This window comes from Astatotilapia calliptera, chromosome 10 (genome assembly GCF_964374335.1).
Source record: "Astatotilapia calliptera chromosome 10, fAstCal68.1, whole genome shotgun sequence".
Taxonomy (NCBI): Eukaryota; Metazoa; Chordata; class Actinopteri; order Cichliformes; family Cichlidae; genus Astatotilapia; species Astatotilapia calliptera.
Genome location: NC_137431.1, coordinates 13,910,465 through 13,978,315, shown reverse-complemented (window position 1 = coordinate 13,978,315; position 67,851 = coordinate 13,910,465). Strand labels below are relative to the sequence as shown.

Sequence of the window (67,851 nt, the reverse complement as noted above, 5' to 3'; positions counted from 1 at the left end):
TGAGGGGGAGACTGCCCTCTTTGTGACCAAGGATGTACCTTTTGTACCTTCATGTTATATGACCCTTTGATCAGCAGGAGACACACACACACACACACACACACACACACACACACACACACACACACACACACACACACACACATACGTTCAATGGAGTATAAAATAAAGACCGGGGCAGTGCTCAGCGCGAGTCTCTCAGTAGGGAGCTGCCCTTCTGTGTGTTTCTCTTCTCTGAGTCTTTACTGAAGAAGTGTTTTATAACATTTTCCTTAACAACTAATAAGTTTGCTTTCGTGAGGCTCTTCCCTGCATTTCATTGTCTTCGCTGACTAGTAACACCAGAAGGGGCCCAAGAGTTTTTGGGGACTTACTTCTGTGGCTTTTAAACCCTAAAACACGCTGCGCCAAAAATTGGTCCACCCCAAGGATTGGGTTCCCCGACATAGTGTAGAGAGTAACATAGTGTACGCTGTTAAGTGCCAGGAAGATTGCCAAACAACCTCTGGCGATGTGGATGGCACAACACGGAAGAACTACCTGGTCAGGCCAGGACTCTGCAGTCTATTTACACCTACAGGCCAGTGGACCCTCTTTCATTGATGAGGACGTAACCATCCTGGACAGGAAGGAGCACTGGTTTGAGCGGGGAGTCAAGGAGGCCATTTACGTGAACAGAGAAAGACCATCTCTGAATTGAGGGGCCTAACGGTACATCTTTTACCACCGTATAATGCTATAATTGCAGCCATTCCCCAACTCTCTGTGAATGGTAACCATGGCCATTGATCAGTGGGCTTTAATCAGTGGTTGTTGATCAATGGTCATGAGAATTTGCATAATAATGATGAAGGAACTGACCTCACAGCCCATTGTTCCTTCAGTGGGCTGGTTTCAGTCATTATGCAGATGTACTGTTTATAACATAGGTGTCAAACTCTGGCCCGCAGCCTAATTACGTTTGGCCCGCGAAGCCATACCAAATTACTACTAGAGCTGGCCCACTGGTATTATACAGCTAATATATATATATTGTTTAGTATTAAGCTTTGCTTGTTCCATATTCAGTTTTCCAGCAAAACTTATTTGAGTCCATAAGAAAAGATTCATTCTTATATCTGGAGGAAGATTTTTTTTTTCAATAAATATTAATGTTAGCCCGTGACTTTGTTCCAGTTTTGAATTTTGGCCCACTGTGTATTTGAGTTTGACACCCCTGCCATAAGTCATTGTTGATTTTGTCTTCTAAAATGATGTTTAGAAGAGGACCTGAAAATGGCCAACGTTTGTTTGTAAGCTTAATTAAACAGATGTTGGCCTTGGATGCAAACCAGCGGATAACACCCTCTCAGGTTCTCCGGCATCCCTTTTTCAACCCTGGCCTCTCCAACAGGTTCCCAAGTATCAACACTGAAAAACCATACAGAGTCAATCTCCAGCATGGCATCTTCCACCCTGGACAAAAGTGATAAAAACACAAACTGGGGTTGGAAAAGGATATTAACAGCAAATTACACTGGAAATATTAATTAAGCTGCTCCAATAATTATCACTTTGGCTTTTTTTTTTTTTTTTTTTAATTTTCACTCCCCCCACCCTAACCAGTCGCGGCAGATGACTGTCCCTTCCTGAGGCTGGTTCTGTCGAAGGTTTCTTCCTTTTTAAAGGGAGTTTTTCCTTCCCACTGTCGCTAAATGCTTGCTCATAGGGAATCTTCTGATTGCTGGGGTGGCCAAAACTCTAGGGGAAGTAGCAATTCTTGTGAAAATTAAAAAAAAAAAAAAAGCCTACCAATATTCAAAGCAGAGCAGCGGACACCTTACCATCACATCAGTCCTTTAATCCAACCTAAAACACCATGTTTACAGAAATAAATTCCATACAAATTGGAAATAAATTGTTGTTTTTGATTGTTTATAAATATATAGTGCTACCCTTCAGCCTCCTAGTAGACATACCTGTGTTATCCCCAACTCTTTGTGAATGGTAACCATGGCCATTGATCAGTGGGCTTTAATCAGTGGTTGTTGATCAATGGTCATGAGAATTTGCATAATAATGATGAAGGAACTGACCTCACAGCCCATTGTTCCTTCAGTGGGCTGGTTTCAGTCATTATGCAGATGTACTGTTTATAACATAGGTGTCAAACTCTGCCAAATTTGGCCCGCAGCCTAATTACATTTGGCCCGCGAAGCCATACCAAATTACTATTAGAGCTGGCCTACCGGTATTATACAGCTAATATATATATTGTTTAGTATTAAGCTTTGCTTGTTCCATATTCAGTTTTCCAGCAAAACTTATTTGAGTCCATAAGAAAAGATTCACTCTTAAATCTGGAGGAAGATTTTTTTTTCAATAAATATTAATGTTAGCCCGCAACTTCGTTCCATTTTTGAATTTTGGCCCACTGTGTATTTGAGTTTGACACCCCTGGTTTATAAGATTGGGGAAATCTTCAGTTAGCTGAGACTGAAGAAGTCACTTGGATGAGTGATGAAATGTTTCTCCCACATGGAGACACATGTGAATACATCGAAGAACAACTTGGGTTTAGTATCTTACCCAGCTCTTACAGTGAAAGTGATTAAACCAATGGCATTAAGGCACCAGTCTTCTAATATATTAGTAACAATATGTAACTTTCACTTCTACAATTACTATTGATATTTCACACACACAAAATATACATCGATTAGCCTGTCTTGTGTGACATTTCATGCGGTCTTGGTGGGTGGGGGTTGCCTGCTAGCGTGGGGGCCCCAAGTAATTGCTTAGTCTGCTAATGCTGCTTGCTGGCTCTCAGTTATATGTTTTCATCAAAATCAAATTTACTTGAAAAAGTGCACAAAAGAAATGTGGTTCCAGGTATGATTAGCTAAAAAAGGTCTGACCAGATACGTGCATGGCATATAAACCAAACTATACACGGGACACATAGTGCAGAGTAAGGCACTCACATACTGTATGACTATTAAACCTGTTCTTAGTTTAAATATCTGAGGATGATAAAGATGGGGACTGCTGTTGTTAAGTTTGAGAAGAGCACATTTCCTCTCAGACCTGCAGTAGAAGACACTCAGGTCAATAGGTCTTTGTTTGGATGCAGTGGGGGATGGTGTCCTGTAGTTTTCCAAAGTCTTGCAGGCCTCTCCATACCGATGGTCATAAGATGAGAGCCGCTTTACAGCATTTTATTCTTTCAAGGGTAGCTTCTTTTTGAAGCGGTTTGGTTTTCAGTTTAGTTTTTATTGTTAAAAATATTTGGATTTTGTTTAGTATTAGATGTATTTATTTATTAATAAGATTCTTGTTAGGGGAAATATTTAAGGAATTCTGAATAGGTATTACAATTGGAATACAAAAAGGTCTACTTGAAATTCACTTATGTAGACACACTAGTCGAAATAAATGTGTATGTATAACTATTACATGCATGGACGGGTGGGAACATTTGACCAATGAGTAAATCTAGAAACATTTCCTGTTGGTACACAATAATGTTGTATTTTTTTAACTTCAGTTAAATTATTAGTTAAAAACAGCTTTATATTTTGGTGTAAAGTTTAATCATTTTGGCACACAGATCTTCGATGTTATTTGCCACGTGGTCATACTTCGTCCAGGTTTTTGCACTGGTCAGCGCGTACGAAGCTTGGCTTCCAATACACACACATCAGGGGGTTAAATGTTCCATTTAACTTTTACCGCAGAGCTGGTCTGCGCGCCAAAAAATTTAAAGTTGGAGGGAAGATAATCGATTGGCTTTCTGGCTCCTCCTTTTTTACTTTTGACCCACTGACAGAAAGCAGTAACAGTAACAGCCAATCGACCGTGCGTCTTCCTTTTAGACTCCATCGTGATTGTTTACAAACCAGGAGAGATCCACCAATAGTAATTAATTTTCTCTCACGACGTTTCTGTCAGGGCCAATCAGATAACAGCACTTTTATTCCAAAACCCAATGGCAGGTTAGGGCGGGACAAAGCGCGAGGTTTATATAGAAGCTGCGATTTCTTCTTCATCACTAGCAAACCAACGACTGCTGTGGTTCGATTCCGAAGAACTATTTAAATAACCAACGATGTCTGGAAGAGGTAAAACTGGAGCAAAGGCACGTGCCAAGGCTAAGACCCGCAGCTCTCGCGCCGGTCTGCAGTTCCCCGTCGGCCGTGTCCACCGTCTTCTCCGCAAGGGAAACTACGCAGAAAGAGTTGGCGCCGGGGCCCCAGTTTACCTGGCCGCGGTCCTGGAGTACCTCACCGCTGAGATCCTGGAGTTGGCCGGCAATGCTGCCAGAGACAACAAGAAGACTCGTATCATCCCTCGCCACCTCCAGCTAGCTGTACGCAACGACGAGGAGCTGAACAAACTCCTCGGTGGCGTGACCATCGCACAAGGAGGCGTCCTGCCCAACATCCAGGCCGTCCTGCTGCCCAAGAAGACCGGCCAGTCTGCACCGAGCTCCGGCAAAGCGGGAAAGAAGGCCTCCTCTCAGTCACAGGAGTATTAGCTTGCTAGCTAATAACTCTTAACACCCAACGGTCCTTTTAAGGGCCACCCACTCCTAATTGAAAGAGCAACTTTTCCTGATTATTGCTGTCTTGCATCCCCTTTCGCATGATTTTTATTTAATAAAAAGTCTGTTTTGTAAGCACTGATGTATTCTGCTGATTTCAGGCTAATCGATGCTACTTGCTAGTTTTGGAGACCTGCTAGCCTGGCCGGTTGAGCTGAATTTCAGACTGGTGGTCTCTAACCCCACTGATTATACCGTGAGCTCGAGAGTTGTAATATAACACTATTCATTTACCACAGGGCTTTGTTTCATGACCGGCGGTTAACAACAAACAAGGAAAACAAAAATGGCCTCCACTTATCAACATTTACTGTAGGTACATGGGCCAGAGCCTGAAACACCGGTTGCATTTCACCTTATTAGTAGCATGACTGAGCAGCTTTTGTGGTGACTGATTACAAATTACTTTTGGTTTGGCAGAAAGGGCTCTTTAGTATGCATTTGTGGCTGAAATAATGATCTGTGTAGGCATATTGTATTATATGTATTGCGTATTTCCATCTAAAGCATAACATGCTACAAATAACTCACCCTAATCTGAGTTTCAGCTCTCAAAAGTGTTCATATGCACAGAGCAGTTTTAAATTTGTATCCATTTTGAAGGGTTTCCTGCACCACAATGACCAACAGACCTAACAGCCTCAATCAATGACTATATTTTTGGAGTAATAAGTAATATCACTGTAAAGTGAAACGCACCCATTAGGAAGGGAAGATTATTTGCATACATGCTCTTTTTATCCTGCATTAGTGTTCCTTGGGTATATGCCTGAGAAATTGGAGCTCTAGTAACCCATTTCTAGAATTAAGGTGGGGTGTTTTACCATTTGTTTTGTATTTGCTTCCACCTTTATCTTTGCGTATGAGCGACCTGAATAATATGTTTGTTTGTTCAAAGTGTGGTTAAAGCTTGAAAAACATGCCAACGGCTCATTCTCCTTAAAGCTCCAGGTGTTTCCTCGTTACATGTGAAGAAACCGGCAGCTGCAGTTTACCAGCACAGTGACGTCTGACCCAGTATGCACAGCTCCTGTGCAGCAGCCGTACCACTGAGGAATAATTTGAGTAATATATTTCATTATTCCGAAGCACAGAATAATTAGATGTTAGGCAGTAAATTATCTCCACATAGATCAGGGGTGACAGACATGAGGCCCGGGGCCAGAACTGACCCAGCAGACTCCAGTCCGACTCACTGGACAGCTTTGGAAAATGTGAAGAAGGGTGAAAATTTAGTACTTTTAACTGTGTTTTCATACGTTTTACACTATCTACTATAGAAATTTCAGTTTTACAATCCACAGTTTAAAAAAAAAAAAAAAAGACATTTTCTGTGAATTAACAACACTTTTTCTTTGGAACAAAAGTTGGCTTGCAGAATGAGTTTGACATCTTTGCCATAGATCATAAGCATTTATGAGCATTGATTGAAGATGTCTCAAATAGTGCATCACAACAAGACACCTGCTAACAGACAGTTGTTCATTCTGCTTTTCAAAGTACTCAAAATACCTTTAATTCCCCATCAAGGAAAGAAAGCATTTGGCAGAAATTACACCAAACTTTCAGTCAGTGGAAACATGACATCTTGAGTGTAATTCCCAAATGCTGCCACCAGGGGTCACCATGTGATGTTTGAAAAAGTTCACAAAATGACTTGTGGCATAAACTGATTGTTGCCCATATGTGTTTTTATTTAACAACTATTGAAGACAGATCACTGTCTGTGCTGACAGATGTGCACCATAAGCCATTTCATAACACGGAGGAAAGAAAGGATTTCAACTGTTACATAAAATAGTACGACATCTGAAAAAACACAGCAAAGCACTATTTTAAAGTGTCATTAGTATATGCCCAGCTATAATACATAATTAATCCTTTTGTGGGATCCATAACTGATAAAATGATTGGTTGTTTTATATCAGAGGTGGGGATGGATTACGTATTTTCTCATTAAACCTCAGTCGTGTGCAGCTAAACTCACCCGTAACCTTTCCACAGGACATATTTCAGTCTGCTTTGAGTGCTTTATAGCGGCAAAAGCAGCATGACGCACCAAGTTTGAGCCGAGCCCAGGACAGGCTGAACCAATTACTCGGGCTTGACAACGTGTCCAACACCAACATCCAGGCTAAAAATTCCAGCTCAGAAGGAAAAACCCCGGTGTCCACTGGCTGTTATAACTATAATTTTCTGAGTTGACATTTTCACAGTCTCTAAATTTACTGGTGATGCTCTTTTCAGCTGTTTGTGGCAACAACAAAAAAAGATCTCTGGTAAAACAGTCATTTTGGTCGTTTCATGGAATTTGTTGGCTTTCCTTCTGCAAGTTTTGAAGTTTTGATTTTCATTATCCACAAAACACCTCGTATGTTAATTACAGTTTGGTGAAGCTGTGACTGGAACAAAAGCAAATATCTAGACTGAAAAGAAGGGTTTTTCCAAGTTCATGGGTAATCTTTGTTTATACAGCATCTGAAAAGTAATAGAGTTTAGATGTACTCAAGCTGCTGTGAAATAAACAACTATATTTGTCTGAACATGAGAAAATCTTGGTATAAGCAACAAATCTGTGAGAAACAAAGTTATACATGGACACAGAAGGACCTGCTTAATGAAGGGAAAGAGGAATGATGAGTGGGAAGAGAAAAAAAAAGAGGGCTGGAAAGAGGGGGGTTGGATCTGCTACAATGATGTTCAGACACACCGAAACATTCACTTTGAACGTTACTCAACAGCAGCGAAGATGCTCGAGAAAAGAACTGGAAGACTTTTCACATGAAAGCTTGGGAGGATGCCTTGTCTTGTGTTTTTAATCTTTGGACTGAATCATACTGCAGAAGAGGAGATGTTCCTTTCGAGCTTGGGTATGGGAAAACAAAAATATTTATTTGAGTGTTTGTATGTGTGTGTGGAAGACAGAAGGGCATCACCAGGGTTTTGCGGCAGGTTACGCATCTTTGCATTATCTTTAAAGGCAGGCTTTTGATTTAACTGGGAGGCATGAGCAGGTGAAAGTCATCTGACAGGGAGAAAAATAGGAGCCAAACCCAGGTGGCTCTGAATGGACACTTTAGTGTGTGTGTGTGTGTGTGTGTGTGTGTGTGTGTGTGTGTGTGTGTGTGTGTGTGTGTGTGTGTGTGTGTGTGTGTGTGTGTGTGTGTGTGTGTGAGAGAGAGAGGGAGAGAGTTCTCAGGCTGTCTTTGGTGAAATAACAGTATGGTGAGGTATTTCTCCGACATGCCAGTGAGGTGCAACTGTGCCTGAGTGAGTATAGCTTTCTTGCTATGAGGGAACTTTGCTTGTTTACATGTAAATAAGTATCTGATGAGTCCATACAGACATACTAAAAAAGCTGAAGAAGACAAGTGGACAGATGTCACGCGTGAAGACAGTCCATTGGTTTTGTGGGCAGCTCAAACTCTTTTGCGGTAATGTCTCTAATTTCCTGTTGTTCACTAGTTCGTTTGGCTTTGTGCCTTTTCTGAGCATCATTTGACTAATCACATGATTTGAGCTGGTACTGTTTTTTCTCAGTGTGACTGGATTTGTTTCAATTTAGCCAATCAGGAGGTTTGAATGGCATTCTTGTGTGTGTGCATTATTACTGTACAGCAGCAATGTTCTGATATTATTCCAAAAATGAGACCCGGTGTTTCCCATAACTCTACAAACAATTTGGGCTGCAGATGTTCTGTGATCGCTCCACGATCACCGCCTCCTTCTGGATAGTATTTCCTGTCCTGAGCTGAGCCTCGCCAACCCCTCAACATGTGGCATCAGAATAATTACAGGTTACATTTAGGTTAAGGTTTGTCTAAAAGGAAATGTTTTGTTTTGTCCTGTCAGTGTTAAGGGAAGGGGTAGGATTGATGCTTGGTCTGAGAGGTAGTAAAGAGTGAGACCCTCAATTTAAGGCAATGAAATCTGCGTTATGTGTAAGCTGCTTCTCATCAAGCTTCCTACACAGCCTGCATGAGTGTTGACTGCCTGAGCCCCCACTTGCATAATTGTTGCCATCTTCACTGTTTCCACCTGCAGCCTAATGTCATCCTGCAGAGACCTGCAGACATCTGTTTCACAGTGTGTAACTGCAGGGTTCACAAGCTGACTGATCCAAACCTCCTACCAGACAAGCAGTTCAGTATCTGTGGGAAATCACACACTCACAGCATAGCTTGTTTTGGACTTTTATTATTATCATCTCAGAGTGCTCACAGCCAGGCTGAGATATCACTGCAGACAGTTCAGAAAGACTGAAAAGTTCATCTTCAACTTGCTTTGCCTGCCTGGACTTTTGTGCATCTGCAAGCTACTTTGCAACCCACCTCCCCACCAACTCCACTTTACCTGCTTTGTCTGACTTCATTTATATACTTTCCTCTATGAGAATTACACTGTGGTACTGGGCAGCATGGTGGCACAGTGGTTAGCAATGTTTTTCCCCTGCCTTACATAGTTCAGTGACATGCTGTTAGTAAGGTTAGGTTAACTACTGATTGTCAATCGGCCATAGGTGTGAATGGTTGATTGTCTCTCTTTCTTAGCCATGTGACATACCTGTGCAGGGTCAACCCCACCTGATGCACCATGGCAGCTGGGATAGGCTCCTGCAATCCCGAATTGGATAAGTGGAAGCAAATGGATGGATGGTCTTTAGTCTATGTTTTAATAATTATTACTATCGTCATGGCAACTGCAGAACTGAAGAAGCCTCTCAGATGAGAGGTGAAAGGTTTATTCTTTCCAAGCTCCTTAGATTATCTTCATGGTAGTGCTCCTTGATTAAAGTAATATATTGATATCCACTTGGGTACCTATCTATATAAGTAAGTAAGCAGCTATCTATTCTGTTAAAGAAAGATATGTGGAAACTCCTTGGCCCACTAGATAACTGCATTCACCATTTATCTTTCAGATGTTCCATTTCGTTAAATAATAAAGACTGCATTGTATTTAAAAATCACTTCCATCTGCTTGTTCACATGGATGAACAGCTATATGGGGATTTCCATTGTAATCACCATTTAAAGGTCATTTAGTAAACTTTACCCCCTCAGCTGTAGCCTCCACATGATCGCTGAGGACTCAAAACACAAACCTTATCTGCAGACCTCTGCAGTCTTCAGTCCATCGGGTTACTAAGCTGCCTCTGTTTGTTTGTTTTCATTCTCCTCAGTGAGTCATCATCCGTCTCACTTCCTCCCTCTACTCTCTGGCCGCCGACCATGGGAAAAGCCTTGAGAGATCAATAGTGGAGGCTTTCTCCCACTCTCTTCTACTCTCTCTGTGTTTGTCTGTAAGCCAAATAGTTCCTGTGGGATGTCTGAAAAGATGCTCACATGTGTTCGCTCACTTCCTGTGGACCTTTCATATCGCTCTGCTCCATCATTACACAGTGGAAGCATTGTAATCCACCGTCGTCCATTTAGTTAGCGTTATCATAAAGTGTTGTTCGACAGTTTTCCAGAGTGGAAACACTTCTTTTGGAGTTCGTTGCATCAGCGGTCCAGAGCTCAGAGCAGGAAGTCAGAGGACACAAGGTCTTTTCCATCACCGCCTCCTACACTTTATGTTATTTCCTGCATGGGTTAGACTGTTAACACCTGCTTAACCCATAGACACTTTTAAGGAGACAGCCCCGCCTTGTGTGATTGGGCGGTGCGGTCCATTTGAACTTTCATTTAATGGAAAGCTTGTTGAGAGCCTGAACATTTCAACCATTCTCTCAGCAGGATGTGAACTCTGTGCAGAGCTAATTCTGGAGTGTTCTGAAACTGCATGTTCGGGTGAAGTTATTTACTCATAATTGCCAAAAAAAGGAGAAGCAATCAATATGGAGGAATTGGGAGTATGTTTTGGAGGGCAGTGCCTGGTTCCCCTCTACTGTTTGTAACTGTAATCTGATGTAATTCTGCACCGGGATGGGCAGGAGAAGGGGTTGGGAGGAGGGAAATAGCAGAGGAACTCAGTGAGTGAATGAAAAAAGCAAGGAGCTAGACATACACAATAATGTGGACACTGCTCTATGTGCTAGCAACTGTCAGGCAAACCCATGGACCCAGCTTTTGTCTGGACTTAGCAAGAGTAAAGAGATGGTAAAAGCTGCCTGTCTGTCAGTGAAGTAAGTAAACACTTGGCTGTTTTCACCAGCACTGTTGTGCTAATATCTTCTCTTTGTAATATAACTCTATTTTATTTCATGTTTTTTATTGATCATTCCAGCTGTTAGATTTTCTGTGTATTCCTCTGATTTTTCATTGTTCACTCTAAACCAAAGTCATTTCTCTTTAAAAGTGGCAGCCCAGTCTGTGTGGCAGGCAAGTATCTATTTTCAGAAGCTTGTGGCAGCTCTGAAGGGCATAACTGCCTCCATAATGACAGGTTACTATGCGAGGGCCTGCATTCGCAAGCATTAAAACTGTTCCTCTGCCTGGGTGTGTACGTTAAATTACTGAGGCTTTTTGGAGCAGGAGCATATGTGTTTGTGTGTGTGAGTGTGTGAGTGAGGCAGACAGAGGCACATTAGCCTGCCCACTCTCCTGTCCTGTGTCTGACTGCGTGGCTCAAAGAGGCCCAGTGTTGACAGGCAGTGGGGCTGACAGCAGAGGCGCGAGGGGTCCTGTGTCAGTGACGAATAGAGGGGATGGTCTGTTCTTCGTGTCACTGGGTCCTCTGAGATTCGCACACTGGACGCGATTGTCAGACGTATGCGGTTTCACCCAGCAGCCTTGCCTGGAGTGACATCAGACGCAGACTGAACGCCCTGTTGTGTAAAAACGCCGTGAGCTAAACTTGGAGCACGCTGGATATTTAAATCTTTTTTAATTAATCAGTGATGACAACATAGGCCGACAAAGAGCTCAGGCCCTTAAAAAAGTGTCTGTGGGAATGACGTGTCTTCTGTGCACTATAACAAACACCGCAAGACATGTCACAGAGTTTAAACCGAATCATTCAAGCACAGTGGCACTGGCGGCGTTGAGCTCTACTTTGAAATGTAAAACCAAGAGTCAAGCACGACACACAGCAGCTTTTCATCCTCGGGTAGACACAACAGACATTAGATAGTAAGGTAGTTGCGTCTACTCTAGTTTTGCTTAGATGCCCAGATGGCAAAACAAGTGATAGTGAAAGATGCGGATGGGAGCTTTTAGTGGAAATATGAATGAGTCATCCGGGCTGCCTATGTGTTTGTGCGTGTTTGTTTGAGCCATGTCTAGTCCTCATGGCTTGTTGTAGCTCTCCTGTCTGACTGGAGGAAGACGAGCAGACAGCCGGCTCTAATCTGCAACATGTTTCTGCAGACAGTTTGGACTGTTTGTTTGTAAGATCACGGTGACTCACCACAGCCAGACGAAGCAGTCATCTGACCCCTGATGAGTAAAGCACCTGCAGAGCCAGCTCAAACTGCTGTATATCCAAAGCACATTTCACATAAAATCTGTGGTTGCTATTGTTGTGTTTGTTGCTCTCATTCTCGAACGTTTTTTTTTTTTTTTAAAGGCTGAGGCATAAATCAATAGCAGCTTTCTTGATGGATTGCTCTGTGTTTAGTTCTGAAGAAACAATTACTCTGTACAACGGTTTGGTCACATGGGCTTATAACTGGGACAGAAGAGCTTCTATGGAAAGCACTGTTCTCATTGTAGTACAACTGTAGTAGCAGTATTCCCAGTGCTCCCATTCATGCCCTGCCACTCTGTCTCTGCGCTTCAGGACCTTCATGAGTCGGATAACTCTGCCAGTCCAGCCGACATGGACCGCATGAGCAGGAATAAAGTGGAGCATGGGCGACAAACGCACCAGGTCTTACAGGTGAGGCATTTCTTCCTGCGGTGCCACTGACTATTTATAGCAGACACAAGTTAAGATAAATTGTAACTTGTTTTACTAGCAGCATCTGTTGTAAGTCAGCTTTATTCAGCATTACTGAGAGGTTTACGCGTTTAAAAGCAGGAGCATAGCAGTAATATCAGCTTCACATCCATTAGTGCAAGCTTTCAGAGCAAGCATATCTGGTTTTATAGCACAAGACTATAAGTGTAGTAATGTAAGTGTGCTTTTGCTCTAACTTTTCTGACTTTCTTTCTACAACTCTTTATTTTTAACTCTTTATTTTTTAACAAATACGTCTGACTTTGCCAAATAAAATCAGTCATTATCCTATTAAAATGATCCCAGTGTTTCCCAGCTGCAGACAGACATCTGGGTTGTGCACGGATTTATTTCCAGCATCACAAAATGTAGCTGACTATTGAACTAATGCCATGTACAACACATAAGAATTTGTCCATCTGAAAATCTTATTCATGGGAGAGAAAAAAAGCCACATTACTGGGTGAGGCCTGTAGTGCAATCCAACTCAGGCTTAATTACATGCTATATGTTATGTTGTGACACGCTGTTTACTTCATGCATACAGATCCAAATATTACCCACTACTATTGTCTTAAACAGATCCTTATGCTGTGTAAAAATAACTCTGATGATGTTTTATTATTTTAACAGAGCACTCCGCTCGACTTGATTGAAACAGGCAAATCCCTCAAAGTCCAGGCAGAGCGCCCCCACCTGGTCAGCCTGGGAAGTGGACGCCTGAGCACAGCCATCACTTTACTACCACTGCTGGAAGGTCACAACCCTTATGTGTGTGTGTGTGGTTTTGAGAATATATCTGTGTGTTTGGTTGACAGTTAGGGTCTCAACTGGAGAATTATAATCATAAGTGGAGTCTACTGTATTTTACTGACACTTCCTTAAGTGGAATTGCCAAATGTGAGGCAATTGTTCTTTAATAAGTAAGCAGCACGGAATGTCAAGAGTAATGAAGTGACAGTGACTGATGACACACTAACTTCTGAGCGTGTTGTTGTTACTTGTACTGAGGCACACTTACAAATGCTGCCTGTGATTTCCTTGCACCATTTGTCTCTGTCTTCCCCCGAGCCTTAACATTTCACAGGAGAGAGAGGAGAGGCTGTGGCACCCCAGAGAAAAGAGGGGATTTGTGTGTGTGTATGTGTGCTCCATTTCCTCTGTGCTAAAATATAAATATAGTATGTGTTTGTGTCAGGCTATATTTACTGTACCTACAGACAAAATGTAACTGATAACCTAAGAACAACACACCAGGGTCAGCAGATGGGTGTATTAATTTCCACTGATGAGATCCCTGTTATCTGTCAGGCTAAACACACCTCCTGAGACCTACACCTGTTATTTAACATGAGTTCATAAGCTGGTTCCATTTGTGACTCAACTCACATCATCACTGGCTTTGAACTGCAGGTCTAAGAATGTTTTACTAATGTATTTCGAACCACATGACTCTCCAAAATTATTGACAGATGTTTTTCTTTCTTGTTGCAGGGAAAACCACGCTGGGCAGTGAGGGGACAGATATCCCCCTGCAGGGCCCCGGCATCGCAGCTAAGCATTGCTACATTGAAAACCAGGGAGGCAACATCACCTTGTACCCATGTGGAAACCAGTGCTCAGCAGATGGCGTTCGCCTCACCAAACCTTATCGGCTTACTCAAGGTAGCACCGTCACAGGCTTAAGTAACTAAAATAACTGCTCTTTACCCTGTTTACCAGTTTTACCAAAATACAAAATATAAACCTGATGGTGACAGACTGAGTAGGGCAAACAGTTGCTTTTGCAGAGCTGCAATAGAAAATAAAATGTTGAGTATCCGAATGTCTAAATTAAGGCTACGTTGATAAAAACACTGCCAGGCGTCATGATGACAAAACAATTCCAAGCCCTTCCGGTAACATGCATAGTTGCTATAAAAAAAAAAGACATTACAGTCCCACCCCCCTCAGTCCCCTCTCTATAAGATCCAAGCCAGCAGCTATACCAAAATGTCATTTGAAGCCGGTATGTGTGGAGGCAGCAGCTGCTGAACAAGAATACTTCAGGCTTTGCTTCATTCAAAGGACAACTGAAAAAGACCAGTACTCGTAAATGGAGGAAATGGCTTTGTTTATACATCATAAGGAACAACGATGCGGGTCTATGGACTCTAAAGGATCAGCTACATGTTAAACTTCGTGTGGAATATCAGTACAAAACTTCAGGAGTATCAGGGATTCTTGAAAGACTCCAGAAATGCAAGCTACTGATGAGGAGCTGATTTCACTTACCGGTTAATTACATGTAAGTTGAACTAGTCAGCTCATGTTAGTTAACAAGTCAAAACTTTGTTTAGGAGGTTCAAACTCGGCATTTCATCATCAAAAAAGAAAGAAATCTTTATTTTACCACCTCATCTGGTGGTTTGCAATCACACCTCACTCACCTTCCAGTGCACCGATTACTGACAAAGGAAAGCATGAATTGGTCTGCATACTGTAGGACACATGCAGTGGTCTGTAAAAAGTATAAAGTTGTAAGATCTAAATTAAATTATAATGTTTGGAAAAAATACATAGATTAACAACAGTCCAGTTTTATTGCTGTAGATTTATTGTGATATGAATGATGTTGACAGCAAATAAAGTTTTGTATGTCCATGGCCGCCTCCCCTGGCAGGGTGCATGCTGTGCTTCGGTCAGTCGGCCTTTTTCCGTTTCAACCATCCCGAAGAGGCTCAGAGGATGAAGAGCATGCTACCAGAGGGGACCCGCGGGCTGAGCGCCACAAAAACTCCATCTGGTAAAGATCCCATTTTAATGATTATTAAATGCAAACACCATTCCAACATTTCCTGTGTTCCTAATATAATCTTGTTGCAACAACTGTGTGTACGAGGGTTGCACAGTTTGCTCAGCAGCTATTCTGGGCAGAGCAAATGCTTTGGGCACACAAACCACTTTGGAGTCATAATTTCCTGCTGTAAAAGTCAATCAGTTCCTGTTAAAGTTGAATAGGTGCCTTACAATTTGACACTGTTTAGTTTAAAGTGATTAAGAGGCCGGATGTCTGGGTAGAATGACATTCAGACATCAAACTTTAGGTGGTTGCCTTTTTAAAATACCCACAGATCAAGGCTTAGATCCTTGTTAGTGAGATTTTAAGCAGTAAACAAAATCTGACTGAGATACTTGTTGCAAAAGCGAAAAAGTCAAACATTTTCAGCCCTGCTAGTCTTGACGTTTGACTGAAATATTATTATCTTTGACAGGATGCAGAAATAGCTTGTTCAGAGCTAATTATCTGTGGCCTACATTGTGATCTACTCCACTTAAATCTGTGATTCTCGCTCAGTGTGTGACCTCGTTGCACAAAAAGATTGCTGTAATCTTTTCTTGCTTTTAATATGTCAGCTGTTACACTTACATTTGTGTTATGTTATACTACTCTGGCCCACCGCCTACTGTAACTGCTGCCCTGTGCTCTAGGTGATATTTAGAATCTATTCTCCTCTGACCTTACTGCTCTGGCTGTCAGTGCCTGAACAGTAAGAGCCGCCACACCCTGCCCACTGTGTTCACTCTTTCCTGACCAAACCCTGATTTCATCTGCTCTGAATGAGGTACATGGCTGTCGATGTATATTTAGCTGCTTTGGATCCCTTTAGGATTGCAGCACAGCTAAGGAGCATCCCGACCACTGGTTCATACAGGAACCTATGGGCTCCAAGACATTTATCACTATTAAGCCACTATGTATGAATGTGCGTGTGCAACAACATGCGCAGGCGGGGTGTGTTTTTCCTTGTGTGGACTGACCCTCTGTGTCCTGGAGCCGTCCTGAGGCATGGTGGAGGTCAAAAGGACAAAGATGTCACACTGAGTGTTTATGTGTTTGCTCAACTGTCTTCTCCCTTTATTCAGCAGGAATGCTCATGCACAAGTGTTTCTGTCTTCCTCCTGCAGACCCCCATAAGGCTCTGAATGGGAACCATGACTCCAAAATTAACAGTATGGCAAAAACCTTGCAGGACTCTTTGGTGCTCAAGACTTCATCATCACCGGGGATTGGTAAACATCCCGTTCCCCCAGACATGCTCAATGGAACTAGCAACTCCAAAATAGATGTCTCAATTTATGAGAACAGCAGCAGCTTCCTGGGCCATAACCTTGACAGCAAAACACCTGCCCGGTTACCTCATACCAATCACACCCCTGTCCCGCATCCACGGCCCTCACTCTCTGTGGCTGCAAGTGGTACCAGTGGAAGTCAAAAGGCCCAGGAGAGTCCAAAGCCTCTGAGGAACGCAAGGGCAGAGGCAACATCATGCCCCACACAACATATCAGGGGTTCAGGACAGAGCGCAGAAAACTTAAGCCAAAGCCACAAACCATCATCCATCAAGTTTTACCCAAAGACTCCGTCAAGCCCTCAATTAAGGGGTTCCACCCTACAGAAGAGATCCCAGAGCCCCTTGCGAGAGCAGGTTCAGTCTCTTTCCCATGTAGACATATCTCAAAGGGTCATTACTCCAGACTCGTCTGGGTCCACCGCCCTGAGGGTGCCCGGCAGAGGGACCTCAGGATCGCAGGGTTCGGCTCTGCCCCTTCCCTCACAGGGCTTCAATGCTAACCCCATCCTAGAGAGCCCCCAGGGCAACCGCAAACTCACGACTCCTTCAAAAGCAGAAGTCATGCGGGCACTGTATGCCCAGAGTCCATCACCACTCCCTGGGCTGGAGAAGGAGCAGGGAAGCAGGCAGTCAAGGCCTGCGCCAGGAAATGCCATGGTCTCAAGCTTAGGCTCTGCATCTGGTTTGTCTCCTGTCGCTAGCCCTCATAGCGTAAGAAAGACTTCTTTTCCGACTGCCAAGGGATCATCCGGCAAGGACCCAAATCTTCCAAAACCATACACTCGGGAACGTAAAAACAGCATCTCTGAGATCAGCGACAATGAGGACGAGCTGCTTGAATACCATCGCTGGCAGAGAGAGGAGAGGCTGCGTGAGCAGGAAATGGAGAAACTGGTAAGTGAACATCAATACTGGTTTGCAGTTGTGGAAACAAGTATAAGTGCAGTGTTCAATCTCTTTTTAGCAGTGTTTGAATCTTGTTTGATTGTAGAAAGGAAATAAACGTATTTGGTTTATTTTCCACGCTATGAACAGAGATCTTTAGCTTCATACACAGCAATAAAAACAACACAGGACTATGAATGAAGACTAAGACTACAGGGATAACAAAGTGTATGACTATAAAGGGCATAAACACAGTTAAGTAGAAGAGGCACTGCTGGCATAGCAGACTCCATGTCTGCTTTCATGTCTTCTCTAAATCCTGTTGCATACTTCCAGCAGCTCATCTCCTCTGAGCATTACTGGAATGGTCAGCCCATGTGGCCCGAATGACACGGAGTGAACATTCTTCCAGAAGTGTTGGGGTCCAGAGCGGAGGGTCGGGCTGGTTATTTACCAAGAGAATGAGCTGCTTTTACTTTCAAAGCTATCTGCGCTCGACTCAAGGCTCTTTCCTATTTGTACCCACACTCGATCACAGATCGTATACTTGTAATCCATCTTCAGTCTACTCCTCACACACACCACCCCCTACCCAACCCCCATACATCAGCCCCACCTCATCCTGCCGGCTTAGTGACAGCTGAAGCGCCCACCTCAGCGGCTGGTCGCTGCCTGGCCTTCATGTCCGCACTCTATTTAAGGACCCAAAGGGTTTCTGGTAACAAATAAAATAGTTACTACTTGAGCGACTCTAGAATTGTGTTGAGTCACCTGCAGTGTCATGTGTAGACAACGTTGCCTACTACCCAAGGAGTTAAAGAACAGATATTTCTTGTACTAAGCGTGTGCTGGTTAGTTTTTTTCCCTTGTGATCTATATTTGAATTTATTTCTTTATAAGCCTGTCTTGTCTGGCAGCTCTTGGAATCAAAATTGGGATCTGAATTCACTATTGTGTCAAATATATTTGCTTTTCCAAAATGAGCACTATATACTCTCTTTAGGCTCCTCTTGTTCATTTTTGTTATTGTTCTTAAGTGCAAGTGTAATATGGCAATGCCGGGCTTGACAGGCATGAAGAAAGAGTAAGAAAAGGGCCAAGAAAGCAGGTGAAAAGACAGAAATAAGAGGACTTTACATAAGTGGAAAATCTATATCTATGTGTATATATATTTTAATTTAATTCCAGTATTTGACTTTAGTTTTTCACAAGCTAAAAGCAGTATCATTTGCTGTTTTGTCAAACACCTTCCTATGCAGAAGCTTTATGAAACTTTACTGAGTAATAGCACACATATAGAAATCATATGTTCTGACTCGACCAACCACTTTGTGACCATTTTAATAGGCAACTGTAATATTAACTAATTATTGTAAAGTCAGATAATAATTATGTAGAGGTTTGGCTCATTAGCTTATTTGCATGAAGGCCAGTGTGGGATAGCCGGACTCTGATCAGAGGTTAAAAAGATTTTTTTGGCTTAATTTGGCAGAAAGGTTGGAAAAGTGCCTTAAGTGTAAACCTGGCTCCTACTAAGAATGAAAAGTTAAATTATGAGCTTTAGCAGTTTCTAGAAGTTTTTTTATTTTTCTTTTTACATTAATTTTCCGGGGGCTTTGATCTGTGTTGCCATGTGGTGTTTAGCAATCTCGCTTCAAAGCCAGTCCTGGGCTCAGACCTGCCTGTTATTTTTCTCTCGTTTCCCTCAGTATCTGTAACTGCATGGGTTTTGTCCACGTGCCCTGGTTTATTGTCTGTTAGGTAGATTTATAACTTGTTTAAGCAAGAATGGTTGTCTGTCTTTGTGTGTCAGCCCTGTGATAATCCAGCTCTCTCCCAGTGTCAGCTGGAGCAGTGATTCTCTCCTGCCCTCTCGTTTTTACCACACAGTCTTGGTTCTTTAGTAGAATGGCGCTAACAAACCCCACTGGCATGTAGAGAAACATTTTCAGGGCCTTTAATACGTTCTTGTTTTTTAGTATCATAATCTTGTATTAAACCCTAAAACACACAAATTGCAGACCTGCTGGGACAGACAAAAGGAGGATATCCTCTCAGTAAAATACATTCCTATATTTGGCAAGCCACACTCTTGGCACAGTTGGCACAGATGCAGAACCCACCTATAGTTATAATATTGCCTGCACTTTAAAACCCTATTCTGCAGGTTATCTCTCAGGAAAAGCAAAGGGCATTGTCAGAGAGGAAGTAATGCAATAGAGAATTTAATTTTAGCACCACTTCCACTGAGAAGTGGCCACAGGGTATTTTTGAGAGAGAGCTGGAGTTAATTGAGAAAGTTTCCTTTATAAGACATGAAATTCATGCATTTGCTTCGTTGGTTATAGTAACAACTCATACAGTCACGTGGAACAGAAAAGTACACACTCGTTCAATATGAAATCCATCGTTCTACAGTGAGGAAGATTATTCACTAGTGTAAACGTTCAAGACACTTGCCAATCCTCCCAGGAGTGGAGATCATTGCAAAAATTACCTCATGGACAATTATTGGACAAAATATTATAAAATATTACAATTATAAAAAACAACCAACAAGCATGGCTTCTGACAGTGGCCCTCATTTACTAATATGTGTGTGGAAATGTTGTTATAAAGTGCATATGCTAAGTTTTCTTCGGGTTTATGAAATGTGGGCACTCCCCATTTTTTCTTTATAATGAAACGCATTTACCTTTAGGTGAAGCAGACACTGTGGTGAAGTGGAGAAACTGGTCGCTTGTTAATGAAGTTAATGAAAATCTAGATTCTCCAGCATCTGGAGATCTGAAAATCTAAGATATTTATGTAAATACATATTTTTCAGAATAACTGTGCTCCATGAGACAACATCTCAGAGGTATTAAAATAATTTGTATTGTGCCTACTGATGCAAACTAAGGGTGAAACTAAGTAAGAATTAATGTTGAATCATCAACTTAAAACCTGCTTTACTATGCTCACTTGTATTAAAAATGTAATAACATATAGCTTAAAATAATTAGCGTTACAATCTATAAAACCATTTTATGGTTTACGTTGACTTTATATCTATATATTTAGCCCCTTTTCCTAATCTAGAATGTCATTTCATAGTTTTCACAGTACTGCTTTTTTCCCTCAGACAGTCTGAGGGGTAAATCTTGCAACAACAGAGCTGGTGGTTTTAACTGGCTGATTTTTTTATGTAGCAGACAAAAGCAGAGTACAGGAAGAAGCACATTGGGTACAATTGTACCTCGTATTGCCAGACTCCTCGCTGGAATGATGATTACATACTCCACATACTTTTAGTATTAAAGCAAACATGCTATTGTCTGCTGTAATGAGAGACAACACTGGGCCACAAGTTCAAACCATGTGAGATGATGCAGTAGGCAAAAAATAAGTTTGTAAAAAAGTGCAACATCTACCGCAATACATTCATCCAGCACACACAGATCTTGCATTGTTGGGATTTCTTAGTTACAGCAGACTGTGTTTTCATAAACAACTCAAGCAGCTCAGACAGGTTTGACCAAGAAGCCCCCTCCCGAGAGACAGTCTGCATCAGCTTCAGCCCTGCTGCTATCGGGTTACTGTTGTCCCATGCCAGCGGCAGAGGGACAGCTGCCTAAATGGGACAATGTCACTCAAGGACACGAATCTATACAGTGATCTCTAATATCAGCCGTGCTTACATTTTGCATGTCTTCTAAAGGAGCGACAGAGACTGGAGACCATCCTGAATTTGTGCGCAGAGTATAATCATGAGGACGGCTCTGTGGAGCTGGAGAAGAGTGGTCTGCTGGGTGCTGGTAGAGGACTTTGTTCAGACTCGGGAGGGGGGATGGCTCTCCCGGGAGACGGCCGAAACCAGAGGGTGAGAGAGAACGACGAGGAAATCCAGAGAGAGGAGTCTAGCAGCACAGAGAGCACGCACCAAGAGGTAAAATACACATCCTAGTGTTAAATGATGTGGCTGATCTGAATTGTGTTATTTTTATTAATATGTAAATCTGCACTCAGTGTGAAGAGCTGTTAGCTGGACAGGAGGAGATTTACCTGGAGGAGGAGAGGAACAGGATCCTGGCCAGGGTTGATGATTTGAAACACAGAGTCAGTGAGCTGGAGCAGCAGCTGCAAGAGACCAAACATGAGGTCAGCAGGCACACATGTACACTGCCGTTTATAACCATTAATGAAATATTTCACCTTTTAGCTTGCGTGCTCTTAGATCAACTCACCAATGCAGCAAGAGGAGCAGAAGCTCTTTATAGTATTTGTTTAACTTGCAGACTCTGACTCCATATTTGTCTGTAGGTGGAGATGGAGCAAGCCCTGCTGCAGGCAGAGTGGCGGGCAGAACAGGAGCAGGTGGAGGCTGAAAATGAAATAATCTCTCAGCTACAGCTCAAACTCAACCAGCTGGACAAGGCCACCCAGAAAGAGAAGGACAAGGTGGGCGTAAATCCAGTAGGCGTTGATTTTACATGTACAAACTGCACGTGAATAACATGTTCTTGAATCTGAACACGTGAATCTCACTCATTCATCATGAATATGCAAATATTCTAGATACACTAAAATCTACATATAGACAATCTTGTCAGCTGACTTGCACTGCTTATGTCGAAAACACAAGAGACACATGCACACATCTGTTTAAAAAACACAGAGTAAAAGAACAACTTCAAGTCTTGCCGAATGTGATCAAAAGTGCTTATGAGATATGCAGAAGCTCTTTTAATTATATTTAATAATTACATTTTACCAAATGCTCTAAACATCTTAAATGCATAACACCTCTGCTTGGCCTAACCTCTAGTTCCTCTAAATCTTCTCTAACTTGCCTTGATTACCAGTTAGCCTCCAAGCCTGACTGCATGAATTTGAGTTACCCGTGATTTTATTTTTCTCCTTGGTGTTGTACGTGTGTCTGAATGTGGGCATAACTGTGTGCACGTATGTGTGTGTGTGTGTGTGTATTTCTGTGTGTTTTTAGGGGAGGGCTAATGTGTCGGCTGAGCGGAAGGCCCTGGAAAAGCAGAGGAATGAGTACAATGAGCTGAAGAGGCAGTTTGATAAGTGCCCCTTGTCTCTAAGGGAACAGTTACAGGAGCAGCTCAGCAGGGTCAGTGTTCTCACGCAGCCCACAGGCTGGAAATAGTGAGTTATAATATACAGAATACTGCAATACTGCACAGAAGCGACACTGACTCTGTCTTGAAGCACTCAGAACTACTCATAAGTCTGTGCATTTCCTCATTTTCTCTTGTGCTTCATCAAATACACCAGGTTTATCATGTTAATGTTACCTGTAATCGTCAGTGCACAAAAGGAATCTCATTCAGCAGGTTTTAGTCTGCTGCTTATTCGCTGCCATTCCCTCATTCTGGATGCTTGACAATGTCAGTCTCAATTAGTAATAAATATTAATATTATTAACAGCTTTGCTCTAAAATGTGCTTGCCTTCTAGTAGAAAATGAGTTCGAAAACCTTGAGTAATTTTCACTCAAACCCAATTTCAACTCCAGTGTGTCGCCTTGCCTGTACCACTTTTGTCAATGAATTCAAAGAAAAGACTAAAAAAAAAAAACAGGTTGTTATACTCAAAGAAAACTCCCCAACCTTGCTACACATGCTAGTCAGCTAACGAGTTGTAAGTTGTTTAAACTGTTCACTTACGTCTGAGACGTTATGCTGGGAGCCCTCAGTAGCCCAGGCAACGTTTAGTGAGCCAGCAGCCCCTTCTATTGGACAGCAACAATGTTTAGTTGCTATCCTGCAAGAAAAGAAGGCTGCTAGTGCAAACATTGCTAACTTTAGCCTTAATTTAGCTAACCAATATGGCATTGTGTGTGGGTATGTGCAAAGTTATGTGTGGAAGTATCAGCAGGATTTAAAATACAGTCAGGTTTTTGAAGAATGTGGTTTAATAGTCCATGTCCATAAAAACTATGCTACATGTTTCCTCCTGTATGGTCAGCTAGAAAATGACTTTCCAGGAACATCGACAGAAAGAACCATTGCTTACACAAAAGTAGGCCTTATTAAGTACAGTATTAAATAAGCAAATAGAAAAGGTTAAAGGGGCAAAGACAGTTTCTGTGCTATGTTTCTTTAGCAAGTGGTGGTCAGTGAATATTTTCAGCTGCTGATTGATTTGCGGCAGTTTATTCCTTAAACTGTATTTAACAGATGCACCTAACCTACAGGTAACACTGATTCCTTTATAAATTCCTGTTTCTGAAGCCTCTGCTTAGGAGTTTTAGGTGGTCCTATCTTAGATTTTTGAAAGCAGGCGTAAAGGAGGTAGCTCGCTGTGAAACAAAAACACACTGCATGCTGATACATTAGAGAATTGTTTACCACAAAGTAGCTCACCTAAAGCATACATTGTCCTTTCTGAATCTAATTGGGGCTGTGTTGTTGTATTTTGTATTTACCTAGTGATTGAGACCATAAATACTTAAGTGAAGTGTTTACTGAGGTTATGGATCATGTGAGCAGAAGGGTAGTTTCCGATAGATATACTTTACATGAAGTTTGTTTGTTTTTGCAGTTAGAGAAGTCACCTCCTGCTGGTTTTTGGAAATATTGCAGGTTTAGACCAGAAGCTACATTCATCTTTTACATGCACTGGATTGCTGCCAGATAATGCATTGGCAAATAAACAAACATGTTGAAAATAAAAAGAAATGTGTCACTCAAGGGAGTAACATGTGCCAAGTTGTGAATACATAGTTGTTGTTTTTTTGGTCTTTTCATTGTCATTTTATTAACAAAAAAACTACATAGGATATGACCAGCCTCACCCTTTAATAGCATTTCACAGATTTCAATAAGTTCTCTGTTTGTGCACAGAAAGCTGAAGCTCTGGAGTCTGGGACCAAGCAGTTTGAGGAGCTGGAGTTCTGCCAGCTGGAAGAGGAGAGCCGTCTAGAGGAGAAGAAGGAAGCTCAGAGCTCACAACTGCTCCAAGAGCGAGCCGAGTATCACTGCAGTGTGGCCAAGAGGAAGGTGGGGATACATGGCAGAAAACATGCACAGTTTTTGTGTAGAAGCTGACCTCCAGAAGAAGAAACTAGTTGTGTTGATTTGCAGGAAAAGATGGCTGCTCTGGAAGCTCAGGTAAAGCAGCTGGGGTTACAGGCATCTCAAGACTGTGAAAGGCTGGCAAAGGACAGGACAGTGACTTTGCATCTGTTACAAAAGGTTAGCCTGTCACTGTTCAATAACCTACTCTAAAGTGCATTGCGTACACATCATATGGTGATTCAAACATGCAATTATAACTTGCTACGCAACACCTGAATATCCATGTTGGTTCTGGCTTTCAGGAACAAGACATGCTGTGCGCCCTGGAGAAGAAATACCACACGCTGACAGGAGGGAGAAACTTTCCAAAGCCCGGTGGCAGCATGAAAGAGGTGAGCAGGTACATGCGAAGCATCACGTCACAACCACCAGTGGTGTCTGAGCTGGAGGAAAATTACTGCAAAGTGGAACTTCTTTTTACTCAGGTCAACTTTTTAAACAGGAATTGCTTCACATCAGCGAGCCCGACCTTATTTATGTGGATGGTTCTCCTCATAGTCCCTGTCCCTCCTCTGCCTCCTTCTCCTCCTCTTCCTCTCACATCCCCTCCCCCGAGCTATATCCTGTCAGGCTACAAGAGGTAAATCTCGAGAGAGCCTAACAGATCCTAACTCTTGTGTTTCTGCAATTTAAAAAAATGGGCATGACGGTGTGTGGTAGCGTTTACTGACAAACAGCAGCGAGCTTGCAGTGTGTTTGTCAGTAGGTCAACTTTCTGCCTTTCTCTACATCTGCCCTGTGATTGTTTGAGGCTTGCAAGACGAGCTTTGGTGGTTAAACTGTATGAATGTTAGACATTCATTTCACAGACAGTGGGGTAGTGGAGTGTGTTGAAACATCGTCGGGTTTGCTTTGTGAGTCTTTTGAATTAAGCGAGTGCCGCTCCTTCAGCCTTCTTCTGCTGTGGCTGTCGATGCAGGAGTACCTCAGGATGTCTGATGTCTATAGGATGTATGGAAATGCTTCTCTGCAGCCTCACTCTTCCTCTCCTGCTGCTCTCCACTGCCTCTCCCTCACTGTAACTCCAGCTTTGCCAACTGAGGTAGATCTCTTTTCTGCTCTTTGCAACACTCTGATATGTTTCTCTGATATGTCATAGTACTAAAACCAAGAAAAGTATACTAACATTACCTCCAGATGTCATTCCTCACCTTCTGCTCTCTGCTCATGTTCCGATTTGTTTTGTGTCTATGTCATGCTTCTATGTCTGTGTAAAGGAGTACATCACAGTCAGTCAGTTAAGTCAGATCTTTGGGATGCAGCGAGTCAATCCCTCCTCTTCCTCCTCCTCTATGCCAGCATTCCAACTCGCCTCCTCTGAATCCACCTTCTCATGCCACACAACTGCACGTGGTCCTTCCTCCTTTCTCTCTGCACAGGTTTGTTCATTTGCAGCCATCCACCGAATTGCTGTGATCTTCGTTTCTGTCCTAGCTTGATATTATCACAAGGACTAGCCGGTAGTCTTTTCTACCTGCCTGATGCTTCTGTTAATGATGCTGTTGCTCTGCTGCTCCCTTTTTCCTTTGCCTGAACGCTTTACATCACCGCAGAGCCAACCTGAGCTGAGCAGGAATGCATTGCCTCCTCTTAATCTTGAGCGCTGGTACCAGGAAATCATGGCAGCTGGAGAGCCTCAGCCATGCCCTCCACCACTGCCTGCAAAGTCTTTTGCCACACGCAGACACGGGCAGGTAAATTCACTTAAGCTCTCCGGGCACCTTTTAGAGTCTTGCTAAAGGGCACTAAAGCAATATAGACGTCATTAGTTATGCCACTGTTCATATATTTAAGACTAGAAAGCCCTCTAGTGGGGAAAAGGGTTAAGGTAACAATCAATGCTTTCAGACAACATATGAGCTAAATTAGGATGGGACAGAACAAAACATTTATAAATTTAATTTAATGCGTCACAACACAAAACACAAAGTACACCATGAAAATCAACATCTTGTTCAACTGCAGGTCACAAAATGCTAAACTGAAATCAAAGCATTCTACATTTATGAACTTATTGAGTAAGCGGTTTTTCCTTTCTCAGCTGTCAAAGTCCAAATCAGAAGGTGAAGTTGGACAGGTTTCATCAAACAGAAGCACCACGTTGTTGCCACACTCCAGTGGTGCTACACAGGAGAAAAATGCTTCCACAAAGGTCAGTTTCACACAGCTGAACTGTAATCAGTAAACTGTAAAGTCTACTCCACCTGATCCTTTTTATGTGTTTCTTAGGGGTTGCACTTAGCGCTGAGAGAGATGTCAAACCCACTGGAGATGGACTCCAGGAGGCAGTTGGCTTTGCCGAGCAGAGGTAACAGAGTCCATCAGTCCATGCATAGTCTCAGCTTGTGTGTCCACTGTCATGATAAAGACTACAAGGTGTGCACTGCAATTCTGAGCTACAAAACGTCCCGTAGCCACGTTTGCTGTATTCCGGGATGCAGCAAGGTACATCCAAAGGTTGCAAAGCAATTAACCATGAAGGTGTAAAAACTCCCTTATTGTTTTGCGGGCGCCCATAAATTGTTTGTACGCGCCTTAATGTGCTAACTGATAACCTAGAATTACACCTTCTCATACAGGCATTTAAATTTTTCTCTAAATAAAACAAACAATTAGAGAAAACTGATGAAGGCCATAGCGTTTAAATTGCTTCAGAACAGCTCTTCACAAACCAGTAGGTGATGTCACAGTTGCTATGTCCATCTTTGACTACAGTTTATGGTGGGGCTGTGTTTTTCTGTGTCCTTGCTGTCTGGATGCGATTTTCATCTAAAAGTAGCAATGACCTGTCACCAGCAGTAGAGGGTGGTGTAAGTCTGTCACACTTTACTCTGTGTCCTCTCTGCCTGCACAGATACATCTCCCACAGTCCATCACGCCATCTTGCATCACCAGCTGCCACCCAGTGGCAACCAGGCGTATGACACCCTGAGTCTGGAAAGCTCAGACAGCATGGAGACCAGCGTCTCCACCGGCAACTCCGCCTGTACCCCAGAAAGGTGAGAGGCTGGCTCTGTTTCCATGGGAACACTCAAGTCTGCCCTGTCTCTCAGGAGAAGGGTCACTGCTGCTTTGTTCCCGTGACAACATGTTTTCTTACACGCCTGCTCACGTGTCTCCTAGGTACACTGACTGTTGCTATACCAGCCAGCTCTAGTTTCCAGTTATTTTGTGAAGTTTACTGATGTTAATGACTGTGTCTGGCTCTCCTGCTGTTTCCAGTGTTTGTTTCCACGCATGTCTGTTTGCTTTTTGCTTTTTGTCATCAAATGCTCCTTTATTCTGTGTCTTGTAGCGCCTGTGGCTTAGAGGCCCAGAGGATAGAAGAGATGGAAAAGATGCTGAAGGAAGCGCAGCAGGAGAAAGCCAGACTGATTGAGAACAGAGTGAGTTCCCAACTTTTAGTTCTGACATTAAAAAAAGGCTCCATTTTTAACATGGCTGAACATCGGAATCCTCTTTATTTCAAAAGCTGGAACAAACAGTCACATCCATTAATCGTAGGTAATATTGGTTTAAATAATCAGCTGTTTTTGCCATTTTTTAAAACTAAAAATCCTTAATTCACATATGCGGGAGTTATTATAGTTTTTACATTTTTATATTGTTTATATATTTTTTGTTTCCAGATAATTTTTTTTCAATTCAGTTATACTGTTTTTACTGTCTAACGGTCTAGTTCGTTTTTTTTTTTATTAAACAAGATTGTTAGTTTTCCCATACACCCAGTTTTTTTTTTAGTTTAGTTGTCTTTATAGCTCCAATAATCTTGCTTACACTGTTGCTCAAAAACAAAAACAAAAAAATCTGTGTCTGTGTCTGTCTTCTTAGCTGCTGGAAATTACATCAGTTTAAAAAAAATGTTATTATGTTCAATTACTGCGTAAACAAAATGATTAACTGATAAGAAAATAATTGGCAGCTGATGAAATTAATGACAACAGTATCAGTATTTGCAGCCCTTGTTTCAGCTGACAGACCTGAAGCAATCACCTCCTCTCTGGCATAATAAACACTGCACAAGTGAAGTGTATTTATGCTATTTTTAGCTATGAGCATGTAATCTATCTGCAGTATGAAAGTAACAGTAATTAGTGTTTGTGACAACTATTGAAACATGACTTTACAGCCAGGGAAACATAATAATTCCTGGTTATAGCTGGAGTCAGTCCAGTGCTGTATGGATAAAATGACTACATTTATATGAAGATTTTTCTAGTCCTGTTTACACTACAAGCCATGTTCCTTTTGCCTATTACACACAAACACAATATATCAGGAGAAATTTTTCTCTGGAGTCACTTCCTACCAGCTGCAGGCTGGAGGACGCGGATAGTAAACTGCAGCCTTTGTGATCAGTCATTAAAGCCATACCAAAATTCTGAATATCACAATAGAATCCTGAATAATCAAAACAACGTTGATGCAAAATAATTACACAGTCAGCTCTGACATATTGTATCAAAAAAGAATCGCATCTTACACTAAATTAAAATAGTTTTAAAAAAAAGTACAGTTCTTATGATATCACCGATCACAGATTTTGTAAAATAAATAAATGACTGCAATCGCCAAATATTCCAGTTCCACTGAGAGTCGACACATTCCAACTTTGAGCTATTGCAAAACCTCTCGTGTGGCTCTCGCTCAGCAGATAAAAACCTGATCAAAGTGATCAAAGTGATCGGTGAACTTCAGATGTGGTGAAATGAAGTTGTAATTATTGTGTTTACCTTTGTATTATTTCCTCATGTGGAAATAAAGTAGACCCATATGTAAGTTTCTGAAAGCTGCAAAGGATCATTTTACATCAGCAAAGCTTACTTTTCCATACACAGACTTAAGGGATATATTTTACAAAACCCTGGATTGGGACTTGAATTCTCACGAGCATCTTCTGACAGTCATTTTCTTTGTATTGCAATATTTGCCTACCATTAACATATTCTCCCCGTCTCCCTTTTCCCCATTATTTTTTCTTCTCTTCTCTCCATCTGCGTCTCTTTCTCCTGCCCCGACGCTCCCAGGAGAGGGAGGTGCAGGCTCGGCGGCAGATGTTAGAGGAGGAGCGGAGGAGGCGAGAGGAGGCCGAGAGGAGGCTTCAGGACGAGACGGCCCACAGGCAGAGGCTGGTGGAGGAGGAGGTGAAGATGAGAGAGAAGCAGTTCTCCCAGGTCAGTGGAACAGAAGGAGGAGACGGGCGGCGGGAAGAAAAGAGAGGAGAGGAGACGAGAGGGGAGGAGAGGAGGGGTTAGGAGACTTGGGGGAAAGGATGAGAGACGAGACACTAAAGAGAGGCTGGGTATATATGAAGATCAAAGATTGTCAAGGAAGGGAGAGACAGGGGAAACAATGGAGGGGAGGGTGGAGAGAGAGAGAGTGGAAGAACAGAGGGAAAGTTATTATTGGAGGTGGTGTGAGAATGATATACACATAATTCAAGCTTTAATCCCGGCTGATTATCAGTGTTTATCGGCGTCCGTCACAGCAGACTCGATGAGAAACACATCAAGATCAGGCTGTTGTGAGTTGCAGGCTTTGATCTAGCTCCTGTAATGACTATTTTTAAAAGAAAAACCAATTAAAAGCCAAACTACAAACAGTTATCACCCGGCCTGCCTATCAGCATCAAATTTGCATGCATGAAACAGCTGTTTCAGACTGTACACTACTTCCTCAGTGCAAAATGTTACTGTCAGACAATGGTAGCATCCATCCAGTGGGCGATTTAGCAGCTAAGCAGCCAGATATTTCTTTAGGAGTTGGTAGACAGCTAAAAAAAAAAGGTAAGTAGTGGATTTGCCAGGCGGACGATCATGGTGCCAAATGAATGCTAATGTTGCCTTGAGTCTTCTGGATGTGCAAAGAGCCAACTATGTGTCTGAACACATTTAAGTTTGATTTATTTATAAAGCCCAATATCACAAATTTCCACACACAAATCTTCACTTGGAATTAAACAAGTTCCCTTCCAAAAGACCTTTAATGATAACAGTATTTAATATCACACTGTATTGTTTTAGGATTGTGGTTATAAAAATCAGATAAGCTGCAGGTTTAATTCACAATGACGTTTAGTTTGATCTGAATTCAGGAACAACAAAAATGTAGTATGGCCTCACTCTTAATATTACTAGTTTATTTATTTATTTAGGACAGTGCATGTTAATGAACATAAATGTAAAAAAAAAAATTACATGAATGTAAACATACCAGATTATAGCCAAGGGCTAATTTTCATCTGTTGTCCTTAAGCATAAAAAATAGACATAATAATTCATAAAAATTCATCATTCATTCATAATAAAAACTCCATCACCAAACTTACACATACACACCATTCTGTTCCCAAATAAAACATTAAAACTATATAACTCATACATGATCACACACTTGATTTGTCCATAACCAGTTTTTAACCTTTGCCTTAAACAAATTGAGTGTAGAGCATTCTCTAATGGGTTGAGGAAGACTGTTCCACAGATGGCCTCCCTTGACAGAGAGGACGTTCTGCCCAAATGCTGTCCGTCTGTGGGGTATAAACAAGTCTCCTCGGATTGAAGCTCGAGTGGTCCTGTCTGAGCTTTCTTTATGCCTAATGAACTGCTTTAGTGGTGGTGGAGCAAGGGAGTGTAAGACTTTATATATTAAACACACTCTTTTAAGTTTCACTAAGTTATTGAAGTTCAGTAATTTATGTTTTTTTAACACATGACAGTGGTGGTGGGAAGTCGGTTTTTTGTCAAGTAGTTTTAAACTTCTTTTATAAATGTTTTCAATAGTTTTAAGTGTTGTTGGACAAGCAAGTGACCAGGACGTCAAACAATAGTCCATATGAGAGATGATCATTGAGTAAAAATAAGTTACTAAAATATTGATTAGTAAGCAAATTACCAGTAAGCACGTGTATTCAAAAAGTAGGATCTTGTTTCCTCACAGCTTCGAAAGAAAATCTTCCAGTTATCTCATGAAGTCTTGAGTCACAGAAAGCAATTCTGCTGATTATTTCCAGAATTTTAAAAAGCAGCACTGACGCAGTGTCTATGTTTTCTTTACAGGCCCGTCCAATGACGCGCTACCTGCCGAACCGCAAGGAGGAGTTTGACCTGCGTGCCCATGTGGAGTCATGCGGCCACAACATAGACACCTGCCCCTTTGTCATCCTCACTGAAAAAATGTGCAAGGGCCACTTGGTGAAGATGGGCGGCAAAATCAAATCCTGGAAGAAACGCTGGTTCGTTTTTGACCGTCTCAAGAGGAACTTCTGTTATTACGTGGGTGAGGACTGAACGAAGAGAGGTTTTCCCTCAAACAATGGTTAATTTTATTTTATTTAATTATTGAATAACATCGCAAGAAAGCCGAGCCTCAGTTATTTAAGTCTTTTGGAAGAGAGGTCTGCGAACAGAGCACATGTATTCAAGATAAAGAGTCAGACGAAACCATCATCACTCTCTAGATATGATTTTAAAAATCACAGAAATGTTTGAAAACTAACATCTCTTTGTGTTGCAGTATATTATAGCATTAAAGTACACCGGTATTTCCAGCTCAGAGTTGGCAAAGTGGACTTTTGAAGCTCCTCTGTCCTGTGATCTAGTGCCCCATTAAGTGTGAATTCAGCTATCCAATTTATAATGAAGCTTTTCTTCAAGTGCGCTCGTTCAGTTTCACACACGCAGTGAATGCAGGCGCCCTCGAGGTACTTTTAAAGATAAAAAACTGCTCAGAGAAAAGAAAACACTGAAAAAAGTGCACAAAGGGGAGGTATAGTTAAAGACTATTTTAAAACTTACAAGCTCTTTGTTAGAGCAGAAATAAAAAGAGACACACCAAGACATTGCATCACATAAAAAAGTGACTGACAGAGATAGAAAACACAGCTTTCAGTATGCCATCAAACTCATGAAACCATTAAAAAATATATAATGGCTGTACTGGCATGATAATGGTACAATGATACAGTCCAGTCACTGCGTACCCTCTTAAGCTTTATACTTTCTGATTAAATCCCTGCCCTTAAAGATGATTTCTGGTCATGCAATGGTAGATTTCTTGTTCACTCATACTGTCTTCCAGTTGTCTTGCTGTCCATATAAGATGGAAAACAGAAACAGAGACACGTGAGGCAGTCCTCACTGATACGCACTGTTACAATTAACATGTTTAATCATGACTTTTTTAAGCTTCTTTTTACAACTGGCAGGATGTTTTAAAAGATGTTTTAGAGGTTTGAAAACGGCATGGAGTCACTCCTGAGTGGATCACAGCACCATTATTCATCACTTTGTTTTTTATAAAACATTTTTGTTGACTCCAGTTTTTCAGTTTCTTTTAAAATTGCAGACACAGCGTGCTTGTAGGATCTGTCCAATCAAATTACACTTTGTCTTTCAAAGTCCACTTCAGTATCTTCACATGGCACTTCAAGAGCAACTAAAGTGAAAAACTTTCATCCACCCTTTCTTCTTGCTCCTGCTGAGCTCCGTTAAACACTACTCAGTGCTTTCATCACCAACAAAACTTCACAGCATGAAGGACTAACAGGATGACTCTATGTCTCTGCAGAAGGATCACATTGTGTCAAGTTAGCCTCTAGCCTCATTCACGGAAAAAACTTTCAGCATTAAGTGATCAAACTACCCCTCTGTTCCTTATTTGGTAGAAAGGTTCCTTACTGTACACCAGACCCTGACCTGATTTATCCAATTCACCCCACAGCAGTGCAGAGGCTCCTCTGAGAAGCACACATGAGTGTAAAAGTGTCCCAAACACTTCTGTGTTGATTCACCTGCAAGCGACTGCTAATTAAAGCCGCTCCTAAGTGGAGTTCTTCGCCTCGTTCCTGTGCGTTGAAACTGAAGCCAGTTTGTAATTGGCGTCTATCACACTGCCCTCTGAATTCGAATTGAGAACAGTTCGTTTTCTGAATAATTCACAAGCGTTTTTGAGCCATTATTTTACAGTCAAGTTCAAAATAGAACCCGAGTGTGTTTTCATTACCCCGTTCTCTTTGCTCCTCTCGCTCTCCCCACTCACTTGCCTAGCCTTTTCACCCCCTCACTCCTGACGAAGATGATGGTGATGACGGTGATGAAATAAGATGCAATACTTTCTCTGGATGTGTTTTTCTTGGGGAGGAGGCTAGCTCCTGGCTTGTTCGTGACTAATAAAACGAAACTCACATTTCAAAAACATTTATCTCATTACTAAGCAGATTTGACTTTATGGAAAAGGAAAAGCAAGAAGAAGTGCCGGACGCATTTCAAAAGACCGCTTTTAATTGTTGGTGGATGTTTGGTTCTCAGTTGGGCACTCCAGTTTGCATGAAAGAGACTGAATGAAATAGACCACTGTTTATTTGAACAAGACTGGAATCCAGAAACTCTTTTAGCAGATTTTATTTGAAGAACTCCTTCACACTCAACGGCAAATAGTTTAGCCCCAAACTAGAAAAAACCATCAACTGTATCTGATGAGCTTCATATGCAGGTTTCACTTAGTGATTTTAAAACGCTTAAAGCCATCCTGTGGGTACAGAACACAAATCCAAAGGACTGGACAGAAGGTCTGACCTGCTTCAAGGGAAATGTTGAACAGAAGGATCAAATGTAGTATTCAAAAGAGACTTTCCTTTTAAGATTTATAAAAATTCTTAACCTCGCCAGGAGGGGAAAAAAAAAGGAAAACACAGAGACAATCCAGAAAGTACAACTGAAGAAAACAAGTCAAATTAATAGGATGGTAAAGACTTCAGGCATAGCTTGAAATAGACTCCCACTTTTAATTAACTTTTACTCTGATACGGCGCTGCTCATACCTATTCATGGATTATGTGTTGCTGGGAAAAAAAACATTAAACACCTTTTTCCTCATTTTTGCCTGATTTCTCCATCTAGATTTAAGTTATAGGACTAAGATAAGAGAAAAGGGCATTTCTGTGTAAGGTGATCCAATGCAACAAACAAACCCCACACTTTAAAAAATATCTGGCTTTTACTAATAAATTGCTTTGAGCCTTTGAATTAAGTTCTATTAAGTCAAGTGAGATGGAAAAATGTACCAAAAACGTCATAATAACAAAAAGGAGAAACATGCACATAAAACCCAAGGACTCAAGGAATCAACATGTACATCTACACTGTGAATTTCCCATACCTTTGTATTTATGGTGTATTATGGTTTTATGTAATTTTATAAAATCAGCAACAGCTACAAACTCTCAGTTTCGGGCTCCATTCTGAAACTATGTTAAACTTAAATATAAATTACCAACAGATTAATTTCTGCGTTTTAAAGTGAAGACAGTCTTAAAGTCACACTAGTGTAGTTTTTTTTTTTTTTTACAGTTCAGTCTTAGCTTGAATGAGTTGCTATATCATTTAGCTTTTATGCTCCTTGATCCTTCAGCCATCCGCGTTTCTGCTGGGACTCACACTCACCCCAGTTATTTATTTTATTTATATTTAGTCTTTCCTATATTAGGATTGAATGGCTAAAACATGAAAAATAGACCACATATTAAAATGTGAAATGTATTTTGTCACTGAATGTCTGCCCTCGTCTTCAGGTGAGAATAAACGCAATCGGTCCATTCATATTATCACCGATGTATCCTTGGCTGATTCTGCCGTAAGGCGCTTGGGCTGGCAGAGGTCTTGCATCAGTACAAGATGTAATGTAATGTCTTTTAATATATTTATTTTCCTTTTCTCTCTCTCAGACAAGCATGAGACCAAGCTGAAAGGGCTCATTTACTTTCAGGCGATTGAAGAGGTTTATTACGATCACCTACGCAGCGCCACTAAGGTAAACACTCCTTTGTCCATTACTTACAATTCAGAATTTCATTGATTACTCTATAATATTTTGCATGCATGATAATCAAGTATAAATTCATGAAAGGTGGATTTGTGTGTGATGCGTTAAACTCCAGAACAACGCTTTATACGGCGTGTTTTTTAAAATCGCAGCCATCATTTTTAAGTACAGATTTTAAATTAGATACATTACTTTACATTATGTTACATTATTTTAACAAGCAATACTGCCTTTAAAAAAGAGACTGCAACTTTAGTATAAAGCAACATTTCTGTGTAACTTACTTTTCAAAAGGCAGATTTAACAAATATCTGCCTTTTAAAAATTTCAGGGGATCTAAAGGTTCAGATAAGACTGGAATATTTTTGTCATTCTGTCATTATTTCAACTTCTCCCACAAAAGGTTCACCATGCTCAAGTCATTTTTCTTTTAGTTTACTTTTTGTTTGAAACAGACTACAGCCAGAGTTTGTTTTAACTGTTTTAACTCATTTTTATATTTTTTGTTGTTCTGAAAAACGTCTGGAAAAAGCAACAGGTGCAGCTTTCAGTTTTTGCTCGATAAAATCCCCCTCCTCTTTGATTTCACAGAGCCCCACTCCATCTTTGACCTTCTGCGTGAAAACTCATGACCGGCTTTACTATATGGTGGCCCCGTCCCCTGAGGCCATGAGGATCTGGATGGATGTCATAGTAACGGGTGCAGAGGGCTATACGCAGTTCATGAGCTGAGGGACCACTGGGTGAGCGATCTGGTTGATGTCGGAAACCAAGCGAGCACCCAGACACCTGCGAGCCAACCTGAGCTGCTCCCTGCCGCAGCCGGGACTGGAATAAAACAGCTTGACAGCGTGTAACGGATGGACTTTTAAAGGGATGAATAACCTTGGGCCAGATGCCTTTGAGCAGATGAGGGCTCACTCATGACAAGGGTGCATTTCAGTGATTATGAGAGTTGTATTTATCTTTCACCTAGCTGTGTGAGTAGAAGAAAAAAAAACACTTTGAGTAGCCTGCCAGTAGATTCACGAGGGACTTCTCAGCAACATCAATCACATTCGAGTACCAAATGTACTGTTAATATTTACAATACGATACTTTATTCTTACTTTATATAAGCTCAACCTGTTTACACCTTTGAAGCCGATCTATGCATGCAGTTTTATCACTCTAACCTTTTTGATACATTTGTACTTTTTCCCTTTGTTAACTTTTCTCATATTACAAAATAGCCTCTCAGTATTACAAAACAACAACTATACAGTAAAAACAACTTACAAGCAGCTACTCTGAAATATATTATTGAGACGCATATTATTTGGTGCCAAATACTTGTAATGCTGTGCAAGATTTGTTCTTTTTTTGTTACACAAGTGTTAATACCACTTTATGTATTGTTCCAGGAGCTTCTCATTTAGGCTAATAACACAGCTTTAATATGTCTGTACTATGTCAAGTTAAATTCTAATAATATGATTTTAATAAGAATCATAAATTATATAACAGGATTGTAAAACTACGTGTAATAAACAAAACTATATAATGTATCTTTTGTTGCTTTTTGCCTCATAAAGCACTACGCTGCTGACAAATTGCCTAAACTGGATGCATTCAGTTAGCACTTCTTCCTTAATTAGCGTGTCTCCCACACAAGTTAATTACCAGCTTTCTATAAATAAAACCCGCACGCCCCAATTTGTTGCTTACATTCACAAAGGTGTTCATTTTTAAAACGTTACAACGGGTCTATTTACATGAGAACAATCAGGTGGTTTAATGAGTTAAATTGGCTCGTTAACTCTGATCAAGTACAAAAGAAACACTGAAGCCGTATTTTTTGTGTTTGTATTTTTGGGGCAGCGTAATTAATTATATCGCTCACTTTGCACTAGGTGGGAGACATGGAAATGAAAAAAGGAAAAAAAAACATGAAGGGAAATTACATGCGACTTTACATGCATGATTCAATATTAAGAAATTTCAAATCACGTACTGTAAAACCGTGTTCATGAAGTTCCCACAAAGTGGGCGCTTAAGAGTAAAAATTCCTCACATCTACACAGCGGATCTTCTCGTGTTCAAATTTTCTAAAGGTGCAAGTGCAGATTACTATTAACCTGTGACAGGGCGGTATGATTAATTGACTCCAGGGACCAGGGGGATATTCAGCAAATGTGCAGGTAATCAGGGAAACACACCTTGCTGCTGACAGGTACTGATTCGATTCAGCACTTGAAATGTTAATTCTTAATTTCTTGGTCTAAAGTGAAAAACATGTTGTGTGCAGCGATGTCGACTGAAATGAGCACCCTCAGTTTAATGCAGCCAATGATTCCTACTAATAACTTCTGCCGCTTCACTAATATCATTCACACCATTTGCATTTGGCTGACCTTGGGAGAGATTTTCACACATCGTGCCATTCAGTACTTCTGAGTCTTTGCTGTGCCCAGCTGAATAATAAACAGATCTTTAAGAGGGCAGCGCTCGCTCATTACCGTGGTGACGAGCAAGAGTGACACCCAGCCTTATTGTTGGTGAAATATTAATGAAACAGGGGGTGATTTCCCCACACTCTCCCGCTCACACTGGTCTTTTTCCCAAGGCCTTTATCACACAAATGAGAGCGTCGACGCTGTGAATTAGCAAAGGTCTTACACGATTTTGTCAATATTAATAGGAGATATTAGCCTCGTCTCAAGACAACCGAAAATATCTGACGAAATGAAAACATCTGTCAGCTCAGGGGGAAGGTTTTTTAGCATCTCCTGTCAAAGATCTCCGCTCTCACATCCTTCACAACACTTCAGCGCAGGCATTTGTAATTTATAAGTTTTCATATCCACATGTGAGTTCGGATTAATTTAGGAGATTAAAGCGAAAAATCTCCTGCCCAACCCCTAACACACTCCCCCCTCTGCACACACGCAGGCTCAGACATCACACATGAAAGCATCCTTCACTAAATGCATCTGATACACTGGCGAAAGTTGCACTCACAGTGTTTACTGCTTTGAACAAATCATCTTCGCTTTCTTTGAAGGGGATGTAAACCGACAGTTATTAATTCAAAAACAGGCTACACAATAGATACAAAGCATTCGATTACATTGTTGTTGTTGTTTTCTCTCTCTCCAGATTTCACAGTACGCACAGCACAATGTGTAAAAAATATCCAGAGGGGAAACGCGCCAATGTTGACCTAATGAGGACAACAAAAACAGAGACACATCACAACGGCACCCCCACTGTGGGGTAATAATTCTTTGTGTTCTGATAACTAAATAAAATCACACTTTACATGTGCATTGATTTTTTGATAATCTGAGATATAAAAGGAACTGTATATTCACCCATAGGTAACCCTTTTCAATTGCTTGCTAACCCACATATCTGATGAACCAATCACATGGCAACATCTAAATCCATTAAAACTTTTAGACATGGTCATGAGAGCTTTAAGTTTAAAGTGAGCATCAGAATGAGGAAGAAAGGTGATGTCAGAGGAAAATAGCCAGGTTGCTTCAATCTGAAAGGAAGGCAACGGTAGGGCTGTGCGATATGACCAAAATCTCATATCCCGATATAAGAATTCCATCGTCCCGATAACGATATAAATCACACAAATGTAACATTTTCTGTAAATTCTGTGAATCTCGGGCAGCTCGACTTGCGTGAAGTGTTTCCAGGTGCGCGTCATGTAGCTGGAGTCGAGTGTTTTAACAGATGCATGAAACTACACATTTTGAGTATTGAGTGAGTATTTATTACACGGCGTGCTGCGGGGAAAAGCCTGTTCTAACGTTTAAGTCTAAGGTTTATTTTTTAGCACCTGGCGGCTCTTTTTTTTACTTCTCATCCGTAAATAATCTGCTCTTTCACGTGATTCAAGTTATTTTGAAAAGTCTCAACAGGATCTTGAGCTTTATTGTGAAAGGTTTGTGTGGAACATAAACAAGCGGACACGCTATGGTGTTACCGTCTTGTTGCTAACGACAACGCATAAAAACAGGCGCTTGTCCGTCTGTAGTGTGGTTATATAAAATATAAGAGAAAGAGAAAACTTTAAGAAATTAATATAGCCACTACAGTGACCATCAAAACGATGAAAAAATATTGCCGTAAACAGTTTATTTTGCGACACCACGAAACAAACGATAGCGTAAAATGAAACGATAGACGTCTTTATGTCGTCATCCGATATATATCGTTATATCGAACAGCCCTAGGCAACGGTATCTTAAATAACCACTAATTAGGCAGATGGGTTTTAGCAGCACAAGACCCCGCTATGTGCCACTTCTGTCAGCTAAGAACTGGAAAGTGAAGCTTTAGTTCACACAGGCTCATCAAAATTGGACAACAGAAGTTAAAAAAAATAAAAATAAAAAACTTGCCTAGTCTGATGAGTCATGTGTCTGCACTTCGGAGACACCACAGAGGCCCTAAAGGAAATATTTGCTGAAGGTCATCTAGTCCCATCCACATTCCCTCCTTTAAAACAGTGGCCACAACTTTCAATCAGAATTTCCCTATTTAACAGACATTACACGTCTCCCACCATAACGGACACAGATTTTGGTTCCGTTTATCATAACTGTCATAACTGGTAAGGTTTTTGGACCCATAAGCAAGCATTGAGAGAGGTACCAGCCTCACTAGTTTTATTACATAAGAGGTTTGAGTGGGCAGGTAGGCGAGTGTCCACAAGTGAGTTTTCTTGCAGACAGGTTTTCTTTTCACAGAGACTGTTTGTTACCCTGAACAAGGGAATGCAGACGAGAATACCAGAGGGGATCCAAAGCAGATGGAGAAAATAGTCAACAAGACTTCCTAGAGCTAGACTAGCTATTGTACTGCATGCTGTAACAAGCTGGTGATGAGTTGATGAAGAGCTGGTTCTTTTATGCACAGGTAACTCCTGATTGAAAACAGGTGTGCCAGCCAAGCTCAACGGGAAAAGTGAATCGACACACTCAGACAGTAAAAAGGGAGCGGGTGAGAGAGGGAGCTTGAAAAAATGCACTGCAAAGAATACAGAAATGCACAAAGAGAAGGAACAACAGGAGGAAATACACTGAATACTGCAGTGTAAGCTCCAAGACATGGGGAAAAAAAGAAGAAGGGTTGCAAGTAATGTTTGATGAAGCACTACAAAGTAACACTGAAATGCAGAAAAAAGAAAGAGAGGGAACAACAGGAAGAAACACAGAGAGAAATGCAGAGTATTCTCCAAGACTCCGAGAGGAAAAATACAGAACTGTGAGTATTTTATAACAAAGCAAAAGACAAAAACACTGAAACAGAGGAGGAGAAGGAACACCTGGAGAAAATATGGACCGATATACAGTTTAGGTTCTGAGAAATGGTGACATGCATAAAGAGAAGTGATGATGGAAACACATAAAAAGCGTGCACTTCATGAAATGCTGAGGAAAAATCAGGAGTTACAAGCCAAATGTGACAAAGTACAATAAAGGAATAAAGACATGCATAAGGTGAAAAAAAAAAAGAGAAGGAAGTGATATATAATGATGTGAAAGAATCGTATGAAGAAAAGCAGAAAAAAATAGAAAAAACTGAAGAAACTGTAGAAACAGAATGAAGAAACCATAAAAACTGGTCATGTTGTAACAGTTACGGTTAAATTATGCCAAAAAATATCAGCATCATAACCACTTTTAACAATGTTTAGAAATATTACTGATGAAAATGACCATTAAGCAGTGAGTAAGAAAAACTGAATAAGTTAAACTTTGCGTGACATGACTTCCCGTATTAAGGTCAGCTGACAGGTTTAAGTTGGATACAATGTAGCGGTGTTTCAAGAATAATTCAATTTAATTTGAAATGTTCTGCACCTCTAGTAGTATTTTCACTACCTTAAAACAGGCTCTTTAGTGCTATTGCAGGTATGAAAAAAATTCTTTTTAGAAAGTCAAGCTATTACATCACTCTTCATTAACAGGAAAATATCAGCACATACCTGGAACATGACATAAATTAAATATGCTGCTGCTCCGATTTTTAGATGCAGAATTAAACTCGCTGGTCACTTGTTTTTCTTTAAAGGTTCATTTGCTCAACTAAATGTTAACCCACATATTTAACCAGCCAATTACATGCAAATCAATGCATTTAGGCATGTCGAGATGACCGAGACGACCTGCTGAAGTTCCAGCTGACTATCACAATGAGGAAAAAATGTGATTTAGGTGACTTTGACCATGGTATGATTATTGATGCCTGATGGGCTGGTATCAGCATTTCAGAAACTGCTGATTTACTGGAATTTTCCAACATCTCTCTAACCATCTCTAGGGTTTACAGAGAATCATCTGAAAAAGAGAAAACATGCAGTGAGCCTCAGTTCTCTGGGTAAAAATGGCTGGTTGAAGCAAGAAGGCAGAGGAGCACAATCTGACTGCTTCAAGCTAATAGAAAGACAAGAATCACTCAAATAACCACTTATTACAACTGAGATATGCAGAGGAATATCTCTGAATGAACGTGCCAAACCTTGAAGCAAATGGGACCGCAAAAGATGTCAGTCAGAAAACTGAAGCTACAATTTGGATTTTGACAAAATCAGACAACAGCAGATTGGAAATGTGTTGCCTGTTCTGAGGAGTCGTAATTTCTGCTGCCACATTTAGAGGGTAGGGTCATAATTTGGTGTAGACAATGTGTTAGCATGGATCCATTATGTCCTGTTTCAACAGTTTAGGCTGCCTGTAGTGTTGTAATGAGGTAAAAGCACACTTTGGACAACTTAGTACCAAGTAAGCATGAGTTAAACTCGACAGCTTACTAGAGTATTGCTGCTGACCATAGCCATTCTTTTGGGACCACAGCATACGCATCTTCTGATGGATGCTTTGAATGGGGAAAAAATATCATGAAAAATGTCAAATAACCTCAAACTGGTTTCTTGGACATGAAAATGAGTTCACTGTATGCAAATGGCCTTCACAGCCACCAGATCTCAGTTCAGTAGAGCGTCTTTGGGACGTGAAGAATAACATCGTGGTTGTGCAGCCTTAAAACTGCTAAACTGTGTGATGCTGTCATGTCAATATGTTTGCAGCACCTTGTTGAATCGAAACAAAGAATTTTAAAAAATGGGGGTTCCAACTAGTAAAGTGCATCTAATAAAGTGGTCAGTGAGTGGATGCATTTCTTTTGTCTTTATGTTGCTTAACACTTAACACTTTGTCTTATGCTCCCCATCAAAGTAAAGGACTGTTTGCTTGCAAATATACTGTTAAATAAAGTGACTTTGCAGAAAGCAGAGACCCCATGACAAACAGTCAAACAATGGAAGATAACATTGTAAACTAGTGTTAACATGCCTTACCAAACTAACAATTAGAATTCAAAGTTCAGCACGAGTTAACTTAAGCTCTGATGAGTGAACAGTTTAAGTTTTTTCATGAGCACGAAGCATATGGCCTGGATGGTTATCGGCTGTGTAAAACTCATAGGTGACAGACGCTGAGCCTCAGGGGTTTTAAATGTTTCTGCAGCGCAGCATCACACAGCCTGAGTGCTGTAAATGACACAGAGGAACCACTTGGGACCCATTTGCTTAAAGAGCTGAAATTCTGGAGAACACAAGTGATGCACGGACAATAAGTATGAATAAAAAGCTGTGATATGCAACAATTCGTTTACTTTCTTTGTTGTCCTGCTGTTATTGTAGCACTGTTTTCTTTTACAGACCTTACACTGTATGCCACGCACGGCTTCATTCAACATGCTTTCAGAAGTTGGAGTTAGGTATGAGTGATCTACTAAAAGCTGTGAGATCCCACAGGAAGACAAAGCAGATGCTGTAGTGAGTTCTTTACATCAAACACCTCTAATATACCACGAAGTCCTTGAGGAATAGCAAATAAACAGAACCCTATGACTGACTGGTTCCTATCTGTCACAGCTGAATGCAAATGAAGTTGCTTTAAACATCCGTGAATGAAAAATTATACTATGCTTGTCACTTTCCTGAGACTTGATTACATGTTTTCACGGCAAACCGAAAAACAAATTCAAGTGATCAGCAGGCTGAACACACACAGAAACGTCCACAAATCCCCTCTGAGAGGCTTCCATTCACAAGTCGTAACTGAATTCCATGTTTTCTTCGTATGTTCAAAGAGGGGCAAAAGTTGAGGACAATAAATTCTGAGAGAGATGATGATGAAATGATGGTGTAACCCTTACTAACGTGCCATACATGCACTTGGCATGCAGCATTGACTTTTCTGACTTCTCTGCTCATCCACAATATTCAGACAATGAATTTGGGTATCGAGTGATGGACTTCCAACTCCCGCTATAGAAAAACCGACAATAAATATTTCAAGAGTATCTGAAGTCTAGTTTGATCCAGAGTTGTTTACTTTGGCTCGTTTTCCTGTGTTGTTTTAACAAGTCGGAAAGTTGATCTATTCCAGTTTTTGCAAATGGATACTGAGGTTGTTAAGATTTTCCAGAGGAAGGAGGGGGAGACATGAAGGTGTTTTGCTGCGCAAATAACACATTTTACATGTCTTCCTAAATAATGACAGAGGAAACTGTACTTAATAGTGGAGACTGCAGGGAAATCCAGCCATGCTGTCATAAGGAGCACCTTAGATTTCTCTCATGATGCGCAAACAGGAATCCCTCAGTGGACCAATTAATACAGACAGAGAGAGCAGTCAGCGATTTTCCCGGGAGACCTGCCAACTTCACCAGCTACTAGTATCTCAATCTGGTCTCCATTACGACCACATTTATCTCGATTGCATCAGGCTGCCTTTCTACAAATCTCTCAGAGCTCCACTCCTATGGTAACAACCACATGGTGGGCGTTTTGCTGAATAGCGCCGCTGTAACAGGGCCATCCTTTTAAAGGCATCAGATCGACACAGACGGACAGCGTATATTAGACTTGGGACATTTCACTCAAATTCAATTTCATCTGGTCTTTTTCAAAGAACATGTTTCACTTGGTGTGAAAACAACTTCCCCTGGAGCCATCCTGGATAATGTGATTCTGTGCGATCGATTCGACTTTCAGATGTTCACTCAATGCACAGACATGCTTCTCTGTGGACAAATCTATTAGAGGCTAAATCATAGTGCCAAATCAATTTATTAATTCAGCAAAGCTGGAAATAAACCTGTTGGTTTTGGTAAAATGATAGAGTAACAGAAATGCAACTCAGCAAATAGGATGGAGAATGGCTGGGTTGTTAGGAGTGCCAAAACAAATGTGAGGTAAAAGGAAAACAGTAGGGGGAGAGAGAGAGAGAGAGAGAGAAAGGGAAAAAGAGAGAGATGCAAATCCCATGGCAACAGCAACCAGACAACAAGTCTAAAATAGGGGGCAGTGTCCGCTATTACTATAGCAACAGGAGAACAGCACACTTGCTCAGCTTCGGGATTTGCTGAAAGGAGGAAAACAAAGCTTTATTCCTAACATAAATGTAATTGACAGTCATTACCAGTAACTTCATTTAGTTCCACCAGCTGTGTCTCACCAAATTAGTCACAAAAATAAGGATTCGCAAAGTGTATTAGGCTGACAGCCAACCACAAGGGATGAATAATTTATCTTCCATTATTCACTGACTTAGTGTAATTTTGCACCTGGGAAGCTTTGGGTAGACAAATGAACAAGTCAACAAAATAAAAGTGAAATGAGACATAATCACAATAGAGTAGTTGCAAGCTAAATTAAAATAAACGAATAAAACAGAGACATTACATCCACAACGGTGACTAGCAATTATGTAATTCTAAGTACTTTCTAATTTAAATTATGTAATAAATGATATATGCTGCATGTTCATTAGTTATCGCGACATAATCGGCCAGATTAAGTCATTACAAGCTGAATGCTGTATCAGTGTCTGAGTTTGTTTAAACTGTATCACAAAGTGTCAACGATATTCTCTGCTTTCAAAAACTGCAGCACCGACCTCCACGCCCGGTTTGTTGACATGAAACATGTGCACAGTCTGCACTGCAGACAGAGGGAGAGAGAAAGATGACAACACGGTGGTGCTTTGCCTTGCCTACCACCGACCAATCATATTTCAGAAGTAGCCGTTTTGAGCCAATCACAGAACGACAGTCTGAGCCCGTGCAGCCAATGGTACTGTTCGTGGACCACTGATGCAACGGAGATGCAACAGACTTCTTCTAAACAACAAAGTGTGTTATGAGCCATATAGCGCTTTAAACAAAACAGCGGCACGCCTTATTGTAAAGTACAGTGTCTGAGCTGTAGTTTTCTCGACAGATCGCGTTCGCGTAAACCAAATCCTCTCACTTCGTTATTTAATTTAAAGACGAGGTTATACCCTTTAGAGCTTAAAAACTAGCACAATGTCTAGCTAAAAGGCTACTTTTCAGATTCCCTTTTTAAACCAGTTGTTATTTGTATCTTGAATTGCACAGTTTGAATTTAGTATTTTCTTTTTTATTAGTATATTTATTATCTATATATTTATTACTATAAATAATAGCATTACTCACCTGAATGAGCAGCTGTGTTACTTTTACAGAAACAACAACAAAAAAGTAGCTCAATACTTTTATAAAAGTGTGGGCAGCGAGAGTGTGGGACGTCCTTGGGTGAGCCGCGGAGGGAGGGGGCGGAGGGATCTGCACGCGCGGAGGAGCCTGGTTTACCCCGGTGACGCAGTCGGTTGCTAGGTGTGAATGAAGTGATGCTTTGTCACAATTAAGCGGCTCCTCAGTTTACAGGTCGACCACAACAAAGCAGCACCTCTCTCTGTTTGCCTTGTCTAGGATATTCCGAGCTGAAATATGGCTCTTTAATCTTTTGTTAAGTTGTTGGACCCGAAAAGTCGTCGTGCTTTGCTTTAGCAACGCACCCCCAAGTGCTCTACAATTTTTTCTGCAAGAATGGAGTAAGTGAAAGTCTCTCTACTGGCTGTACATAGAGCTGTTTTGTTGTTGCTGTTGTTGTTGTTATCATTTTGGTGTAAAGTGGCTACATCTTGTTTGGTTTCGTCGCTTTAAATGAACCTTTTTGACAAATTCAAACATCTTTTTTCTTCTTTTTTATTTTTAAACTACGATCACTCATGGAGTTTGACTGATTGTGGTTGCTTTGTGGTCAGTTTTAGTTTGATTTTTATTGATTTTTCCTCTACTCTAAATGTATTGCCTTCAGTCTGTGCACTAACTGGAGATACATCACGTCTGTCACTTCCAGCGTTTAATCTTTCAATGTTTAATTTAGCTCTCATTGCTGTAATCGAGTCCAATCTGTTTAAGTGATTAAAAAAAAGAATTGGTAATTAATTTTAAAAGGAACATGCGATTGGAAGCAGCTCATCAGCATTCATCCTCTTTGACCAGCAGGGCAGCTCACCTACAGAGTAGAGGTAGCTCTTGTGGTGCTTCTTGTCAACAGTTGGGCCCTTGACAGCGTCACTGGGTCCCACGTGTTTTGAGGACGTCAGGTTAATTTTGCTTTGAGCCAGATTAAAGCCCACAGGACACTGCTCCCACTTTTCTATCACCCACTGTGTCACATCTGAGGCTTGGTTTTGGGAATAATGTACTTTTCTGCTTTTCAGTATTTGGTATTTACTGTAAAGCCTTTTTGTTTAAAAGATGAAAAAGTGTATTTGTGTGAAAATGAATTAAGTGAGGACCAGAAAGTGATTTTTTCTTTGTTGCCTCTCATTAAAACCATGCAGAGAAACTTGCAGAGGGCAGCACAGACAGAATCCCATCTGATGATCCCCATTAGTCGACTGAGTACGCCGTATCTTTCTCAGATATATCTGATCCCCCTTTTTTTCTTTCTGCTTACCCTCTAGGTTTCATTATGCTCACCCAGACCTGCTCACTGTGGCCCATCTCTCAGACCCTGCTTGCTCTCAGCATATGCTTGGACTTGGACTGAATCAAAGCACCAACAGACAAAATGATGGCAACATCAGCGCCTGTTTGGAAGACTCTTCGTGTCTGCCCGGCAGACCCCCTCGCTCTCTCTCACCCACAGGCTAACCACAGCCAATCACAGGGGTGCAGGGGGGAGGTGTCAGAGGAGAGTCAGCACTTAATTGGTGAGTTGCAGCGTGTACGCTTTTTTATATTTTTCCTCATTTCAGGTGGGCTCGGCACTGCAGCACATTCGTCCTTCTTGAGCAGTAAGTAATAAACTAGCTACGTCTGTTATATTAAAACGCTGCAACTTTATCGGCAAAACCCCCCAATCTGATTTGCCTTTATTATTATTATTATTATAAATCTGATTGTTATTTTGGGAAACTGCTTCGTGCACTGATGGATTTTTTTTTTTTTTTGCATGAACGTTATTTTTTTATTTTATTTTTTTTAGCAGCATTATTTCCTTCCGACAAACATCTTGTAACCGATGCAATTTTTCCCCCCTCCTCAATAGGTGATGGTAACACTGACTGGATGACGGAAGAAGTGGATTTCTCCTCGTACCTCCCAAACCCTCCTTCCCCTCCCTCCTCTACTAATGCCTCCCTTCCCCCTTCACCCCTTCAGAATGATATCCAGGTGCCCTCTGACTTGGAGGTCATGACCTCTCTGCTGCAAGAGGAACTCGCCCAACTAGAGGACTACTTCCTGTCTGAGCCACTGCCCGAGAAAGGGCCGAGGCTGGGAAAATGCGACAGGGGTCCACTGCCTGCGGGTCCTCCGCCATTCACTCAGCTGCCATACGCATCATACGCTACATCCAACCAATCGGAATCCAGCCCACTTCTTGTTACCTTGGCAACCGGAGAACTGGACTTGCTCAGCATCTGTGGCGGGCCCATTGGGCGCTCCAAAATTCCAAGACACGCCCCATATAGCTGCAGTCGACCCAGTGGGTGTGGTAGGAAAAGAGTTCCTGATGGTTCGAGGTTCAGCGAAGGCTATGACAGCAGTTTGTTGAGTTCCAAAGGAAGTAACTCAGGTAACTCAGCTGTGACCCTTACAGGTAATTATGGCTGTGTAGAGGACGACCAGTTGGTAGGGAAAAGCTACTGCTTGGGTAGTGCGGTTGAGCTCAGACGATGTGCTGTTATACCAAAAGAAGAGAAAAATTGCTGTTTCACTCAAGATGTGATAGGTGGTGGGAAGATTGTTGGTGGTGGATTTGGCTTTGGTGGATCACTGGAGGTCCCCCATAAGAAAGAGGATCTGTTGATGTATAGCATGAGGGAAGTCAGTGGAGGTGCTGGTAACAGTGATGTGCTGAACAGTATCAAAACTAGTGTGGAGGTGACAAAAGCCACCGTTTCTTGGAAAGCCGAGAGCAGCGAAGGTTGTTATCTTCCAACAACATCACAGTCTGAGGCCTACCATAGCTTCTTGGGCAACATCAACGAGCAGGTGAAAACAGAGAGTCTACAGATAGCTCAGCATGATCTACACTGTAATTTCCTTGAGGATCAGGGCCCAGAGTGTCTTTTAATGGCTAGGGATAGTTTGAACCTGGAATCTTCGGGGCACAGACAAGCATGTCGGCTGAAGGAAGACCACTGTGCAATGAAATACGAAGTGGACATCATTCCAGGTGAAGGCGGGGAGCGCAAACAAAAGAAAAGAGATCAGAACAAAACTGCCGCTCACAGGTGAGATTCTTCTCGATGAAATGTCAATGTTATCAAAGTTTCACGAGTTTACATTTTCACAGAGTCTTCGTTTTTGGTCGATGCAGGTATCGCCAGCGAAAAAGGGCGGAGCTCGATTCTTTGGAGGAACAACTGCACTGCCTTGAAGGGAGGAACCGGGAGCTCCGGGACAAAGCAGAGTCCGTAGAACGTGAAATCCAGTACGTTAAAGACCTGCTGATTGAAGTTTACAAGGCCCGTAGCCAAAGGCTTAAGCAGGACACAACAGCGTAACACCAAGCTTCTGCGAGTACACTTAGAGAGAGCGTAACAGGGAGAATCAGCAGCTCTTTCTGTCTTTAAGTTTGTCCTGAATCAAATGTTAATTTTTTTTCTTTTTTTTTCTGTAGCGAGGGGTTAAAAGCATGCTTTGCTAATATGAAATCTTTTTTACATTTTAAATCAACACTATCCAATTCTTCCATCGCTTTCGTACTCGAATCACTTGAGCCGGCACTGTGGCATAGCAATGCTTTAAGATGACAATCATTTTCGATAGCTCTCGCACTTCGTGAATCTACTATTGAAATAAGGTAATTTCAGAAGTAATGTAACTCATTATGCAGGTTTTATATTTGTAATAGCCTTACGTTAAAATTGATGTCAGCAATAGAAACTCATGTTTGTTTGAGGGGTTTTTTTTCTTTCTTTTTTAATTATTTTCATGCTCAGTCGCTGGATCACGTTATTGGGTGTTGATATTTCAGTGTGGACAAATATTTCAAATCAACTGCGTTTATGCAACAGCAAAAACTAATTGGCATTAATACTAAAATTATTAGAACTGACCTTGAATATCCTTTGACTTTTACAATTGCAGAAAGAGCGGCTAACGTACAAAAGAGTCGTGAAACTTTATTGTGTATTTTGTTGTTTGTTTTTCTGTAAAACATTTGATTTGCTTCCAGTTTATTTCAGTCAATAACAGAATTATTTTATTTGTATGTTTAGAGTATTTTAGCCAGCTTTGTTGGAAACATTACTTTGTCTTCTGTATTTACATTTGTTTAATTTTCATCCCTTTAAATGTAACAAATATAACCTTTGCTATCTTTCTTTTAGCAATGGCTTCAAATAATGTCGGCATTATGCATTCTGTGACCAAAACTGTTTTTTTTCATATTATTTTTAAATGTGTAACATTTTATCATGTGGTGGCAGTAAGATATTCTTCCCTCGCATTTTGCAAAATGTACAATCTGTTTTGCAGCTCAGGATACATGTTAATCCGCCAGTTCTACAAACATCAGTAGATAATCACGGGAGGAGATTACAGACTTGAAGCTTGCAGGGTTTCCTCATATAAAACTGTTGTTTTTTTCTTTATTTCCAAATGTGTACAAATATTGTAACTAGTATCATTCTAACAGCCTTCCTCTGCATGCCTTTGCATAAATGTACTCTCTGGAATAGAAAATTTAGGGTTTCAGAAATAATTCTCTCTCTAAACTGCTTGTTAAAGCAATAAGTTTTATAGGCCTCTGGCTGATCTGCACTAATTTGTAACAACTTTTGTATGTTCAGGGAGTGGAGTGTGTTAACCTTTTCTTTCTATAAAATTATTGGGAAAAAAAAAATCCTAATTTTGTTGTTTCTTAAAGCTTTTGCAGCTTTAGCTTTGGTGTAAGAGGTCTCAATTCTTTTTTTCATATAAGCAAATAATCATTGTTACTGTCATTTGCTCCATGCTTATACCAAGGATAGTTGTTTTTCTATGCATATTTATTTTAAGACAATCTTGAATATAACAGCGAAACTATCGTAATTATTTATGGGGTTTAATTGGTGCTTCTTCTTTTTTTTTTAGCCCCCTGCGGTGCACTATCAATCCCGATGGTTAAACCAAAAGTGTGTACTAACAGCACATTTAGCGCGTTGTGTTTTTAACGCAATTTTATCATAGATACAAATTAACTTCGTCTGATGTCAATCTTTTTGCTTTTAAAAAAAAATAAAGTGTATCATCAACTTGGCCCGCTGTGCTTTTTCTTTTTGGTGCTTTTACTGGGATTTATTTTTATTTTTTGTCTGCGTTATCCGAAGTACAATCTGCGGCCTGAGCGTGAAAATAAGTGCTTGGTTTTTGGATTTAATAAATCCGCGGGGTTTTCATTTTATTTTTATTTTTTTTTAAGGGAAATCAAAGTAAAGCCCGGTCAGGGCCCGACAGACACTGACAAGCGCTTCTTTTCTCACCCTGCCCCGCTGAGCAGACAGCTGACAGACGGTTATACAGAGAGGACTGAAAACTTTCATGGGTATCGATCTCTTCTAGTTCAGTCGATACAACATTTAACATAAAACCACATAAAAACGCTTTCGACGTCCAGTCCTCGGAAATTCGGCTTCGTTGTTTTCTACTTTATTTAGCCCAAATTCACAGACTTCTAGAAGACCTCGAAGGGCTTTGAAATGCGAATGCCTCTAAATTCACATGTTGATCTGCATATGGAACATTTTTAAAATCCATCAATAATGTTCGCTACACCTAAACAAAAGCTTTCCAAAAATCGACAGCACGCTGCGGTGCCAGCAGAAATACTCATAACTCAGAAATGAATGAAACTCCTCATTCGCCACTTTTATACAGACTGAATTATTGTTATGACAATTTTATCGATGAAAAAGAAAACCTACCGTGATTTTTACGAAGTTAAATCGTTTCCTTTTTCTCGTGAAATTAGAACAGCTTGCTGTCACAAACCGAGACGTTAAACAGTAAAACAGTTTTATTTTGATTCATAAACGGGGACTCGGTCGTTCACTAACACATGGCTTCAGACAAATATGTTGCTGTAAAGTTAAACAGGGAGCAGGTTTTTAAGCTGCTGACTTTTCTGGTGCAGTCAGCTGTCCAATGAGCCGCTGATAGTCACACTGTGGAGGAGCATGTTGTGAAGCCTGAACAAGCTTCTTACTGGCATCAAGAGACATCAGGACCTTTGAATGAATGCAAAAGAAGAGCAATAATCTAAATAAATCAATAAATGTGTGTTTCAAAGTGTGTTACTGACTTGTGAAAGATTAAACAGTGAACAAAATTTATCTAAAGGACAGAACAAGCTCTGGGCATAAGAGCACAGCTTTAAATTCAATACCAGGAGGTGTGAACTGTTTTCTGCTTTTCTAATTAAAAATGAACTATTTCAAAAGCACCAAATTCTCCAAACAGAGATTGTTTTATTGTAATGTGAGCATGTGCGATGCTGTGACTTGCTCGTTACCTGACGCATGGCATCCTGCTGGCTGTACAGGTATAAAGATCCTATGGCAGCTTCTCTCACTGCACTGTGGTAATCTGTGCATGCAGTTCTTAGAAGTAAGCTGGGCACATTTTCCTCCAGCAACAAGGATATGGCTCCATCAACATTTAGCAGGTTTCCCAGGGCGGCGCAGCAGTGACGACGTGTGAGGGCATCAGGATCATAGATTAGAGTTACCAGCATGGCCACTGTCCTCCTGGCTTCATGTGTCCACCTTCTTTCTTCCTCCTCCATTCTCTGCTCTCTTAATGTTTCCAAATCACTTGCTGCCTCAATATCTGAGTACGTCTGTTTATTTTGTTGCTTTTCTATGCACCATCTCCCTCTATGTATCCCCTTTTCACTGGGTCTGTCCATATGCAGCCCAGCTGCAATATAGCCCAACCAGTTTCCAACTGACCGGCAAGCAACCTGCCGGACAGGCATGCAGGAATCATTAAGGCAGTTTATCATGGCTTTGAAAATGTCAGGTTTTAGGGTGTGTTGTGTGAGAGGCCTGAATGGATCCAAATTTCCTAAAAATCTACACGTGGCAGCCCTGATCTGCTCATACGAGTGAGCCAGTGCATGCTGCAGCACTGAGGTTTCTACATAAAGTTGCAGTGGGCAGGAGGGACAACGGGCTATCCCAGACAATAGAGTGAGGAGCTCCACAGCAGCTTCCCACAGAATTTCCAGCTGCAGGAGTTCGGGGAGCAGAGAGCAGGCAGTTCTGGTTGGAGGACTCTGACGGCTGGAGGCAGGGAGCTGATCGTCCCAGGATGGCAAGAAAAAGCAAGAAGCTGCTTTTGTGAGGTGGTCAATTGAGCGGGGGGGATCACACAGGAGCAAGCGGCTCAGAAGGGAGAGAGGCAGCTCCAGTAGATGAAGAGGAAGGGTTTGAATTACCTGCCAAAGCACAAAAAAAATAATAATAAAAAATAAAATCACACAGACAACTCGTCATACATCAAACAGGCAACAACAAACAACAACACAGTGCTCTTAAAAAAGTACAGACACATCCAGGTGTACAGTACTGCATGCCAGACACAAAACTAGTGCAAGAGTTATCCTGTGTTGCATCAGAGAATTATGTTTGTCGGCGAGGTCTTTATTGGAGCAAAATAAGGCCCTAACCTGCAGGAGGCTTGTAACAATACCACAGCTGTCGTACAACTGGAGAACTGTGGACATGGTGCGTGGAGGCAGGTCCAGGGCGAATGGAAAACATAACAAGTGGCAGCTCAGTGTGGATAAAGTGTTGTGACTCAGATCCACCCTGGGCCTCCCAGGATTGCCCTTGGCAAACAAATGAAGACTGTAGGGTATAAAAGATGCTATTGTTAGCTCCAGGCATTGTAGCTGGCTTGTAATACAAATTATTTCGTTTAATTAAGACATCTCAACACTAACCACTCGGTGCCCAGCAGGCGGCCAAGAGCGTACACACATTCTGATCCAACATCACAAAACACAGGAATGCACGAATATGCATCCTTGCAGAAGGCAAACAGTAAAGCAGAGAGAAAGAAATACAGTCCTGTAACAGACACACACAAAGAAGCAAGGTTTGCTTTTTCATTAGAAGTGTTTTCAGACATCATGGGTTTCACAGGATGAGTACAATTACCATTTGCTGAACAGAAGTCAGAGTCTGATGTTGCACTTCTTAGGGAAGCACCGATCTTTTTCCACAGATTCAGAAAGAAAACTTCATTTAAACCCGAGGGCAAAGGGCCATTCTCATGCTGTTTAAACAAGAAAGCACAGACATTTAGTACAGATACGTTGCTAATATCTGTACTAATACATGTTTAACCAAACTTCATCTGCAGTCTGACCTCATTAAGTGCATCTAGGAACAAAGACAGCAGGCCATCACAGAGTCCCCAACCGGAGGGTGGAGAAATGTGGGGCTGATAATGTAGAAAAATAAATGGATCATACATTTTCAGGTCCCTTCAAGCTTTCATATTACTGCCAGGTTTACATGAGCTCAGTACCTCACATGGGTTCAAGACCAGAGTTTTCAGCAAGGATGCTAGATGCTCCACATCAACTTTGACATCAACATTGTGTTGTGTGAAGAGAGACAAAACACAAGCAGCCAGAGGCTAAAAGACAGATAATTGAGCGTTTCACACAACAGACCAGCTGAATGCATATCAAAAAGGTACAGACACAGGATATTATATGTAAACCATGCTGAACATGGTTGATGCTGTTGAAATATGTCAGTGGGTACTCACGACCAGACGACTGAGATTTGGTTGACTAAGAATTGTTTTGAAGGACTCTGTGAACTCTTCCAGGCTAAAGCGTGAGAAGCAGATGGTGAGCTGCTGTAGTTGGAATCTCGTGTGTATGCACTGAGTATTTCACAAATGAACAAAGTCAGTTTCAGCGAGGGAAAAAAAGACTCATCAAACCTTTGTTCCTGTTCCACCCAGGCACAGTTCTTCTCCCAGTAGACCAGGACCACTGTGATCATTTCTTGAAGGACGGGGATACTCTGCTGATGCTGACAAAGTACCAAAGTAGAAGTGAGAAACATTGTTGCAGGATCAGTTCATTGTGAAACACTGTTTCAATCCAGGGTAGCAACCTTAATGAAATCTGAGCTTTCCACAGTATCCTGGATCAGGCCAAAGAGGACACGGGGTAGCCCAAGTTCACGGCCGACGTCGTTCAACTTCTCAACCTCGGCCATCACTAGCAGATTATGTAGAACCCTCATTGGTTGCTGAATCTGCTGAACTTCTTTTACCACGCCCCCTTTTAGCTGCCCAAACAAAGAAAAAAAAGGAGTAGATGCAAAACTCTTTTGAAGAAGAAAAAATTCACGCCGAATGAAATGCTGAAACATTACCTGAGCTTTAAATTCCTGGATCTTTGATTTAATTTGAGATATAATTATGCTGTAATCTAATATCTCTCTCGTTTGTCTGCTTGGATCGGACAGTTGGGCCAGATTCTCCCAGTATTCTTTGTTGTTTACATTCTGAAAGAACAAGAAATGACTCAGTGTCAGGTATATATTAATATATTAATTTAAGAAAGCAAGTTTTTTTTGTGCGTGTTATCAAAGCAGATCCTCTACTGACAGATAATATGTAAATAATTTCTAATGAGTGGAAAAGGCAGCTGTCTCTGACCTGCAATCGCTGTGAGGTGTGGCTTTCCTCCCTGCATCTCCGCACAAGTCGCGGCCCGATATCTATACAGGGAAATTCCCGTTCGTAGTCTATGCTTATCTGACCCCTGTAGAGAAAGGAACTATAAACACATTTGTTTATGATAGCATAACTCATCGTTACTTTGAACCTTCATTAACACCTGTGCTTTGATGTTGAGCTAGCTTGAATCTTCGGTCCGAGGCTTTGATTAGCAGCCATCATATCCAGCTGACCCGAGGTAACAGAAACATCGCCACAAGAGGGCATGGGGTTGCACACTCTAGGGGACATTGCTGCTGCCATCGCACCATTTTCCCTTTCATCCTTATTTTTCTGTCAGTGCACACAAAACAGGTTTAGGGCCCTCCGCTGATCTCACCATACAAACGTTTACAAATAATAAAATAATCATAATTACTGATTACTTACTTTGGCACTGTCCTTTCCTGGTGGTTTCCTCTTACTACAGTTTTCTGTTTGTTCCCTGACCTTTCGCAACAATCTGCTTTCTGCAGAAGCTGGTACAGTCTTCTCTGCCACTTGTTGGAGTTTCAACGCCAGCATGTCAGGGCTGGGTGTGACCGTCAAGGGCCTGGACACATTTGTGGCTGGCAAAACTGCAAACACATCACATGGGAATAAAATCATGAATGTCAGACATGAGAATGTGTCATTAACATTTGAAAGCTTTCTACTAAAATCAGGAGTTTTAAGAATCACCTAGAACACCATCAGCAACAAAGGGATGGTACAAGAGGTCTGGCCATGACAACCGTTTCTGGGGGTCTTTGGTCAACAAGCCTTTCAGGAAGCTCTGCAAAGAAATCATTGGATAGTAATAATATAGAAGACTTTGCATTAGGAAACAATTTGTGTAAGGTTTGTCTCCAATAAACCCTTCAAGGGACTTATAATTGCAACATAATCTTTTACAGGCTTTAAATTTTCAAGCTAGCAACATATTGAAGATGTTGGCTTCAACCTAAATGTAACACAAGGTGAGTAAAGTGTAGCTTTACTGTACCGTGCAAGTGCTGCTCATGGTGTCTGGCCATTTCACTTGGTCTTTCACAATGAGCTGCACTAGCTTGAAGATGGAGTTGGTGTAGAACGGAGGCGCCCCCGTGTGGAGTTCATAAAGGATGCATCCCAAAGACCACAGATCAGCAGTGTGGTCATATGGTTTCTCCTCCACCAGCTCAGGGGACATGTACAGGGGCGTTCCCTTGATAGAAGTAAGCACTAAGGTGGAGACGCTCATCGCTCTGGCAAACCTACAGCAAGATTGCATCATGTCATTTATTCTTTTAGAAACGATTGAAACTTTTTTCTTTGCAACTATCAACATACCCAAAGTCGCAGAGCTTCACCACCCCGCTTTTTTCTAGCAGGATGTTTTGGGGTTTCATGTCACGGTGAAGAATGCGATGGGAATGTAAATAGTACAGAGCAGAGACCAACTGGCAGGCAATCGCACGGACCTTGAAAGAAGGGAAGACTAGTTTAATAACGTAACATTAAATAAAGCTTCACATCTGGTTCAATTGTGTAAAAACAGTGAAAACCTGGCTCTCTGGTAAGTTTCCATCATCCTCAAGGATCTGGAACAGCTGGCCCTCTGCGTACTCAGTGACAATCACAACCTGTCATTAACATATATAGGGGGTTATAATGATCATGGGATTATGTAAAGATAATTAGTTGACAGCAACTTATTTGAGAGTTTTGAGAAAATGGGAGAATACCTCAGTTTCAGTCTCAAAACTGTCAAAGAGCTGGACAATATTGGGATGCCGAAGGTCCCTCATAATTTCAATTTCCCTTTTGAGACTTTGTAGCTGGTTTTCCGAGCGACCCAGCTTTGGCATGAACTTAAGAGCCACCACCTCATGGGACAAAGATGAAGAGACGATGTGAAGCAGTGTCGTTAAACAAACAGGAAACTAAACTGTGCTCCTGTAGATGCTTACCATGCCACTACCTTTTCTCCTTCCCTTGTAAACCCGTCCAAATGAGCCCTCTCCCACCAGCGACAAAACGTGATACCAGTTCATTTCGGCGGCAGCTGGTTCCGTTAGAGCCCAAAAATCCCCGTAACTTTCAAACTGTGACCATTGGTAAATTATTGCTCTTGTTACAATAGACGCTTGGATGTAAAATGTTTTACTTTTTAACTTTAAAACTCACAACTTATGACGGGTAGCAGAGGTTACTCTTCAGTAGTGTTATTTTTTTCGGTGTGCAGGGTGTCAACGAATAGCACAGACGCTTGCCAGTTTAGCTGCCAATTCAAAAAAGTGACACAGAACATATAACAAAGTGTGATAAGTCGTTTGCATACACTCAGTATTCAAATATGCGACTTTTTTCCGCTTATTTTGACATCAAACGTGGTTTTCAACTGTTTTTAACGATAGAATGCCAAAATCAAGACCGGCTTCTGTGTGGACAACTTAAAAGCAGGGGTCCTCAGTCTAGCAACGGCAGCTGCGTTCATAGCAACCACGTCGCAAACAAAGCTAAACGTTAAATAAAATGATATAACTCCCAGAGTCAACATTACTATTTTTCACCCCGTTGGGGCCATATTAGAAATTTTATACCACAAATTATTATAAATATATTTTAAAAAATCCTTATGGTTGAGGGAAGTGGCCCAAGTCTGTCTGTGGATGCAAAGCTAGTAGTAGACCACATAAAGTCACAATCATCATATTTACTACTACAGACGGATGAGATGAAGATTTCCACAGACTTTTACACGACAACACACAAAACAAAAAGGAGTTGATAGTGGACTTCCGGAGGTGCAGAGAAGTACACACCCCCATCACCATCAGCGGCGCTGCTGTGGAGAGAGTGAGCAGCTTCCGGTTCCTTGGTGTACATCTGGCTGAGGATCTTACGTGGTCAGTACACACAAACAAAACAGTGAAGAAGGCGCAGCAGCGCCTCTTCTTTCTCAGGAGACTGAAAAGATTCGGCATGAGCCCCCGCATCCTCAGGACCTTCTATCACTGTGCCATTGAGAGCATCCTCACTGGATGCATCACCACCTGGTATGGCAACAGCACCGCCTACAACTGCAAAGCTCTCCAGCGAGTAGTGCGGTGCTCTGAACGGATAATTGGAGGTGAGCTTCCCTCCCTCCAAGACATCTACAGGAAGCGGTGCCTGAGGAAAGCGGGGAGGATCATCAAGGACTCCAGTCACCCCAGCCATAAACTGTTCAGACTGCTTCCATCAGGAAGGAGGTTCTGCAGCATCCGGTCCCGTACCAGCAGACTGAGAGACAGCTTTTTCCATCAGGCCATCAGACTGCTGAACACGTCATAGACACCTCAGCTTCACTACTGGAACTTTAACATTATGCACTCCATACTGTACAGTAATGCCACTGTTTTGCACATGTCTCACTCTGTATATTTTATTTTATTTATTTTATACATTTTATTTATTGTTTACTCTATTTAATTTGTAAAATATGTGTACACACACACACACACACACACACACACACACACACACACACACACACACACACACACACACACACACACAAACACACACACACACACACACGTAGAAAAATATTTAGTATACACATCCAGAAATGCATATACTATTACATATTGTACATATATTTATTAGTTTCAGATGTAGCTTGTATTTTGCTTGTTTACATTATTGTATTTTGCACAACTCTGTTGCTTGTGAAGCTCGCACACAAGAATTTCACTCACATGTGCTGTACCAATGTACCTGCACATGTGATGTGACAATAAAAGTGATTTGATTTGATTTGATTTGTGTTTTAATTTCAGCTTTATTTCTTTTATCTATGTTTGACTAACAAAACCGAAGTACATTAACTTTAGCTGCACTGTTAATATTAGATCTCCGTAAGGTATGTATAATGCATTTAAAATGTATAATAGTACAAAATATGTCTCACATAACAACTTTAATTCAAATGCTGATACTTTTTGCAAGTAAGATTTTAATCCGTAAAGAAATAATAAAGAAGTATCATTTAGCAACAGCCCCATCCACCTGTATAGAAGTAAAATTAAATCAAATTAGGCTGTAGCTGAGTAAAAATAATTAGAGTAGTTACTTTCTAACATTTTCTGGCAGTCTTAAAAGAATACCCTCGGACCCCTGCTATAGAATTATTATTATTCTGTCCACAAGATGTCGTATGTGATTCTCTCAGAAACGGACCTAATCACAACATGGAGAAAAAGTGATGCTGAATCCTTACAACTTATAATCTTCCTCCGAGGAACTTCAGCTGCAGTATGATAGTGGCCTGTGTCACCCCTTATTTAATCATGCCTGTTATTTTCCTGCTGCCCGTTGTCCGGTGTTCCGTTAAACATGCAGTACTTGTAGCTCTTATTCGCCTTATGAACTACAAATGAAGTGCAGGGATTTCTGTTGAATATGCATGTGGCATTAAAGATTTTTATTCACTCCATGTGACCAAAAGCTAAAGATTTAATGGAGTAGTGGATGTGCAGTAGTCTGAGTGTAAAGTGCAAGATCTGCTAATTCACCATATTTTGTACGTTGTGACTTATTGATTGGCCTGTTTGATGAGTTTTAAGAGGCGGCAAGAAAAAAAAGAAAAAAAAAGAAGAAGAAGAAGAAAAGGCTGAAGCTCATCCAATGAGCGCCTCGAAAGACTTTCCCCCAGCAAAGAAAGGTTGTGTTTCCATATTTTTACACATGACCAAATGCATAAGCTCCACACAAGGCAGCAGTCGACTGAGTACACACGTGGAGAATGACCAGGAGGAGTTTTCTCTGAGTGGACTTGTACGACCTGCACTGTTTTAGCGCTTTGGATTATGCTCTTCATCCCGATCCTCTCGCCGCCGCCACTGAGCTTGTAGATTCTTCATCATTCTGATTTTCTTTCTTCCCCCCCGTTGGTCATTGCAATCTTTGATTAATGCAAACATCGTCATGTTTATCAGATCAACTTTTCTCCTTTACTTTGTGGTCTCACTCTTAAAGCTCGCTCGTTGCATGGAGAGTGAACTTTGCTTCCCGATTAGAATGAATAGTGATGAAAGGACGGATTCTGATAACGACGTGGATTTCCTTAATAGAAAATATGTCCTAAAGATTAAAGCTTTCAAGCAGGAATTAGTGATCGATTTACAGCGAGACTCTAATTTCATTGCCCCTTCCATCTCTAACCAAGGCGCACTGTGGCTCTCCGATACCGATGTCACCACTGACCTGACCCGGTGTTTTTATTCTGGATATGTGAACGCTGATCAGTACTCTTATGCCGCTCTCAGTCTCTGCAAAGGTGTGCAAGGTGCATTTGGCTTCCACGGCTGGGAATATTTTATCAGCCCGGTACAAAATGACACCAGAAGCGCAGAGAGCGCGCACATCGTCCGGCGCAGAGCCAGCAACAACCTGAAGCCCAGCTCTACCTCCAGGTGCGCAGTGGACAGCGACATAAGCCTCCAGGCTGCGCAGTCCTTGGAGAAATACAAGCGACTGGCGGACCACAGCAATGTGACAGAAACGATGCTGAATAGGATGGGGAGAGCCAAAAGGTTCGCCTCAGTCCCCAGATACGTGGAGACGCTTGTTGTGGCGGACGAGTCCATGGCGAAATTCCACGGAGATGACTTAAAGCACTACCTCTTGACACTGATGGCAGTGGCAGCGAAGCTGTACAAGCATCCCAGCATCCTCAACTCCATCAGCATTACAGTTGTGAAGATCATGATTATATCCGAGGAGGACAAAGGACCCAAGGTGTCCGGGAACGCAGCCATGACGCTGCGGAACTTTTGCACTTGGCAAAAAAAGATGAACAAAAACAACGACAAGCATCCCGAGTACTGGGACACAGCTATTCTTTTCACCAGACAGGTAAAGAGAACTTTTAGTATCGTTCATGTTACACATGTTTGGGGTAAAACCAGAGCGGGATATGTTCTGTAAGCGCAATTACGCACAGAAAACGTAAATGTTTGTTTTTCGCACATGCATTGTGTCACCTTAATGAGTGACATACTGTAAAGCAACCTCTGATCTTGAGAAGGAAAATGTGCAATGTACTCTTATAACTTTGTGATAAGTAAAACTCCAGTTGACGCGTTTTTGATTTGCTCTGAAAACACTCTCCGCCTCTCGTGAACTCAGGGAGCATGCAGGCAGTCCACCAATAGCATCACAGCTTTGACACCAAGGCTGGGTCACACAGAGCTGAACAGAGCACCAGACTTGATTGCTCGTCATAGATCCTTAGAGGGCAGTTTTATAGACTTGCAAACCACCTCTGACTTCTCCCTGCACTCCCAAATATTTGCAAGATGACACAAGGTCAGAGATGAAGTCATTGCTCACATTCATTGGTCAGTGTGATGTATGCGCTTCCATTACCACTGTGAAAACTTGCAATAAAGCTGACAAGTCAGCCCAACTGATTTAGTTACAGTGAAAGTTTTTAGCTTGCAGTCACAAGGTCGTCTTAAAACCTGTGCTATCAGAGTTAAAAGAGCCAATGGTAACATAGTACTATTCTGTCAGCCTTAGTAGTACATAATGATAAGTGAACTATTGCTTGTTATACCTGCAAATTTACTGAATATAATGAGCGTCAGTGCCCTTGGGGATGTACTGTGTGGATGTGTTATTTTTCTCAGCTGTTCCCATTCTGCTGCAGCTGCCTGCTCCTCATTAAACAGGCCCCTGAAGGGATGGGATGGAGGGACTGAGGGTGGTGGCGGTGGGGTCCTTTGTGGATGTCAGAGTTACAGGCCTGCATGTTTTGGACTCACCTGTTCGCTTTATGTTGAAACAAACTCCTCCACATCAGCAGCTGGACTGCATCTTTCCCTGGCAATTCTTCAGTCTGTCACATGCTTCCTCCATTTCTTTTGCCACGGTGGTTCTGCACAAGTTTTTACAGTATGTCCTAGCTGAATAGATATCGACAGCTTAAGATGGTCAGCATTTTCCATAAAAGTGTTCCAAAAACAAGAATGTTACAAGAATGTAACATTCAGCTTTAAACATCAGCTTTAAACATCAGTTTAAAGTCAGCTTGGAGAGTCACAAGGATGTAATTTACTATATAAAGCAAAAAGACAGGCATCAAGCAATCAAAGGTTTAGTGAGGTGTAACAAGTGCAGGGATTCAGAAAAAAGCCTCCTTTTAACACAGCAGGTTGAACAAAGGAATCTCACCTCTAACCATTGTGTGTTGAACAACAGATTCCTGGTGTAATATCACATATAAAGTGTATACAAAACAAAACATGGAGTTTATGAGCGAATGCTAACATAGTGTACAAATGAAAAGTCTAAACAGTGGCTTGTGGTGCATAAAACTTTCTTTACAGTACCACCCAATCAAACTCATGCTCAACACCAGGAATCTAGAGGATACAGGCCTTCACTGACCTTTTACAGTCAGTTTCATATTGAATCTATTAGCACAATCACTGTTTCCTGAAGCAATAAATAAAATAGTGGGGTTTGCAAACATGTACCTAACAAGCTCTAAATATTTCAAGGTCCAGTGTACTGCATGAGAGGCCTTTACTGATCATGAGATTGTAGTTAAACCTGTCAGGCTTTGTTCACTGCAATTAGATTGACATATATTTTTTCCTTTTTTATTTTCTTCTCAGTTTAGGCCTAAACGGTCTCCCCTCTTAAACTCAAGGATTCTGCTGACATGTCTGCTAACAATTCTGCTACATCATGACACAATGACTTTAAGTCTGTCCAATTAGTGAGTAGTATTTTCCTTTGTTTACTACAGTTTTTAACAGATATTTCAAAGCCCATTCATTCTCCACTTAACACCAGCCCATTGTGTAATTTTGTAGGTTTTATGAAGACCAACTCTGTGTTGTCCGGAGGCAACTGCGGTTGTCCCGAAACAGTATAGTCAGCATGATTTTTGTGCAAAGAATGCCGCAAAGTGCGCTAAGTTGCACAGAATGTTTATTGTAGGAGAGCAGCCAAAAGATAAAATCTGACCATAAATCTGCTAGAATGCAAGTTCCCCCGGGGAGAGAGGAGGTGACTGTACTTTAGCTCACAGCCTTTTCTTACATGATAGATAATGGGCTGAGAAAGAAAAGAGCTCACCAAAGAATGTCCAGATGTCATAAACTCGGTCCAGGATACTGCATCAGACCTATAAAACTCTGAGATGCACCTTTTTCAAAGCTTTTTGAATATTGTTTCCAAAGCACAAACAGGTAACAGGCTGGACGGGATTTAAAAGCAATAAAATCTGTACACAAAACAAAATGGGAATTTTAGTCCGCTGAGGTAAGTATTGTTTTTCTATTCTTTTTTGTTAATTCGCAGGAACACCAAAATTGCAAAGACAGATGACAGATGTGGGAAGTAGGTCATAGCAAACAACAAACTCATTGACTTGGGTGTTTCTTCTCCCCTGTTCATCTTGCAGTTCTTCTATTTTTTTTTACTGAAATGGCCCAAACTTTCAGATGTCCTCCAAGCACATGAGGACATCTGGATTAGATTTGCACTGGTGTACAATTGTGGTTTTGTGGTTTATTCTAGGAATGATTTGTCATAGCACTCGAGGTCTTCACTTGGCCCCGTGTTTAATGGTTACATTAAGCACGGCTGAGGATTGCAGGGGCTGCAGGAGACTCAGCTGGTGTTTTATCTGTAACAGCTGACCACCACTGGTTTTCTGTGTTTTGGGGTATGTAGGGACAGTGCTGTTTAGGGAACAGGCAGATGGGTGGTTCTTTGCAGCGGTTACTGCCGAAGTTGTCCTGTGATTAGGAGGTTCAGCTCCAAATGCATACTCGCTAAGACTGGATTTTAAAACCTGTGGTAGAGAAATAGGTCATCTGGAAACTCTGCTCTGGCATGGAAATGTTATGGTTGGGGTTATTTAAATTACCTCATAGGAGAAGGTGTGCTCTAAACACTGTTTCCCACTAAAAAGATTTAAAGACTGGGTGGTGGAAAGCAGTGCTTGACACGACTGAATAATTTCCCAATTTCTTAAACGAAGATCTTGCTGCGATGACATCAAGACAACATAAAGGATAATTTAATAATTGTACTTTCATAAACTGGACATGATTTCAACCGGCCTAATAGCATCGCACTCAGACAAGTTAATTGTCGACGTCTGGGAACAAGGTGACATCACCACAAAAAAGCCAGACAGGGCAAGAATGAGGATAAGCTGCAGTCCAGTTTCAAACAAACTTCAATCTCTGAGAAAGAAAAATGCAGACCAATAACAGATTCATAACCCAAACTGTCTGGGGTCACGCTGATCACTTGAAAATAAATGTCTTGGTAAATGGCCTGTATTTGTATAGCGCTTTACTTAGTCCCTATGGACCCCAAAGCGCTTTACACTACTTTCAGTCATCCACCCATTCACACACTGGTGATGGCAAGCTACATTGTAGCCACGGCTGCCCTGGGGCGCACTGACAGAGGTGAGGCTACCAGACACTGGCACCACCAGACCCTCTCCTCTGACCACCACCAGTAGGCAACAGGTGAAGTGTCTTGCCCAAGGACACAACGACCAAGGCTATCGGAGCCGGGACTCGAACCGGCAACCTTCCGATTACAAGACAAACTGCCAACTCTTGAGCCATCTTGTGTGAATAACCTTTATTTAGCTTTGTCACACTTTCCCATAACACTGCAAATAACTCAGTGGGAGCCATTCTGTGATCATCGACAGAAATCATTGTCTAATTTAGCTACAACTGGATTTTATGTTATCTTAAAAATACATCAAATGCCATTATCAAAACAAAGTGGAGTGTCTTAGGCCGCTGTGCTGTTTAAATGTTTGGCACACAGTTGTTACCACTTTGATTTACCGTTAATCCACTGCAGCCCATTTTGTTTCTCAGTATCACACATCAAAGACCAATAACAAGTGACACAATTACAATCATGAAGCAATAATCTTGAATAAAATGAAACTGAAATATATAAAATAAAAAGTTTACCTATTGAAATAATTAATCATTACGAAAAATGTGCTTCCATTTGATCAGAGTCCATTAAATTAAATGTTTTACATTTTACTTATGTAGCAAAATCACATGGAAAAATTACATGTAATTCAATTAGTTAAGGTCAGCATTTTGGGCATCATTTTTTTTCTAGTGTACCGAACAAAGTTGCCAAAAAAGCAGCTAAAAACACAAATATGTTGACCTTAAACAACACTTACTCCTTGTTGTGTAAAATAGGCAGCTAAAGTATGTTAATGAGTTTTTAACTCAATGAAAAGGGTGTTAATATGTCAGCGGTAAATTTATAAATAGTACCCACTACCCAGAAGTGACTAAAACGATAAATGAAGACAAATATTGTAACTCTCTTTGTGTCTCTGTGTCATAGAGAGACAAACTTAGCTTGGCTAGCCTTGAGCACCATTGTGATTCAGACTTTGGTTAAGAGGAAGGATGGATGCAAGCCCATGTTTGACTTTGCCTTTAGCTGTCATTGTTTCAGATGTAATCATGCTAATGTCTTTTTTCATCCAGGACCTCTGCGGCGCCTCCACCTGTGACACACTTGGCATGGCAGATGTTGGCACCATGTGCGACCCCAAGAGGAGCTGCTCTGTAATCGAAGACGACGGCCTTCCTTCAGCTTTCACCACTGCTCATGAGCTCGGTATGCTCCGTCGACGTCATCCTTCATTCAGTCCACATTAATATCTCAGTGTCCCTGAAAGTGTATATGCATAATCACAGTCTGTGCACTCATGAAAGACATCTGAGATCTCACTCCCTCTCCACAGGGCATGTGTTCAACATGCCACATGACAATGTGAGATCCTGTGAGGACCTGTTCGGAAAAATGCAGGAGAACCACATGATGTCACCCACACTTATTCAGATCAACCGTACCAGCCCCTGGTCCCCCTGCAGTGCCGCAATCATCACTGAATTTCTGGACGGCGGGCATGGTGAGTACTCTTGACCTCTGACCTCAGTGTTTCCAGCCTGAAAGCAGCCTCATAGCATGCTTGAAAAGGTCGAAAGCCAGAGTTGGATAGATAGTTGTAAACAATCTTGAAGCAGTAATGACTTACAAACATACAGCAAGGCATTGTCCTCACTGTGTTGGTCACACAGCTGTGTTTTGTTCAAATGACAACCGTGCTTTTGTTTTTGAAGAGCAAGCCCTGATTCCAAACATTACTGAAATCATTTTTTGGATAAATGCAAGCGAGAGAATGGATTCATTTCAATATCCACCTATGCTTGATTTCTCACATCTGCCAAACCTCTCTTAAAAAAACAGGCTTGCAATAGCCAAGAAGAAATTCATTCATTTGGATTCAGATTGTTTGCCAAACAGGACAGACCACAGCACTTGGCCTTGGAGCAATTCTAAACTTTTATTTTAAAACTGCCCCCACATCTGTCCCAAATTACAGGCCTTTTTGTCTGGGGAGAGTCACCACAGCGGTTTGGACCACTAAGTGTATCTGCACAATGTTTCCCATGCAGGTTTACTCCAAATAGACATTTTTTGTTTGTTGCTTCTCTCTATTCATTTTGGAAATAATCTGTGGACAAAAGTACTAGTTTAGAGGAATATCAGGGAGTGATTTCTGTGACAGCATCGTAACCTGGTTTCTCCTGGCCATCTGTCATAAATCTAAACTTCAAAAAGCAGTGGGGTGGAAAAAGCATGTTACCACATGCTTGTGGTAATTTTCATTCAGCGCTGTGTCCAGACCTATTTGTAACCTGTTTAAACACACACACACCACCAGCTATTGTTTCCATGATTGCTCTATGGAGAGAGACTAGGAAGGAAGAGATGAGGTTGAGCTTATTTGGCGTAGAGTGATTTGTTTGTACAGCATTGCCTTATCTGATAATCAGTGTGTTTTTCTGCCACATCTGTGGGACTGTTACCACCGCACCGCAGTTCGCTTATAATGTGCTGCGAATTCACCACAACATGAATGGCATACTCAACAGTTCAAGTGGGGGAACCCAGTTTTTCCAAGCGCAGATTAATGTGTTTGTATGTGAAAATTCCCCATAAGAGTGCGAAGTTCTGCATGTTTCTGGGGGATAAAAAAACTTCTCCTGGAAACCTTTTTCATCCACTCATGTTGGCCTTTCGTGATTCCATTTTGCACCTACTTGCCAAACTCTTCCTAATATTAGTCTGTTCCCAGAAAGGTATGTATTTGTAGCTTTTGATGCCTTTGACTTTTGCAGCACTATCTAGCTTCATATCCTTTTTATCAATATTCTAGTCTAACTGCAAGTCATGCAACAAGGCTGGGATGGAAAATAAGAGGAGAGGCTTGTGGGTTTTTAGGGGGAGTTTGAGGAAGGGACTGGGGTGGGGATGACTGTGTGTGGTGTGCT

The 67,851-nt window shown here is 41.4% G+C and overlaps 5 protein-coding genes and 1 long non-coding RNA gene across 16 annotated transcripts in view; 4 read left to right on the top strand and 2 right to left on the bottom strand.

The window, feature by feature from the left end:
* The first annotated feature begins 2,616 nt into the window (after positions 1-2,616).
* h2ax (H2A.X variant histone) lies at positions 2,617-4,660 on the top strand. The gene has a single exon (XM_026182788.2). It carries the CDS (start codon positions 4,088-4,090, stop codon positions 4,514-4,516), a length of 429 nt encoding a protein of 142 aa, XP_026038573.1. The 5' UTR covers positions 2,617-4,087; the 3' UTR covers positions 4,517-4,660.
* Positions 4,661-7,301: 2,641 nt separating this feature from the next.
* Positions 7,302-36,912, top strand: phldb1a (pleckstrin homology-like domain, family B, member 1a). Of its 10 annotated transcripts, none has more exons than XM_026181619.2 (25): positions 7,302-7,452; positions 12,305-12,403; positions 13,097-13,220; positions 13,958-14,128; positions 15,126-15,248; positions 16,412-17,472; positions 21,164-21,391; positions 21,472-21,603; positions 21,766-21,903; positions 22,448-22,576; positions 24,311-24,466; positions 24,551-24,661; positions 24,787-24,876; positions 24,987-25,124; positions 25,464-25,586; positions 25,762-25,923; positions 26,098-26,238; positions 26,586-26,696; positions 26,774-26,852; positions 27,399-27,543; positions 27,840-27,930; positions 29,572-29,718; positions 31,603-31,822; positions 35,268-35,353; positions 35,957-36,912. In XM_026181619.2, exons 2-25 carry the CDS (start codon positions 12,344-12,346, stop codon positions 36,095-36,097), a joined length of 4,107 nt encoding a protein of 1,368 aa, XP_026037404.2. In that variant the 5' UTR covers positions 7,302-7,452; positions 12,305-12,343; the 3' UTR covers positions 36,098-36,912. The 10 variants fall into 10 exon arrangements, with proteins under 10 accessions (XP_026037404.2, XP_026037403.2, XP_026037402.2 ...); XM_026181618.2 differs by lacking the exon at positions 7,302-7,452 and adding an exon at positions 10,552-10,709; XM_026181617.2 differs by lacking the exon at positions 7,302-7,452 and having other exon boundaries at positions 11,562-12,403.
* On the bottom strand, positions 15,039-45,996 carry LOC113030299 (uncharacterized). Its single transcript, XR_003273568.2, has 5 exons — positions 45,890-45,996; positions 21,690-21,826; positions 21,508-21,582; positions 21,144-21,362; positions 15,039-15,245 (listed from the first exon to the last, which is right to left on the bottom strand). It is a non-coding gene; the product is annotated as an uncharacterized LOC113030299 (long non-coding RNA).
* Positions 45,997-46,149: 153 nt separating this feature from the next.
* Positions 46,150-50,995, top strand: atf5a (activating transcription factor 5a). Its single transcript, XM_026181631.2, has 4 exons — positions 46,150-46,287; positions 47,209-47,457; positions 47,796-48,984; positions 49,071-50,995. The coding sequence occupies exons 2-4, from the start codon at positions 47,316-47,318 to the stop codon at positions 49,255-49,257; spliced, it is 1,518 nt and encodes a 505-aa protein (XP_026037416.1). The 5' UTR covers positions 46,150-46,287; positions 47,209-47,315; the 3' UTR covers positions 49,258-50,995.
* A 278-nt stretch (positions 50,996-51,273) lies between these two features.
* Positions 51,274-58,167, bottom strand: stk36 (serine/threonine kinase 36 (fused homolog, Drosophila)). Of its 2 annotated transcripts, none has more exons than XM_080307499.1 (20): positions 57,415-58,167; positions 57,190-57,330; positions 57,010-57,087; positions 56,795-56,925; positions 56,469-56,718; positions 56,165-56,258; positions 55,874-56,061; positions 55,605-55,777; positions 55,424-55,529; positions 55,138-55,269; positions 54,874-55,050; positions 54,698-54,789; positions 54,518-54,581; positions 54,272-54,382; positions 54,110-54,184; positions 53,899-54,016; positions 53,682-53,808; positions 53,406-53,586; positions 52,248-53,174; positions 51,274-51,963 (listed from the first exon to the last, which is right to left on the bottom strand). In XM_080307499.1, the coding sequence occupies exons 1-20, from the start codon at positions 57,496-57,498 to the stop codon at positions 51,844-51,846; spliced, it is 3,369 nt and encodes a 1,122-aa protein (XP_080163625.1). In that variant the 5' UTR covers positions 57,499-58,167; the 3' UTR covers positions 51,274-51,843. The 2 variants fall into 2 exon arrangements, with proteins under 2 accessions (XP_080163625.1, XP_080163626.1); XM_080307500.1 differs by having other exon boundaries at positions 57,426-58,167.
* Positions 58,168-59,811: 1,644 nt separating this feature from the next.
* Positions 59,812-67,851, top strand: part of adamts15a (ADAM metallopeptidase with thrombospondin type 1 motif, 15a) — a 14,498-nt gene continuing 6,458 nt past the window's right edge. The window contains exons 1-3 of the mRNA XM_026182671.2: positions 59,812-61,345; positions 65,998-66,130; positions 66,258-66,425. Of these exons, the coding sequence (XP_026038456.1) occupies positions 60,416-61,345; positions 65,998-66,130; positions 66,258-66,425 (1,231 nt within the window). The 5' untranslated portion in view covers positions 59,812-60,415. The remainder of the gene's footprint in view (positions 61,346-65,997; positions 66,131-66,257; positions 66,426-67,851) is intronic.

Bases quoted from the DNA above. Each gene is read 5' to 3' on its own strand.
- h2ax (XM_026182788.2), top strand. From the start codon at position 4,088: ATGTCTGGAAGAGGTAAAACTGGAGCAAAGGCACGTGCCAAGGCTAAG.
- phldb1a (XM_026181617.2), top strand. From the start codon at position 12,275: ATGCCCTGCCACTCTGTCTCTGCGCTTCAGGACCTTCATGAGTCGGAT. The intron at 21,604-21,765 runs GTCAGCAGGCAC...ATTTGTCTGTAG, and splicing joins TGCAAGAGACCAAACATGAG to GTGGAGATGGAGCAAGCCCT. The intron at 24,467-24,550 runs GTGGGGATACAT...GTTGATTTGCAG, and splicing joins GCAGTGTGGCCAAGAGGAAG to GAAAAGATGGCTGCTCTGGA.
- atf5a (XM_026181631.2), top strand. From the start codon at position 47,316: ATGATGGCAACATCAGCGCCTGTTTGGAAGACTCTTCGTGTCTGCCCG. The intron at 47,458-47,795 runs GTGAGTTGCAGC...CCTCCTCAATAG, and splicing joins GGAGAGTCAGCACTTAATTG to GTGATGGTAACACTGACTGG. The intron at 48,985-49,070 runs GTGAGATTCTTC...TGGTCGATGCAG, and splicing joins AACAAAACTGCCGCTCACAG to GTATCGCCAGCGAAAAAGGG.
- stk36 (XM_080307499.1), bottom strand. From the start codon at position 57,498: ATGAACTGGTATCACGTTTTGTCGCTGGTGGGAGAGGGCTCATTTGGA. The intron at 53,175-53,405 runs GTTAGGGCCTTA...GTGCTTTGGCAG, and splicing joins TTGTTACAAGCCTCCTGCAG to GTAATTCAAACCCTTCCTCT. The intron at 51,964-52,247 runs GTAACGAGCAAG...ATTCATTCAAAG, and splicing joins AGCAGGATGCCATGCGTCAG to GTCCTGATGTCTCTTGATGC.